Source organism: Gastrolobium bilobum, unplaced genomic scaffold (assembly GCF_033153095.1).
Source record: "Gastrolobium bilobum isolate Gb01-03AN ecotype WA unplaced genomic scaffold, APGP_CSIRO_Gbil_v1 utg22478, whole genome shotgun sequence".
In the NCBI taxonomy this organism is placed as follows: domain Eukaryota; kingdom Viridiplantae; phylum Streptophyta; class Magnoliopsida; order Fabales; family Fabaceae; genus Gastrolobium; species Gastrolobium bilobum.
Genome location: NW_026897084.1, coordinates 46,702 through 118,790, shown reverse-complemented (window position 1 = coordinate 118,790; position 72,089 = coordinate 46,702). Strand labels below are relative to the sequence as shown.

General features: G+C 35.2%; 4 protein-coding genes and 1 long non-coding RNA gene across 6 annotated transcripts; 3 read left to right on the top strand and 2 right to left on the bottom strand.

Moving 5' to 3' along the window:
• Positions 1-23,954: 23,954 nt before the first annotated feature.
• Positions 23,955-33,180, bottom strand: LOC133304003 (probable L-ascorbate peroxidase 6, chloroplastic/mitochondrial). Of its 2 annotated transcripts, none has more exons than XM_061503971.1 (12): positions 32,796-33,180; positions 32,562-32,705; positions 31,541-31,661; positions 31,366-31,466; positions 30,550-30,637; positions 27,721-27,788; positions 27,541-27,627; positions 25,176-25,250; positions 24,983-25,060; positions 24,806-24,910; positions 24,533-24,604; positions 23,955-24,232 (listed from the first exon to the last, which is right to left on the bottom strand). In XM_061503971.1, the coding sequence occupies exons 1-12, from the start codon at positions 33,048-33,050 to the stop codon at positions 24,080-24,082; spliced, it is 1,347 nt and encodes a 448-aa protein (XP_061359955.1). In that variant the 5' UTR covers positions 33,051-33,180; the 3' UTR covers positions 23,955-24,079. The 2 variants fall into 2 exon arrangements, with proteins under 2 accessions (XP_061359955.1, XP_061359956.1); XM_061503972.1 differs by having other exon boundaries at positions 24,090-24,386.
• Positions 33,181-33,951: 771 nt separating this feature from the next.
• Positions 33,952-35,013, top strand: LOC133304009 (uncharacterized). Its single transcript, XM_061503979.1, has one exon. The coding sequence runs from the start codon at positions 33,952-33,954 to the stop codon at positions 35,011-35,013; it is 1,062 nt and encodes a 353-aa protein (XP_061359963.1).
• Positions 35,014-35,387: 374 nt separating this feature from the next.
• Positions 35,388-36,080, top strand: LOC133304008 (uncharacterized). The gene has a single exon (XM_061503978.1). The coding sequence runs from the start codon at positions 35,388-35,390 to the stop codon at positions 36,078-36,080; it is 693 nt and encodes a 230-aa protein (XP_061359962.1).
• An 18,774-nt stretch (positions 36,081-54,854) lies between these two features.
• LOC133304013 (receptor-like protein kinase FERONIA) lies at positions 54,855-57,647 on the top strand. The gene has a single exon (XM_061503982.1). The coding sequence runs from the start codon at positions 54,926-54,928 to the stop codon at positions 57,551-57,553; it is 2,628 nt and encodes an 875-aa protein (XP_061359966.1). The 5' UTR covers positions 54,855-54,925; the 3' UTR covers positions 57,554-57,647.
• Positions 57,648-58,604: 957 nt separating this feature from the next.
• LOC133304001 (uncharacterized) lies at positions 58,605-60,325 on the bottom strand. Its single transcript, XR_009750554.1, has 3 exons — positions 60,049-60,325; positions 59,690-59,764; positions 58,605-58,777 (listed from the first exon to the last, which is right to left on the bottom strand). It is a non-coding gene; the product is annotated as an uncharacterized LOC133304001 (long non-coding RNA).
• Positions 60,326-72,089: the final 11,764 nt, after the last annotated feature.

Here is a 72,089-nt window from a genome sequence, read left to right as displayed (position 1 = left end):
GGGTCATTGACATTAACAGACATACTAGCTTCTTATGTATTCGTAAATTATACCAAAAGGATAAGAAAATTAAAGTAAATTTTTCTTATGGTTTTTATTTATTTAATTTTCAATCTGTAGTTTTTTAGGTATTTTTTGTATATTTTCTGTTGTTAAGGTATTCATTCTTATTTTAAAAATATCAGTTCTTATATTTCTATTCATCTGGAATTTGATATTTAATTTGTAAATTCTGCTCAAAAAATAATATGAATTTATATCTTTTACTATAATAGGCCGTAAAACATTGGATTTTGAAGAAACAAATATAAAGACGAATCCAAATAGACAAAAATATAAGAATCAAAATTTAAATTCATAAAAACTGTATGAAGTAATATTATATTTCAATAAGATAAAAGGTACTGTTTATAGCTAGTAAAAAATGTTATAAGAGTACTCTTAAAATAGTTTGGTTAATATAATCGGAGGACATATGTTACAAGGCTCACATTGGTTGTATAGAAAACTAACGTGGGGTTTAAAAGGCTTTGGGCACTCCCACCCTTTGAGCTAGCTTTTGGGGTGGTGATCTGAAGGTCCGTAACAATTGGTGCTTTCATTGAGAGTTGAGGTCACGGAAAGGACTACCTATAGGCTGGATTAAGGTGCCTTCGGGCACTGAATACTGATAGGTGAGTGAAACCGCCCAGAGAAGGAAAGGGCTACCGTCGGGTCAGTGTCGATAGAGTGAAAGCCGTCGTGGATGTCGGCCCTTAAAGGGGTGGCAATGTTACAAGTCCCACATTGGTTGTATAGGAAACTAATGTGGGGTTTAAAAGACTTTGGGCACTCCCTCCCTTTGAGCTAGCTTTTGGGGTGGTGATCTCAAGGTTTGTAACAAGTTACAAGTCTCACATTGGTTGCCTATACAACTAATGTGGGGTTTATAAGGCCTTGGGCACTCCCATCCTTTGAGCTAGCTTTTGGGGTGGTGACCTCAAGGTCCGTAACAATTGGTGCTTTCATTGAGAGTTGAGGCCACAGAAAGGGCTACCTATAGGCTAGATTAAGGTGCATTTGGGCACTGAATACTGGTAGGTGGGTGAAGCCGCCTCAGAGGGGAAAGGGCTACCGTCGGGTCAGTGTCGATAGAGTGAAAGCCGCCGTGGACGTCGACCCTTAAAGGGGGTGGCAATGTTACAAGTCCCACATTGGCTGCCTATACAACTAATGTGGGGTTTATAAGGCCTTGGGCACTCCCACCCTTTGAGCTAGCTTTTGGGGTGGTGACCTCAAGGTCCGTAAGGACATATAATGAAAGTAACAGACTCGGGTCAATTAGAGAAAATATTCCACTTTTCATAGTGATGAGTAGTGTTATCACTTACCATTAGGCTACCTTGAATTATTGGTCAAAATGCACCTTATGATATATTTATTATATAATTTAATATAAATTTAATTAAACCGATTGAACTAGTAACACATTGGTTGAACCAATGATCCAGTGACTTAATACCTCAACTGAGTTGATGATCGGGCGAGTTTTAAAACAAATTCTGAAATACATTTGTCACATTTTCTATTCATTTAACTTATCATCTTTCTCTTGAGCTTCCAATAGGTTTCTTCAAAGATCAATATGTTGCCATGGTATCTTAGATTTAAGCAACCATCAATGAATGAGTATAAGATGAATATTGAGAATTCAGGATTTTTCATATTTAGTGTAACAGCTTAAACATGTGTAGTGTTTTGATTAATTACATTTAATTTTAAAAATCCAACTCACACGTATCACATAAAAGTAGATTTTCTCATGTCAAAAATTACATTATCTAATGAACTTTTTATGTTTTTCTCTTTCTTCACATGTATTAGAAATAGACATGATTCAATTAAGGAAAATAATAGTCTCATGTTACGTAAGAAAATTATCTTAATTATTGATATGCGTCCAGCATATGATGCTTTCTAAGTAAAAAGAAGCAAGGAATTAATCATAAATGTGTGAAAATAAGTCATAAATGCAAGAAATATTGATTATTCCTTCTCAACCATTTTCTCACTCAATTTATGTATTTTAATAGCAGGAAACACCAAAAACGAAGTGAATGAGAGAAGTCGCAGTTTTCCAGCTAGCGCAATTTGCACGGAACAAAGCGCAAATCGCGTCATTTCAACGTGAAGAACCTGTATCTCCGAGCGATTTGCGCTGGGAGTGGCGCAAATCGCGCCATTTAGCCCAAATCACCTCTGTGTCTTGGCGCAAATTGCGCGGGTAGTGGTGCATTTTGCGCGAGGTTGGCGCAATTTCCGCGGGAGCTGATGCAAAGTGCGCGGGCGATACTTTTTAATTTTAATCTTATGCGAATTACTCAAAAAGGAGGCCCATTTGGAGAGAAGTTGAAAGTAGGTTCTCCTAAAACCTAATAAAAGGATCAGAACAGAGGGAGGAAGGGACTTTTGACAATAAGGAATCAAAAAGAGAGCGAGAATTCTTGGGAGCTTCTTGGCATTTCAGAGATTCGAGCGATCAAGATTAAAGATCTTCATCATCTTTCTCTTCTTAGGTTCTGAAATTTACTTTCTTTTATGTTTATTTTGTCAGACATGAATATGTTTGGCTAGTTATTATTATTGTGGTAAGGGTCACAACCCTTGATGTGATCTCCTTGTAGTTGAGTTAATTTTTATATTTAATTATTCCAATCGCATTTATTTTATCTTGTTCTTCTTATCCTAATTCTTTTAGAAATGATCACTCTATTAGGATTGCGAGGGTTAGGGTTTTCAATAGGGATATTGAGATTCTAATTCCTGACAAAAGGTAAAATAACGGTTCATGTACGCACTAGGGATAGGCTACCTGAATCGCAAACGTGAAAGATCCACTGATTTAAAGGCTTAACTTGAAAAGGAATTTCTTAGGGATTAGGATTCTAATAAAGTTAATAAGGTTATAGTCATTAAGGAATTATGGCTTAACCAATCAAATAAAAGATAGTGAATCGTTTGATCAATTGCATAATTGAATGTAAACATTAATCCAAGTTATAGGGTGGAGATCGTAAAAGTGTTGGCGTATCTTTACCGCAATATTCTCTCAATTATTTTCTCAAACTTTATTCCAGTGTTCCTGAGTTTTAAAAGAACCTTTGAATTATTTACACTTTATTGGATTGTTCTCGTGATTTCACAAACCACAATTACCTTTAAACCATTTTTATCAATCCAACAAGAGACGAATAGTTATAATAAATTCGGTGCCTCAATCCTCGTGGAAAAGATACTCTACTCATCATTTTATTACTTGGAACGATCGGTACACTTGCCGATTTTTTGCAACAAATTTTTGGCGCCGTTGCCGGGGATTGAATACGCCAAGTTTAATAATAAATTTTGATTTTCTTAATTGGATTTTGTGTTACTAATCTGTTTGCTTTAGTTTATGCGTGGTACAATTGATCCTGAAACTTTGATCTACGATCCACAGATAGAAAGAACTGCAAGAAGGATAAGACAACTTACCAAGCAGAAGAAGCAAGCAGAAACTTCTACTTCACAATTTGAAGTAGAAACAGAGATGGCAGCTCAAGATCCACCACCGGAAGATGAGTTGATGGAGTCAATCTTGGCTCCACTGTTTACACGGTCAAATTCCAGCATTATTAGGCCACCGATAGATGCCAACAACTATGACATCCATCTGTCACTGATCACATTGGTGGAGAAAACTCAGTTTAGTGGGGAAGACTATGAAGATCCTCATGACTTCATAGATTGATTTTTAAGAATCTATGATGCAACCAAACACCACAGAGTGTCAAATGATGCAATCAGACTCTGGTTGTTACCGTTAGCTGTGACCAGGAAAACTCTCAAATGGTTGGATCGACAAGCTCCCAACAACATCAGAACATGGGAGGAGTTGGCAGCTAAATTCTTTGCTGAGCACTTTTCTATGGAAAAGTGCAACAAGTTGGTAAATGAAATTACCAACTTCACTCAACAACCGGGAGAGAACTTGTGTGCAGCCTGGACCAGATTCTCGGAATTGATCCGGAAGTTCCCCCAATATGATTTGCCAGACACAAAGAAGGTCAGAGTCTTCTATAATGGGATGACGCCATAATCCAGAATGGTTGAGAATGGTTGTTTTTGGTTGAACCATAGGAAAAAAGACAGCAGCTCAAACCTTAGAGATGATTAACTTTATGGCATGGAATGAGAATGCATCTACGACAGTCCAACCTGTTCAACCCAAGAAAGGAATCTTGCAATTAGGGAACAATTATGGTAATGAGAATGCATCTCCTCCTACTCATCATTTTATTACTTGGAACGATCGGTACACTTGTCGATTTTTCGCAACAATTATGCCATACACTTATATAATTTTGCGCTAATTTTTTTTCTTTTTCTTTTTACATTATGGATCTCACATATTTGTGTCATTCACATGAGAGTACTATCTCATGTAACATGAGATTAATAAACCCCTTTCAATTAATAATTGTCAACATGAATAAAGAAAAGAAAAGATACAAAAATTTCACGTAACTGGATTAAATGGAATTTTAATATGAAAAGATGCATTCTCAATAACACTTATAAATTTATCGAAGGATATCATGCATAACTTATTTTAGACTTCTGTGTTCATGATAGAAAATATCAGATTTGACGTATGAGTGGAATTTTAATGAAATACTTGTGCAATAACGGGCATTGGCAAAAAAAACTACAAAAGAAAAGAAAAGAGAGAGAGGGGTAGAGGACCCTCCCAATCCATAGTCACTTATGATGTGGATCCGGCACTTGACTTCTTTGCGGATACCCTATGGGGACGTTTGGTGGAGGAAATGTTTTTTTTCACTAGGGAAATGTAATGACTAGGGAAATATTGAGAAAATGAGTTTGGTAGGAAAATGAGAAAAAAATTGTTTGGTAAAGCGAAAAATTATCGGAGAAATTGGTTTAAGTTTTGAAAGTCTATGTTTGGTAAAAAATAAAATATTGATGGGATAGTTGGTGTGAATTACGAAATGAACGCTTTCACTCTGAGTCTCTTTGGGTCATTTTGGACATTATTTTCTGCTCATTCTTTTGTTCCCCAGGCAACCACAAATTACCACCTTTCGTGTGGGTTTCTAACACAGTGCAGCTACCGCTATTTTTCACAAAATTTTCGTTGCCTGGGTACTCAGTTTTGCTGGGAGATTTTTTGTAAATCTTCTACCAAACGCTGGCAGCTTCAAATCCCTATCCCATTTGCCTTGGTATTTGAGAAAAAAAAAAACTGCTACCAAACGCTTCCTATGGGTACTCCATATTTCTACATAAATTTTGTTTATACAAATTATAAAGATCAAACAAAGTAATCATTAATACATATTATTTTATATATAAAATAATTATATACCATAAAAATTTAATATAAAATAGTAATATATTAAATATTTATTGATTTAATCTATATACTTTATGCATACGAAGTATATGATTTTCACAAATATATATATAAGATTCTTTGACACGAGTATCAAATTTAAAATTTGACATCTCATCTGAGAATCAGTAGATTAAAAAAGATCAATGATATCACATGCTTACAAATCAGAGTCGTTGATTTTTTTTTATCTAATGGCTCTCAGATGAGAAGTCAAATTTCAAATTTGACACTGGTATTAAAGGATCTTACCTCATATATATATATATATAGAGAGAGAGAGATAGAGATATAGAGATAAGATCCTTTGACACCAGTGTCAAATTTGAAGTTTAACACCTTATCTGAGAGCCGTTAGATAAAAAAAAATCAATAGTGTCACATGCTTTCAAATCAAAGCCATTGATTTTTTTTTTTTTGATCTAACAGCTCTCATATGAGGTGTCAAATTTTAAATTTGACACTAGTGTCAAAGGATCCTACCTCATATATATGTGTGTATATATATGTGTGTATTAAATAATATTACATGCTAAAATTTTGAATTTCGTATTTTTTTTATATTTCACCTATTATATTTATTTTCTTTTAAACTTATCTTTTAAATTATTAATATTTAGAATAAAATACTCATAAACAACAAAAATGTGATTTACGGTATGAAATATAAATATTTTGTTATAAAATGTAGGGTAATTATAGAAATATCAAATGTAATAGATAAGGGTATAATGTTTATGGAATAAAATGTGATTTGCGGAATAAAATGTTTATAGAAATATCAAATGTGATTTACGGAATAAAATACTGCAGATTTATTTTTTGTCACACTCACATATAAATGAGTGGGTCCCATTAATCTTTTTTTTTCTCTTCTCTTTTCATGGGACTCACTCACTTATATGTAAGTGTGAAGGAGAAATTTTTTTTGCAGCAAAAATAGAAATATTTTTCGCATGTTTCATCTTAAAATAATCATACTCATTTTTGTCATTGTTATATTATGATGAGCCATTTATTCTCAAATAATTTTAAAAAATAAAACATCAAATAACACACCAAATTGGTGCTTAATTTATCCCCAAACCATGACTCTCCCTTTTTCCACAACTCTTTCTCAATTTTATCGGACCACAGTGTTACCTTTTGTGCTTAATCTTTATTTAAACAAAATAAAAGAAAAAGAAACAAACAAAGATGATTTTTTACGATGCATTCCAAGTTCCAACGTGGGTTTAGTGTTCCTAGGAATCTTAACTAAATGATAGGTAAGCATCCGCATCCAAACAAGAAGCCTAAGCGTAGTTCGAAAAGAGCAAATGAAATTTCTTTGGGTTTAAATTCCAAGTTTACAACTTGGTGAGATCAAGAAGAGGCTTCTTTGCATCTTCCAAGTTTAAATTCCAACCATTCAAATTCCGAAGTCTCAAACTATTGTCCTTTTCTAAATAATAAAAGAAAAAGGTATGGACCGGGAATTCAAAATATTTTCGATTTGAGATGACAATTGGTTCCATTTATTGTCAACAACGCAACGCGTAAACAGAATCCAATTCTCATGCAGCTCATAGAGAAAATCAAGCATTTGAAGGTCCCCATACATAAAGAATGCATTGTCTTCGTTCGCTTTGTCATTTTGTCAAACAAAATGGCTTTGTTTTGTTTTCTTTTGATATTTGATATAGAAAGATTTGATGGGACTTTCATTGTATTGTTTGTATCTCAAACATTTATTGGGGACGCAATAAGTCGGTTGGTTGAACTGCGTGGCTTAAATTTGAAAATAAAATTACTCAAATGGTACAAATTTAAACATATTTACCGGAAGAATGACAGGGAGCATAGAGATGCATTATCTTGACAAACACATCTTTATTTATTAATTTTTTTTTTCAAAAACTCTCTTATGATTTCTATTAGAATCATTTATGCCCTCATGATTTTTTTTTAATCATTTACCTTCCCATGATTTTTTTTTGTCCAGTCCACCTTCTAACGCTTAAAGATTAAATTAAACTATGTATTTTACCCCTATAAAAATAATAACTACCAGACTATGTATTACTGAAATCCTACTCATCTTTTTCAATTTTTTTGAAAATTTCTTAGTGTAATGCTTTTCTTTATCCAACTTTATAGTAAATTGTATATTGTTAATTTATTATAATACTGAGTTCAAACACTTAACTCCACCTTTTTATTTTAACTCAATCGACATCTCATTTATTTAATTTTTTATTTTATTTTATTCATGGTCAATTGGGTTCTCATATGTGCTATTTACTCATAGCTTTGAGCGTAATGTTAGTGAATACTATACATCAATAGACCAATTGATAAGTGTCAAAGACACTATGTTTTTATGCCTAAAAAGAGTTTAAATAATTATTAAAATAGTTAAAAATATAATGTTAAAACAATAAAACAGTAAAACAGAATGAATTGTCAACAAATAGATAAAATTCTAAATATTTGCTGTTGTTTCAGGTTGTTGAAACTAGAATAACAGTGCCAATATGATAAGAACGAGGCAACAGTAGAATCCGCGGAGCAATGGGAAAATCAGAAATTAAATAATAAATAAAATAAAAATTGTAACGTTCGCTCCACTGCTCGCTAAAGCGAGCAAGTGGACGAGAAGCTCGCAAAGCTCCTAGCTCGAGCGAGCAAATGGGCGAGCATCTCGCAAAAGTCCTCGCACAAGCGAGTAAGGGAGAGACCAGTAACAAGTGCTCGCTTCAGCGAGCTCCTCAGCGAGCGGGTCCAAATTTCAGAAGCCCAAATTTCACCTTTTAAATACAACGCGAACGAAGCCGTGAAGGGAATGCTGGAACGCAAAGGAAAAGTCAGAGACCGAGAGGAAGCAAAGGAAGGAGCGGAAGAAAACACTGGATCGTTGCAGAGGAGAAGGAAGGAAGCACTTCTGCATCATTGATCATCACTTTTTAGACAAGTTTATCATGAACTCAGTTTCTTTTACTGTTTATTTCAATTCTGCCTTTATAATTATGAGTAGCTAAATTATTTTAGTAGTTAGGAACATACAGAACCAATGGGTTCTTAGTTGATGTTTGTTTATTCTTATGAATTACATTCTTGTCTCTAAATTATGCAATCAATCTGTTATTTATGCTTAGTTTTATTTATGACTTGATCACTCGTAGATAAACATGAGTCATATATGACAATAGGGATGTTGGTATGTGATTCTGATTGGTTGATTGCTGGAATTTGCATGATCTAGGAATAGACTTGTGAATTTTATAACTGTGAGTTCTTGCGTTAATGTTTATTCTAATCCAAAGCCTAATACAAAAACTTGTTGACGAACTCGGCAAGTGTACCGGTCGTACAAGTAATAAAGTAATAAGAAAGTTATCGATCCCACGAGGACTTAGAGCCGGCAAAACAGACTCGGCTCGGCGGGCCAACCCGCCCAACCTGCCAAACGGGGCGGGGCGGGCTCATTTTGTGGTGGGTTGGTGGCGGGCATAGGCGGGTCAGTGTAAAATAGGTTCGGGCTGACGGGCTAACCCGCCCAACCCGCCAAACGGGGCGGGGCGGGCTGAGTTTTTCAGCCCACTTTAGCGGGGTGGGGCGGACTGACTCATTTTTTGGCGGGTTGATGGCGGGGTGGGGCGGAGCGGGGCGGGGCGGGCCGCCCACTTTGCCACCTCTATGAAGACTGATGACCAATCAATAATTTATTTATTTAACTAAAGTTGGATAGATCATTAAAGGTGTTTTTGAGAATGTTGTGATTAAATTAAAAACAAAATTTGTAAACTATTTTTGGTTTTTTAATATTTAAGAAATTAAATTCAGAATTAATTAAAGCTAAAAGAAATTGATTTAAATTTTCAATAAAAAGGCGTAGTTAGGCCCATTTTCACCCAAGTCCTCCTTATTTGAAACTCTAATCTCGTGTCGTTTCCTAACAACATACGTAAACAAATATCATTATAAATAACAATTATGTTAGTAATTAATTTAATAATTATTATTGCTATAATTATCAATTTCAAAATAATAATCACATTAACCTTTAAACATACAGACAAATAACAAATGTAAATATAATAAACAATGTCATATATAAGTAATTATGTTAATCCTTATAAAAAATAATCAATCAATATGATATGAGTTGGAATATCGTCATGCAGAGACATTATACAACACTTGTGTCTAAATAACATCATTAAACTCAAAGCAAGGGAGAGATGACTGGGAATAGAAGAGGGTCGGGGTTGGGGAGAGTGAAGAGTGAAGAAAGTATGAAAATGGGAGTGAGATGGAAATGAAAAGGCAACAAATTTGAACACTTAGAAAAATGGTTTAAAATTGTAGTTGTGATTCTAGTCTTACATTATAATTAATGTTTTAAAAATTGAATTCAATATTAACGCGGTAAAATTTGTACATCATGATTCAATCAATTTAATTAATCAAGTTTATCATTTAACTATGGTTTAATAAAATTATATTAGAATGGAGACATAATTATTTATGGTATTTCCAGTTTAAGTCAGCATTGCACTTATTGATTTTTGTCGACAATGGCGGAACAAGAATTATGTCTAAGAGGGGAAAAAATTTAGAAGGGTAGCAAAACTTAAAGAGAAGAAATAGACAAAAACTATAAATGGACGTTTGGTAGAGGAGAAATTTTTTTTGTTCGGAAATTTCAATTTTCAAAAATATGATTTTTACATTCAGTTTACGATAATAACTGAAAATTTAAAATTTAGAAAAATTTAGTTTCCCGGGAATCCTGCAAAAACTCTCGTACCAAACGCCCTCTTAGGATTTAGGGCTCGTTTGGATGAACTTTTTTTTCTTCAAAAGTTGCTTTTTTTCTTTAAAAAAAGCGCTTCTCATTTCTAGTTTGTTTGGATGTCTACTTTTAAAAAAAGCATAAGTCACAAAAAAGTCAAAAACCTACTTTTTTTAGAAGCTAAAAATTTTAACTTTTACAAAAAGCAAAAGTCAAAAGCCAAATATTTTTTTCAAAACTAAATATTTTTATAAAAACATAAATAGTTTTAACTTTTGTAAAAAATACTTTTAAAATAAGAAAGAGATAAAAGTCACTTTTTTTATAAGGTGAAACAAACATGCTCTTGATCTTTTAGCAAAAAGCCCTTTGGGCTTTAGTGTGTGAGGAGAGTTTAAGAATATTTAAGGTATTAGATCAAAATCAAATCAACGGTTATAAAATAATATTAAATAAGAGTCATTTATTTGATTTTGATTTAATAATCATAAAAATAATTATAATAGATTATAAGTATAACAAGTCTCTGCATATATCACTTTGTACAATATTCAATAGAAACGTTCCCAAAGTTATTTACAATGAGAAGTTATTTATCGAGGTACACTTTGCCCAACAAAGAAAATTATTCAAAAAAATTCATTTACCTTTCCTTTTATTCGGCTTTGGAACCCCATGATGAAAACCTTAGCCTAGCCCCTAGGGCTTCTTTTTTGGGTACCCCCGATGCCCTCCTACACTGTCCGGCGACGACCAACAAAACAAGTAATCATTATTATTTTTTTAATTTATTACATATCAGTCGTCCATTATGAGAGAATCATCGTGTTCTTCGCTAATAGTATCTAGGGTTTTATAATTGTGATGTTGAATGAGAATTGAAATCTTATATTATAGAGATAAAAAATATGTGAGACTGTTATCAAAAAAAAAAAAAAAAAAAAAAAAATATGTGAGACTCATATATTAGAAAAAATTATATATAAAACTCATGTCAGCACGAAAATCGAAAAGTATGTAAGAAAATTTCAATTCTCATGTTGAATGAGAATTAAAAAACCCTATTATGTAATACGAAAATCCTGAAAAAAAAAAATATCTCATGAAAACAAAATAATTATTAATTATAAGTAGTATATAATTATAATATTAAAAAAAATTACTTTTTCTCTTTACTCAAATATTATCAGTTGATATGATGGAGAGAATTTTTTTATCATTATAATTATGTATTATGTCTGCACAATTTTTTTATTTTTATTTTAAAGATCATAATCATGATTCAATTTTTGCTTCCACTTCAAAAGTAAAGCTTTGGTGAATCAATCAAAGTTTTAAAGAAATAATAGATAATGAGATTTTGAAAAAAATAAACACCACAAAAAGACATTTGTCAAATATAATATAATTATAAGAGTTAATCGATCAAAAACCAACTTTTGTCGATGTCTATTTGATCTAAAGTTGGCCACTTTTGTTTCACAAAAAAATGTGAAAAATTCCATGATATTCTCCTCCTCTTAATTAAGATTGAATTTCAGGAATGTTGATGTTTACTAAGATTTGAAGCTAATAAGATTTATAAAAAAAAAAAAAGAGACAAAGCAATGGACTAAGGTTTAAGCTTTAAGCTTTTAATTATAGGGGTTGGACATATTTTTACCTCTTTCCTTTAATCTTCTTATTTCTTTTTTTTCTTTTTTTTTTTACTTGACTTGAAGCACCCATCTAATGTGAAAAAATAAATTTTTTCAACTTTGTGTCTGCAAGTGCAGACACTTGCACTAAGGTGCGTCCGCCATTGATAAGTAATACATAGTTATTTTTTTTACATAAAATAATTTTTTTTCCAGCAACATACAAAAAATGAAACACTATGTAATAAATGGAAATAAAGAAAGTTGTCATCATTTTGGTTGGAAAAATAATAATACTGTATCACTTTTTATATTCATTTTGGCAGGTTGTATCTCTTTATATTTACCCTTACCTATTTGAATCTTCTGTTTGATTAATTTCCGTAATCATGAAAGACATGAGCGTTGTTTAATAAAATTACTACAAGATAATGTTTGAAGATAATGAAAGGACAAATCATGAACTCTTTAACGATTATTTACTACCACTAATATTGTGATTAATCATATGGTGTTTGCCTTTACTTTTATTTTTTATCGATTTTGTTTAATACGAAATAATCTTTTAAGGTAATGTAGAAGAAGTTATGAACTGCTCAACAACTGTTTATTGTCAATGTTATTATAATTTTTTTTCGGTAAACAATGTTATTATAATTAATCATATCATGTCTCCATCTTTATATAAAATTATAGATTAACATTTCAAACTTTGAGTGCTTTAGAGTGAGATCTATTAGTAATCTTGAAGGCCAAGAGAGACGCCATATAACCTGAGACTCATGATCTCTTTGAGTGCTTTAGAGTGAGATCTATTACATTAAATGTAACAATGAATTAGTGAGGTAATAGTACAAGTTAGAGCTTAATGATAAAGACATTGTGTATGGTCTCAGGGAGACACTGAGAATCAAGAGGAGGTGAAGCGCACAGTGGCTCTTTGGGGCGCTGAAATCTAACATAGTAACAACAATAGAGAATGATGAGCCAAAATTCACCTATCAACGGTGAAGAAGTATAACAAATGATGATAGTTCAATTGGTGTTAGAGAAAATTAGAGTAAGAGTATGTGTTTGATCCTCCTCAATACTGTCTTTTGGAGTGATTTGAAAGCTTAATCCGGAATTTGTCAGGAATTAGATTAATTGTATAATAATAGACTAATTGAAATATCTCTAAAATAAAATAAAGTAAAATGGTGAAGAGGTATTTATAAGGAAAAGAGATTCCCTGCTGTGAAAATAACGAGCCTTAACTATTTTGAATAATGAGCCTAGGGGTGGCAAAAACGAGCCAACTCGTCGGGTTGGCTCGTAACCCGTCACAAATGAGCCGGGTTGGATTGGCCTAAATGAGCTGCCAACCCGAATAAACCCGACCCGAGCTAACTCGGACAAAAACGAGCCAACCCGCAGGTCAAACGGTCCAGCTTGCGGGTTGGATTTTTTTTAATTAAAAATTAATAATATCAAAAATTGCCCTACCACCAGCACCCATCGTTTCTTAGTAGTCAGTTCTCCCTTCTCACTTTCTTTCATAAAAAATTACCCTACCCGTACCCATCGTCCTCAGTCCTCACTTTCCCCATTCTTTCTTTTCTTCGCTAGTTTTCGTGAAGCTCATCTTCATTCCAATTAACAACATCATCGTCGGATCTGGTTAGGTAAAGTTGGTTTTTTAATCATTTTTTCTCTTCCTTTTTTGGCTACTTGGATCTCTCTGTTTGGTATTTTCCTTACGCTAGTGAACTTTACTATCGTTGTATTGATTTTTTTGGTGTTGTAACTTTGCATCCATATGACACATTTATGACAAGAGTTGGATAGACCTTTCCATTATTGGGGAAACCTATTTTTTATCATGCCTCAGACTAGAGAAGAGTTGGATAGACGCCTAACTTTCTTAAAACGTTTTACATTTTTTCTTTGATATGTCGAGTGAATAAGTTGATTGATAAATATCTGTGGTTGTAGTTCAAAATTCTCAAATTGGGAGCAACTGCGTGCCATATGACACAATATTACTCTTATTTCCATAACTTTTTTTGAGCCAACCTGCGAGCCAACTCGTTGGCAATATTTTGAGCTAACCTGCGAGCTTTTTTTGGCCAATCCGCGAGCTTATTTTCGAGCCAATCCTAACCCGGCTCGGGTCGGGCTGAGTTGGGTTTTCTGACTTATTTTTTTTTCGAGCCAACCTTAACCCGCCTCATTTTTTTCGGGTTGAACATGGATTGGGCCGGATTGGCCCGTTTTGCCAACCCTAAATGAGCCTTAACTATTTTGCCAGATGGGCCTATTGTGGAATGAGGTAGCGTATCCTCACCTATGTGAGGCGTGTGTATAAGAGTACGAAACCAAATGTGCCAAAGCATGTGCGAGCGGAAAACATTGGGTTTGGAGGTGAATCCAGAACAACTCATATATTTTGTCTTGTCAATATGACTAAACAACCATACCATCAATATTTGACTTTCCCCTCTAGAAAAAAAACTATATATTTTTTTTCTCAATATCTCATTATTTCATATAATTCGTTAGTATTTAAAAGAGACATTTGATATAATTTACAATTCGTTAGTATAATTTTCGGAAGATAATTATACTTGTAGTTGTTGCTGAATAATATTTAATAAAGAATTTATAAACAAAACATAGTTTATTAAAGGGAAACTTCAAAAAAAGTCCTTTAAGTTTCCTCTAGAATCACTTACTTCCTCTAAAAAATTTTAAATCATTTACCCCCTAATTTAAAGTTTCTTTATCATTTACCCCTCTAACTTAATTTTTCATCCAAAATTAAAGTTAACGAGTTAATTTTTTTGAAAAATACCTTAACTACCCTTAAAACAAAACAAAACAAAACAAAAATAATGTAAAGGAACCCTTGATGTTCCGTGGCTGCGACTTGCATTGCCTCTTCTTCATCTGATAAGCCGTAACCTTCTTTATTAGAGGACGAGAGAGAACACAAAACACTACACTATATAGCTCTGAAATAGGAGGATTAGAAAAATTTGTAAGGGTTGTTGTGTTTGATTTCATAGATTTGGGTGCATATCTCTCTTTGTCTGAAGCTTGTGCTTCTGTGATTTTTGTCCTATGTGTTTATGTTTTTGACGACCCTTTTGTCTTCTTTCCCTCCAAACGCCAACTCTCGCACAACATAATCCACTCTTTATGGTGAACTAGATCCTTTTCGTGTTTTTTTGTTTGGATTTTGGTTTTTTTTCTTTTGTGTGTATTGAATCCACTGATATTTTCAAATTGGAATTTTTCGAAGTTACTATTGTTAAATTATTATTTTTTGGTATATTTTATGCGTCACTTTTTTTTGTGATTTTTTCTTGATGCCCTTTGATGGAGAAAATGATTCAATTTGAAAATTTTGATCTTGAATTTGTTTTACACATGTGAAGGTAAGATTTATTTGTTTTTCCATTTGTTTTTTCGTGTGACTCCTTTATATGGTTTTTTTGTTGCTCCCCCGGCATGTGATTAGAAGGGGACACTTTCACATTGTAGGTTGAATTTTTTTTATACAAACATAATATACACTCACAATAGAAAATAGGTTTATTAGAGATATATAAAAATCATTAATGTAATCTCATCCAACAACTTAATTTTTTGAGTTGAATTGAAATTTACATGGTATTGGAGCATCGATGTATCAGATTCGATCGTTGCCGGACCTGATACATCATCCACCTTTCGAGCATTAATTGTGTGATCCTTGACCACATGCTCCGTTAATTATATACTAGGTAAAATGGGAAAATAAGTAAAAAAATAGGGATAAAATGAAAAAGTTACGGGAAAGAGAGCACAAAAAATTAATATGATCTGAGATCATATTAAAATTTTTCCCATCTTTCAAGCACAATAAAAACTTTTGGATTGAATTGACGTTTTACAATATTTGTACGTCACTTAATTTGACAGAACCTAACTTGGCTCTTACCATTCTTTTTTTTTTGGTGAAAAAACTTATGTCATTTAAAATGACAAATATCATCTCCTTGTTTAAAATACAATTTCCAACGACGGTTTCTAATGTTCAACTTCAAGTTGTCGACTTTAGGAAGAAAAATAGAAAAACAAAATCTCAGCAAGCTAAACTCGTGTAGCCACTTTGAAGGTCTTGTAAAGTCGGAATGGCTCATCAGTCATCAGGGAAAGTGCGAGTGCCACAAAAGTGGGAGAATGATAAGGAACTTGGCACTTCCTTCCTTTCATCACAAAAAAGCTGAAGAGAAAGGGAAAAGAGAATCTTCATAATTTACAGGAGTAAAAAGCCTTACTAAACGTGATGCATCTACGAGAGCTATAATTAACACCAGAACTCAATGTTCCTATTTGGGAAACAGACTCTGGTTTATCGCAGCTTTGCACTTTCTGATGATAAAAGCAACTTGCACATCACTTGGGCTCACATCCAACATTGGTCAGCTTTCCTACTTTGACCAAGCAATTTGCCCGACCAAAAATAGTTAATACTTACAGTATTCATATATATGTTTATAGGATTTTATAAGAGTTATGTTGTAGGAAAAAGGATTGTGTAATATTATAGAGATTCATTTTACGTGTCGTAGTTTTTTTTTTTTTTTCAAAAAATGTGAGTCCCACAAAATATTGTGTGTGTAGAAAATTTTATTGTGTCATGATAAATGCAAACCCCATATTTATATTATCATTATTTTTACAGACTCATTTCATTAAAATTAAAATTTATATAATGCGTATAAGACACATTATCAATACGTCATGCGTTCACACTTCCAATTTATATAAGAAATTATTAAGCATTTGTAAATTACAATTTGACATTACACATTTAAAAAGCTGTAATATTATATTTATTTTTGTTATTTTTATGTAAACACGATGGATCGAATACTAATCAAATAAACAAGCAATTTTTCTTTGACTACTTCCAAAAAAATTCCAGTCAACCTCGTGCTAGAGTATCTGGACCTCAGGAATTAGGAAGCAAGATGCCAATAAACCCTTAACATATTCAGTAAACTGGGATTAAAATATACTTGTTTAGGTGAATGTCCCATTTCCCAACTTATTCGCTTGATTCTATTTCTATTCCCTACACCTACGATGGGAAATTTTATATATTGCCTACTTGAATAGTAATATTTAATTTTGTACTTCAAAAAATTTAAATAAAATTTGGCAAAAGTGCCTCTGTCTTTGCGGTAAAAAAATTTTATCCTACATTTTTTTCTGGATCCGTAGATGGATCCTGATGAACATGTGTCTGTGACAAATAATTTTATTTGCCACTGTTACAAAACCGAGCGACCCATAAAATTATGAGTTTAATATTTGTGGTACAAACAGATCAAAGGCGGAACTAGAGGGGGCCCTCACCCCCCTAAAATTTGAAGGGAAAAAATTATACATATAAATGGTATTTTAATAATATTATAAAATGTGTGTGAGTGGGTAAATTACGCACATGCATGAAGGTAAAGAGGAAGCACAAAACCTCAACGGCTCAAATCAAACTTCTGAAAATTGTTTAGCCTGCAATTGAAAGATAAGACAATTGAAGAGGAAGCACAAGTATTTTCATTGAAGGGGGGCATGAGACTTAATCTTGAAACACTCTTCAAGTACCTCTTCACTCTTTAGTTTTCAATAATAGTTAATACCCCGCCTCAGCCTCTCTTACCTTCTTTTGGGGAAAAATTTAAGAAAATGATTCAGCTTTTGCATTTTCATTTTTCATTCAACTTTTCCTAATTGTACTAGTTTGAAAAGTCAAGGACGATTTTGGTTATGAAGAAGACAAAGAGAAGTTAAATATTTCTAGGATTAAAATATTAAAAAGTGGGGGGGTTTGATTCAGTAGTTCATTTGCATGTGTTTCAAAAAAAAAAAAAAAACAAGAGTGTGCAAGAAGAAAACAAAAAATAGTGAAAACGGAGAAAGAGAGTGCCGTAGCAGTTAAAGGAGGTGTTTAGTAGAGGAGAAAATTTTTCTGGGTAAGTTACTAAAAAGTGTTTGGTAGGCCAAATTTTTTTCGAGAATGTTGAGTTAATTTTGATGATGTTGTGTGTTAATTTTCTCACCACATGAAAAAAAACAATTTCACCCTTTCAATAGTAATCTTTCCCAACTATTTTACATAGAAAAGTAAATGATGGGAAAAAAATTTTCCTAGCCATATTTTTACTTCACCTCCTACCAATTATAGGCAAATAATTTTTCAACCTCATTTTTCTAGGAATTTTTTTTTTTTACCTCCTACCAAACACGTGATTGTGAGATTAAGAATAATTTAGAAGAACAATTATAGTGTGTTCTTCTAAATTATTCTTAATCTCTTTAAATTTCCTACAATTTTAGCTATAAAAAAGAATAAAAGGACATATATAACTGTGTGGTATCTAATTTATTGATAATGAATAACATGGTTTATTTATGGGTTCGCCTCTTCTGCAGCAATAACATATGAAATTTTTTGTAGCAATCATGTTTACACATGTGGATTCTGACATTTAAAAAGAAAGAAAAAAGTCAAGATCCGCATGCGTAAAATAAAATCAAGAACAAGCTTCGAAATAAAATAGAAGACCAATTTCTTGATGATTCTTTGATTACATACATTAAAAAAGAAATTGTTTTGAGTTTTAACACGGATTCAATTATATATGAGTTTAACAATAAGAAAATATAAAATAAGAGTCAAATGAAGTGATCTTAATCTTTGTAATAGATTTCTTTTAATTTTTTTTATATTAGGTCTGTATTACATTTCAAATATTTTTGTTTATAATATAATATTTTTTATTTTCGCCCCCGTCGTTAAAATTTCTGCGTCCGCCACCGAAACAGATACTATTTTTCCTATTTCTCTTTGTTCTTCTTATAAGAGCCCACCAACTTCTATTTTTTCGTCAAGTAATCTGGTTGGGGCCATAAAAATTCATATGGGGTAAAAATGAAAAAGAGTTCCTTTGGATAAGTTTTTATTTTAAAAAATATCAATGTTTTAAAAAGGAAGCCACATTTAAAAGAAAAATTAACTAAAATTTTTGTGTTTTCTAAAAAATAAAAGTTGAAAACTGAATTTTTTTTTCAAAATTTAAATATATCATCATCCCAACCCTAACCATTGCTGCCATCGCCACTTCCATCGCCTCTATCACCACCATCACTACCATCATTATCATTGTTACTGTCCCTGTTGCTTCCACTATCGTTGTTGCCACTACTGAATCTTTCTTCCATAATTTGTTTTCAAATGTCTTTTTTAGTAATTTTATATGTAAAAAATATTTTTAAATTCTAACATCAAAATAATTTTTTTAGTTAAAAGTGTTTTTGTATATAACATTTAAATGCAAAATAATTTTAACTTTATAAAAAAAGTAAGGCATAATTTTTTTTTTTAAATAAATCCAAACATGTCCATAATTAACAAACAAGTCAAATTATATCCAACTTGCATAACTATTATCTTATGATTAAAAAAGAATTTGAAGTTTTTAATTATGACTAGTATGTAGGGGTGGCAATACAGGTATTGACCCGCGGGTTGACCCGTGACCCGACCCGCCAAATCACGTGTCGTGTCAACCCGCGGGTCAGGGCGGGTCGTGTCAGGGTTGTGTAAATGTGACCCGTTTTTTTTCGTGTCGGGTCACGTGTCAACCCGCGGGTTTGCGTGTCAACCCGCACAGTGTCATTTTTTTAATTTTCAATTAAATATTTTATTATATTATTATTTTTATTCATTTATATATTGATATATAGTCATTGTTTAGTATAGAAAAGAATACAAGGAATTAAAAATCTCAAGAAACAGAAGCTAATCTTTTTTTATTTTATTTTTTATTTTTTTATTGTTTTTAATTTATTTATTTTTCAAAAAATCCCACTTTTTTTTTAATTTTAAATTTTGCGAGTCGTGTCGTGTCGACCCGTGACCCGCAACGGGTCGTGTCAGGGTTCGTGTTTTGTGACCCGTTTACAAAACGGGTCGTGTCAGGGTCGTGTCAAATAGTGTACGGGTCAAAAACGTGTCGTGTCGTGTCGACCCGTATTGCCACCCCTACTAGTATGCATCATTACTATTGAATTATTAGCACACATTTTATATTTCATAATAGGGAGCGGTATTTGTCACCATTTTAGGTTTATCACTTTTCTCTTTTTCAAGTGTTAATTTCAAATTTATTCAACGATAACCAAATAAATAGTAAAATTGATAAACTTAAAATAGTGATAAGTATAACTTTCCCTTGCTAATAAACCCAATAATCTTAAATGACACTATATGCAGGACAAAAATAACAAACAACAAAGTAAAATGTAACCACCTCCTACTTTTAAACTGTAGAATATGAAGAAAAGATGAAAACAGTTCAACCAACTAATATAGATTAAGCATTATTATATTACTAAGTTCAAAAGAAGGACGAACGCAAGAATGAATTTTTCGATACTTTTTTTTAATATTTTTTCATTGTTTGATAAAATTTCATGTAAGTCCAATTAATAAAAAAATGAGTCTTATATAAATCAATAGTACACAAATAAGATATCACATAATAGTAAAAAAAAAATTAAAAAGAAAGTGCCAAAATATCCTTTTTGGTCCTCAGCAAATTTCACGATGTCCCCTTTAGTCCCTAGCAAATAAAAAAGTTATTCGTGGTCCCTAAAAAATTCAAAATGGATCTATTTAGTTGAAATCGTGGTCCCTCACAAATTAAAAAAAGACCCATATTAGTTCCTTAAAAGGATTAAAATGGGTCTATTTTGAATTTCTTAGAGACCACGAATAGCCTTTTTATTTGCTAGGGACTACAGCATGCATCGTGAAATTTGCTGAGAACCGATATATTCCTGATATTTCTGGTATAACAAATCTAAATAGTTGTTGGTAAACGGTCGTTAAAATGTGTTTTCTTTTTCCTGTTGTTATTTTGCCTTTCGAAGAGAGTTGAATTTCAAACTTCAAAGAAAAATATATTCCTTTTTCCCTTCGGTTCAACCCCCTGATGGTGCTTAGGAATGCATCCAACCACATCAGAACGAAGTTACACCCAGAACACGTTTTTAGTCAACCAGGAAACCTGAATCTAAATTGGAAACTTGGACCATGTCAATGTTTTTTTTTTTTGGAGTTAATATTTGATGCAACGAAAAGACACCAGGGATTCTTGTGAAAACTTGATATATATTTGAATAGATGAACCAAAAAAAAAAAAAGGAACAAGAAGGAAGAAAAATGCATTTTTAGTAAACAACCAAACAAATAGAAGTCTACTTAAAAGATTGCACTTCACATTTCCTCCATATTTTTTTCATCCAAATATACATTAAAAGACTAAACTAATAAGTTTATTTTATACAAAGTATATAGATTAAACTAATAAAAGACTGACAAATATAATTTTCTGTTAAATAAATTAAAATTTTGAATGAATCTTTTTCTCATACAATTATTTTACATTCAGAATTTCGTCTATATAAGTGGTATTCAATAAATATACTAAGTAATTTTACCTAAATAAAAAGAAGACGACGAGAAACCTATTTTCTTTTTCTTTTTTTGTTGAATGTTTTCCTTTTATTTTATATTGAAACCAAATTTTCTCATAAAAATGAGAGAAGCAACAATTAATAGCAAAACCTTCAGCCGGCCCACCTAAAGTCTATACTTGCTTAAAGTTGTGAAATATGCAATCCCGCTACAGTCGAATGTCAACACAGAATGGATACAATCACTGGTAATAGCTAATAGGAAGGCCCAGGTAAGGGGAGGATGAGATCGACAAAAATGAGTTATAAAGAATTGCCAGGATTTCACATGGTCTTGTTGGACTGAACAATTACACTTGATCGCAAATCTTAAAAAGAGAGAAAGGAAGAAAAGCGGAGATTAATTTATAAACTAGCGAGTGTGAGATGGAGAAAATTCTTGTACGCAGTATTTTTTTTTTGCATAATTGTAAAGAGACTGTTTCTTGTATTCGAACCCATGACCTTTAGTCATAAAGGAACAGTTTTACCACTGCTCCGATTTGTCTAAGCCTAAAATATTAAAAAATAAAATAAAATAAAAAATCCAAGGCCCATCACTGTATCAGACCTCTGCAGTTCTAAAAGCATTGCCCCAACACTCCCATTGACTTTTTTTGTATCCCGCTAACAAAAGTCATCATTTAAATTAGGGTTGGCAAAACGGGCCAACCCGACTCGACCCGGCCCAACCCGCATACAACCCGAAAAAAACGAGTCGGGTTAGGTTTGGCTCGAAAAAAAACGAGCCAGAAAACTCAATCCAACCCGACCCGAGTCGGGTTAGGGTTGGCTCGCGAATTAGCTCAAAATATGGCTCGTGGGTTGGCTTGAAAAAATAGCTCGCGAGTTGGCTCGCGGGTTGGTTCGTTTTCAGCTCATTTAAATGAACCTGTAGTATTAATGCACCAGCCATGTGGCTTCCATAAGCTTAAACAAAGGGTTACAAAATGAGAAATAAAAGCAAAATATTTTAGTTTCTAATTTTTTTCACAACAAATTTACACCAACATCAAGAAACAATCAGAATCACTTACTACCAAGTGGGTAAGATATTTGAACCAAACACAGCATAACAATATAAAAATGTTAGGGATGTGAGAAGATTAGGGATTTAGGTTTAGAGAAAGAAGAAAGACGATAACAACATATGTGGATTTTGTATATTATATTTTGTATTTAAAAAAAAAAAAAAAAACCTCAACCCGCGAGTTGGCTCGTTTGACTCGCGGGTTGGCTCGTTTTTTTTCGAGCTGGCTCGGGTTGGGTTGACTCGGGTTGGCAGCTCGTTTTAGCCAACCCAACCCGGCTCGTTTTTGACGGGTTACGAGCCAACCCGATGGGTTGGCTCATTTTTGCCATCCCTAATTTAAATATAAAATATGAGCAATACCCAACAGAAGAAACTTTGAAACGATATACTAGAATTGAAAGGTGATAGATAATGTTCAATCAAAAAAGAAGTGAAAGAGGGCTGTGAACGACAATTATGGGCTCACCCTAATCTCCTCCCCCACCAAGATTTGATCAACCTATTGGCTGCTGACCTTCTTGATCCTGGCCGTGATTCTGCTACTGCTACCAGAAGTTTTTTAACTTTCTGGGTTTGCTCTGTTTTATTGTTCTGTCTTTTCTTGTTTTTCTGTTTAGCTTCTTTGTTTTCTTGGGGCTCTGCCCCTTTATGTTAGCAAAAAAGAAGAAGAAGTGAAAGATGATAATCGTTAGATATAAATTTATTCATGAACTTGTATCTGATAAATTAAGATTTTGACGTTGGTCTTTGATAACAATTCATAGAATCAGAACTTATAAATTTATATCAGACATAGGAACATAGCAACTCTCCCTGCACACAGAGACGAACCCAAACTATCAAAACCCAAAATTAACATTCTACAGAGAAATTTATGAGAGGAAACATACAATAAATGTCATTCGGCCTCCAATGAATTTAACTTAAAAAAGTAAAATAAAAATTCAAAGAATTAAAAAATAATAGACCCCACACATTTATCAGAGGAACAATTCCCTTTAATGTCAACAGCTAATGATCCCAGCAAAATTATTTTTCACCGAACATTGGGTGAATTCATTTCGTTGTGGTATTGAACAAAATGGAATGGCCAAGAGGGCATTGGGTTCTACTGTTTCGAAGTTTCAAAAAGTGGGGAAAAAGAACAGGATGCATTGGAAATTTGGAATATTCCTATTTTATTTTTGTTGTAACTTGCACTTACGAACCTTAAAAAATATTGTGTAGAATTTACTAAGGAACTTTTGAGATTTTTTTTTTTATCGATAAACTTTGCCGGTCAGTTCTCCCTCAATAATGTTCTGTTAGTAAAAATCAAGGCAGAGTAAGAACAAAAGTATTTGAATAATTCATGTACCCACAAAAACGGGTAATTTGTAAAGAAATGATGAAGCCATGAGGTACCGATCCACTAGCCTCTACCAAATCGTTTTACTAACCCATACGGGACAGATTTTGTTTCACCTCCTTAATCCCCCGGGGTTTTTAGCTTTATAATATGATTATATGATTTATTGATGCATTAATACGCAATTTTCAAGCGCTTGTTTCCCCTAAATAGAGAAAAGACTTGCTGCCACAGGCAAAAATTGGAACGAGTGTGCAAATGACAATGCAATTATAGCGAAGCCCAAAACAAAATCCAACTAGTTTCCAAGCAGTGATGTCAAAAGTGCCAAAACAGCAACGACAATCATGATATTTAGAAAATAGTTTGACTGAAGAGGCTTATCTGGGCTTCCGCCAACCGCCTCATATTCAGCCCGTATCTTCTGCTTCATAGCCTCAGACAGCTCTCTCTGCAATTCAAATAGACACACTATTGAATTTTATTCCTTTCTTCTTCATTTAAGACTTCCAAATTTTACATGTGAAATCACATGATTTGAAAATAGCTCTTCTTGTATTACTAAAAGATACTGGCACAAGAAAACATGACACTTGTTTTTACTCCTGCACCAAACCAGGAAAAGTAAAAATATGAACAATATGCAAATATATATCCTATGCATGTCTTTCATGGAAAGATGCAACATAAATATTCTGCAAGTATCAACTAAATGAATGGTAAGATTTGATAAATTGTGCAAGATTAAAACCTTTCCAGAGGAGTACTTGGCTGCTTGAAACTTCTCTGCTCCGGCATTTGGAGAACCATCTATCACAATGCCCTGACAAACAGATTGCAAAATAAACTTACTACGTAACATAGTCAATTGTCTAGTTGTTTGCACTCATACACGTACCCAGACATGAAAACAAAAAGGTAACAAAGTTACGTATGCAAGAACAAAATCTCCAGGTCACTCTGGTCACATAAGCACACCCATCTTTATATGAAAAAAACAATGAGTAACAAAAAAAGGACAGACCTCTGGAGGATCAAATTTGGCTCCAAGGTTGCTAAGTTTGGCATGGGCTTCAGCATAATCTTTAAAGAATGCTTCCTGATCTTCAGCATATTTCTCAGCGTATACCTGCATATTTCACAAAGTTAAATTTAATATTGAATTATAATAGCCATGAAAATAAAACTCAAGCTACTTCACCTTGAAGGATGGATCTTCAAAAAGAGCAGCATCAGTTGGCAATACCAATAGATCTTCATCCTTCTTTTGTTTGATGTCCTGTATGTAACAACAGTCACAAAAGAAAATGGTAAACTCCTGCATACTCCCCCCCCCCCTTCCTTTCAATCTCCCTTACATAAATCCAAAAGAAAAAAAAATTACGATTTCAGACCTTGAAGTAAGAGTTGTCAAACTTCAACCATTGCACTGTCCAGGATTGTCCTCCAGGTGCTCCCGGCCCATCTTTCTGTAGACCGAGAGATACACATGAATTTCTACTGTTTTATTGAGTTCAAGTAACATTACAATTGAAAACTAGTTGGTCATTAGCATGTATACTAAAAAAAAAAGTACCACTCCCCATCAAACTCCGACTAACGAGGGTACGGGTGAAGACAATACTTATACATAGCAGTATTTTAGGCTGTTTTCCGGATTCGAACCCGTGACCTTTCAGTCACAAAGGAGCAGTTTTATCATTGCTCCAGACTCACCATTTGCTGCATGTACACTAACTCCAAGAGAAAAAATATGCTTGACAGGCATGTACACATAAGATTAGAGATAGTTAACAAAAGAACTACTAAGGATCGAGAAACAATTGAAGCATAGATTTGGATTCCATTTTCTCAAAAGTAAAATGAAGTTAGACTTAAGCATAGAATATCTACACAAACATAGTAAAAACAACCATTCATCATATCTGAATCATAGTTATAAATCCCAAACAGCGGCCAACTCCAAAACCATCGTAGTGGATAGCAGGATAAATGCTATTTCGAAGATTATAGATACAAGATAAATAATTTATATTATACATATATAAATGCTTAAAAAATTACCTAAAATTAAAGATATTTATAATTAATAATTGAAAGTCATAGTCTAAAACATAGTCACCAAAAAAATGAAAAAAGAAAAAAGCAATCTGATGGAATTAATAGAAAAAACAAATGGCGGCCTGTTATGGGTAAGGATTTTGAGAGGGGAAATCATTTTAAGCCAACAGTATGGAGGGTATATTCTCAAAGAAATAAGCCTAGTCAGCAATAGGCAGTTACACGGGCAGGGGTGTATAAGGAGTGGGAAAACATTGTAACGGGGAGCTTTTGGGAGTAGATCTATAGAGGACTGAGAATTGACTCAGTGCAAAGGATAGTTCCCCTTGAGATAAACACGTTTCTGTAACTACTTAATTGATCAATAAAGATTCATTTTTTTCTCCCTTAATCTTCTTTCTAGCATAGAGCTGCATCAAATTGGTCCCACCTGCCGGAGGAACTATGAAGTGTAAGAACACACTACACAACACAGAAAAAAAAAAATGAACAAAGACCTGCCACAAAGGGGCGTGAATCCTGCTTGAACACTGAAGAGACCCAACAGAGACCTCCATGAAGGGTGTGAAGGACGTGTGCGGGTGAGCAGGTTAGAAGAGGATACCGGCGAGCAATGGGTGTGTCGGAAAATGCCAGGCTTGGCGAGCAGTGGGTCAGATTTCAAAGTTCAAGACTGAGTCAGGTATTTTGTGTGAATGATTGTGGAAGAAGTTTCAAACTCTTAAAAGTTTCTGATCAAAACATGCATGAGAAATCACAAGTATCCGAAAAATAAAGGTTCAAAAACACAGAAAATGGGGGACAAATATGGGTTTTGCCCGTTCACCATAGCAACCGCAATTTTGGGCATGGCAGCCACAACCCAACAATGCAATGCAAATGAACTCCAGTGGCGGCCACCTGCCACAACACGACACGAAGGCACTATCACGCACAATTCATAACTATGATCTGATCATGACACAAAAATAGTAAGATACATTTTGCTTATGCAGCAAGGCCATAGTAGCTAATATTCAGACTAGAGATGTTGCATTGATAACGCCTTCAACACCAAAACAGAGCAATCTGCTTGAAACGAGCATTTATGATTTCAACCAGAAATAATATGTACTTGAAGTGTCCCTTGAAATTCCCTTCATCAAGTCAGTATTTATTTCTAAGTGCATCCGAAAAACAAGAATTTTTCTTTTTTTAAATTAGTGGCCACTCTCAATGATTCAAATCATGAGCTTATATTAAAACAAGCCTCAAGTTGAGGCACATTTAGAAGCCTCTGAGTAGCCAGCACTGAGTGTTTGGAGATCAGGGAAAATCACTATAAGAAAATCAGAAAATTGACTTGAATCTTCACTCTTCAGGTATTAGTGGGGCACAATATCTATTCAGAGAACAATCCAAAACTGCACGGTCAAGTGACTAGAAGGTGTAATATGGTATCTGAGTTATGAAATAAGAGAAAGAAACGTTATAGTGGCCATCTTTTACACGAGTAATCCAAAGTTTTAAGGCAAAACATAATAACCCATACTTCTGATTATTATGTACAGCTATCATTAGTGTCAAAACCAATGGCTATTAGTGCTCATGGGCAGTGCAATATCAAATATTAGAATTAGAATATGATATTAAAAGCTTTCAAATCTTTTTACAATAACATTTCTTATAACTCGCAAGAAAAAAGGGCAGATAATATACCGTATATTTAGTTTCAGGCTTGCCCCAGCCACTACGATCTGGTCTAGACCGCCCCAGTGTGTGGGCACCAGATAATGCAACAATTTCCTGCAGATGCAGTAACTTGATAATCAAAATCAGAGACATATTGGTAGAATACAATATACTAACTTAATCCTTTTGAAAAACAAAGGAAATTACCTTGTCATTCAAACCCATTCGGTAGAAAACTTGACGCAAATGATCAGCAGGTGAAGGGGGGCCAGCATCTATATAAAGAAAAAGGAAGTGTTTTTCAACATAGGATAAACTATCATGTAATATTAGTTAAAATACGCAATCCCTTATATCTTACCAGCCTATAAAGTAAGTATTTTTTCCCTTTTCTAACCACTCTCAGTTTTCAAAATATGTTTAATTAGTCTACAATTTGGGTTTGAACTATTTTAATATGAAAAGTTTTTGTCAAATATCCTTTCAATAAGAAAGGGGAAAGAAATGCAGAATTTTTTTATTCAAATATAAAATGGTTAGTTTAAAACCTTATATTTTATTTATTTTGAAAAGTTTAGTCTCAAAAACTAACCAAAAAAAACTAGTTCATATTTTACGATTGACCTCATTGCACCTAACTGGTTATTGACGGTTCTGAGTCTCACCCTTTGCTATTTGATATTTTGGTAGAAGATACACTATGAATTTTTTTTCCGCATTAAATATTCACTGATTCAGTTGCATTAAATTCCAGACAACTGACACATATATAAGTGTTATAGATGGTAATTTAAAAGGGCAAATGAAAAGGTCTAGCCCAATAAACCAACCCAACCTTATTTTTCATGGTTTGGGTTAATCATTTTGTGATTCCTTTGGTTTGGAGGATGTAAAAAAATGTTAGCTTGGGTTCAAGTCAAACCAGCCCATGCACACCCCAACCTGTAACTCCATGATACCTATCCTATTAATCTGGTTAGAACTTTTTGTATGATAAAAAAAAATACATGAATCACCACCCTTTGCATCTTTCTTTCTTAAAGTTTAACTTTCTATGTAAACAATAACAAGAAGAGCCGCAAAAAAAAGAAAGAAAAACACTTGAAGTTCTAAAGTATTCAAAGAAGCAATTAGAAATCTGCAAGTAATCAATTACTAGAAAGAAGAAATAGTATGCCTTGCATGAAATAGGTATAGGTACCGGTATGGGAGTACAAAAAGTAAGGAAGACCTCCATTAATGGGCTAAGTTGCGAACCACAATAATGGACTTCACATCATATCTTGACCAAAACCTTAAGGTTATGAGTCTCTGTCTTCTCATTTATATAGTTCTCACTTAACAAATTCCGAATAAATGTGTGACTTCATCACTCACACTTCAATTTCTAAGATAATATAAATACAATTTTCAAAATGTTCCAGCTCAAGTAAGAAAAAATATTTAAAGAAGGCACAAGTTTTGAATGAAGTGAAATACAATTTGTTTCATTTAGTAACAAACGAAACAACTTAGCAAAACCTAGTGTTATGCATGGACTTATTTATATTTGAGTGATAAGTGAGTATTGGGAACGTCACCATGTGTACCCACTAAGTACCGGTACTGAATACATACCTCATACGGGAGAATATCTTTAGCTCTAGTGTACTACTATAGCATTGAGTGTTTGTGCTACACCCATTCAAAAAAAGTTACCTGGATTGTTTTTCCATGTCAGATGCTTAGGTGGCATTTTATTTTAATAATATTGAAAAAAATTCCCTTTCTCCTCTAATCTCATTTCCATCACCGAGGAACTAAGCCCCACAATCTTGCGAGAGAATTGCCACCTTCGAAGAAACAGAACCTCCATGGCCTCCCTTATAAAATCTGCCATAGCTACCTCTTCTCACCATTTTTCTACAAAATACTGGTGAGGTCCCCTAGTGCCCTCAACGGGCTGTGGTGGACGCAGCAAGGCTCAGGGAACATGTGCACTTGGAACATGTGCACTTTCTTGTTGGAGCTTCCAAGAAAGGTTGTGGCCTCCCCAGTGTAGCTGCAATTTCTGGTCGCATCAGAATCCCTTGTTGCAGATCTCACACACAAAATGGTTCATCATCACCAATAAAGTCTAGGGTGACAAAGTAATCACCTCATCATCTAGGTCTGAAAAGGAAAAATTAAAAATAACATCGGTTGAATTGAAAGGGACAGAAACATTTTCTCCAATGGTGGTGGTTCTCCAAAGAGATTCTAGGGCTTCGTTCCTCAGCAGCGAAAGTGAGATCAGATTAGGAAGGGAAATATTTTTAATATTAAAAAGCATTCTTCATTAAACCTTGATTAGTGAAGTTAGGGGTGAGAGCAATCCTTGTACGCAGTTTTACACTTGCATATCAACAAATATGCTATTTTACCCTCACAAAGGAGCAGCTTCACCACCGCTCTAGGCTCGCCCTCTTTGGAAATATTTTTAATATTATTTAAATAAAATGCCACCTAAGCATCCAACATGGAAAAGCAGTCCACGTGTCATGTTTTGAATGAATGTAGCACTAAACACTCAATGCTACTCCTAGTATGCGTACGACAACTATTTATGAGTAACCCATGAATCATAGTAAATAATCACAAGGAAAATAGTTGAGGACTTCTAAGAATCTTTTTGAGTCAATTAAACTCTCCAACTGAAATCATTCATCATTGTCAAATTTACAGATGACTTTTTATTTTAAATGAGCACACATTATCCAGTTGAATTTCATACTTGTGCAAACAACTAGTGGTATCTCACAAGATGTCATGAAGAGCCTAGCATTTCAATTTTCAAATAGCCATCAGTTACTCTTAAATAGCCTCATATCTTGCACCTTCCATTGTTAAATTAAATTATCAATAGATGCCTTATAAATAAATAGATATTTGTTTCTCTGTGTTTCTTATTCCCAAATTAACAGTAGTTTAGACAATCCAAGTCCTAAAACCATCAGAGAAGCAAAGAAGAAAGTTTTCTAACACAATATAACTCCCACTGGATATATGGTTGCTCACCAGGAAGTCTCCCTTCCTCAGGGCATTGTTCAGGTCCAGAGACATCCACTCTTCCATATATCATAGGAATTTTTGGGCCTCCAGCTTCCTGAAAACTCCAAGAAAGCAGTCAATGTATCTTTTAATTAATTCAAATAGGCAATATCAATCCTAGAGGTGGCAATATGGGTTGGCCTGCCCTGACCCGTCAACCCGCCAAAAACAGGGCTGGACGACCCGTCCCGCCGTTGAATATGGGTTGAAAAAATAAACTCACCCTGTTTTATGATGGGTTGGCGGGTCAACCCACCAACCCGCCAATTAAAAAAAAATTAATTAAAATGGAAAAATAAATTATATTTTATGAATTTTATAATATTATTTAATTTTATAATATTATTTAATTTTATTTCACACTCCTCTTAATTTTTTCCAATCTCAATCTTAAATGTATACTAATATTCAATTAAACATTCTTTAGGAACTAATTTGTCTCCATATATAGATAACATTTGTCATAAATAAAGTTTTTATTCTTTATTTCTTCTAGGGAGTACTAAGATAAATTTTTTTTTGGATATCACAAAAGCACAATGACAAATAAAATATTACTTAATTGTATAAAAAAAAAAAAAAATTAATTATGACTCGGCGGGTCAACCCGTCCCGAGGCAGATTGAACCCGTTTTGACCCATTTTTAAGCGGGACGGGTTGAAGTGGGTTGGTGGGTTGAAAACCTTAACCCAACCCGTCCCATTTGGGCGGGATGACTTGCCGGGCTCAACCCATATTGTCACCTCTAATCAGTCCTGAAGCAGAAATAGGACTAAGGCAACCTCCACAGCTGTAGCACCAGCCAACTGAAATAAGTCTGCATATGTTACACTAGAGTATTTGTCTTTGATTGGCTGAAGAAGTTTCAATGCATTTACAAGTCCTGAAATGGCAGCTCATCAGAAAAAATTACCATAAGCAAAATTCAGAAATAATTAGTGATTAATAAATCCTTACCAGCATTGGCTGCATGTTTCAGCTCAACTTCATATCTTAAGCTACCATTAGCTCCACCTCTCTGTGGCCACTCCTCAATATTCTTATTGTAAGTACCAGCATCATGCCATCCCAAACGAATCTATCATATAAAAATCTATGTAAACAATTGAAATAAAAGAAAAAATAAATTAATCTATGCTACAAATTAAAATTATAAGACAACGATCCAAGTGTATGATGCAGGTATAAATCATCGATCTGAAAGATTATATATTCATCAGAGTTTGATATCTTGACTGGCTTAGTCATTTTGGTCACTGTAAAGTTTATTCATCATCCTTGGAAACTTGTTCAAAAGTGAGAATTGTCAAGCAATCAATAGCACCTCTTTACAAGCATCTTTTAAGATGAATGGTGAATCTATCAATCTCTGACGATATTAGCTGACCTTTTATTTATTTTTTTCTATTTTTTAGTGACCAAAGATATAGTAGATTTCTATTCAGAATACTGTATCAAGTGCTGTGTGGGCGCTTTGCACCACTCTTTGTAGGAGACGTTTTTGCACCAGGTTTGTAGTGTATCATAAACAATTCTGCATCAAGCAAAAAGGACTAGGATAGGAACTGCTTATCAAATGCTAAAGGCAGCACTTGAAATAACAAGGTAACGGACTAACAGGTCCATTTCCACATTATATGGGTGTGCTCCATAACAATAAAACTTGTAATCTTTAGATTTAAAGAGGAATAAATTTATGAATGCCTTTACAAATTCAATTTGAAGAAGAAAGTTAAAAAAAAAAAACTAAAATAAAGAGAGAATACAAGTTCCTGAGCATAAGCGATTTGATCAAAATTCAATGACACAGAGTTTAATTATTTAACTTATTTCTAACTTGCATACGTAGACGATTAAGTAACGCTAATAGTCTTCACAAAACGTGTTGATATTAGAAAGCGCCAAGAAATCCATGATTGAAGTGTGCAGTGTACTGCTTCAATGAAAAATGCGAGATCTAAAAAAACAAAACAAGTACCAGAAGAGGATGACAGAACTTGGTCCTGAGAAGCTCCTTGATGTCTTCCCTAGCGTTCTTCAGCTGATCAGGATCAGACGCAAAGGAATTCGGCGCAGACACTGTTCCGTATCCTCCTCTCGAAACACGAACCTCTGCTCTTCGCTGAAATATCGCGCGCGCGATTCGTGAACACGAGCACAAATTTAATTCAAAATCGAAAGCATTGATCAGAGAGAAAGAAAGAGATGAAACCTGATTGAGAAACAGGTGAGAAATGCGAGGAGAGGACAGCAAGCAATCGAGCTTGGAATCAGAACCAGAAGAGAAAGAGGAAGATTTCGATGAGCACGAGAAAAGCGAACGGGAAGAGGAGGAGAGTGAGAGGGAGGCTCTGGTAGCGGAGGGGATCATGCGAGCGGCGGCGGCGCCACCCAATGCAGCCATTTTGGTTAGAGACGGTTGAGATGGTAAAGGCAGTGAAGGAGTGAGTAACACACGCTCTGCCATTTAGTTGAATTTAATATTTTTATTTAAATATTTATTTCGTTTCCTCTCCTTGTCTTTTGGATGATGATCTGCCACACTTACAATTACAACTCTACTTGTGTTCCGGAAATAACGCTCTACATGCTTTTTTGCCCCATCTTATCCCCAAGGGCCGCATCATTCAGGTGTTTGGTGAAGGGGTTACTTATCTACCTATATTTTGGTATTTTGCTTTTTTTAATGTAATTAATTATCAATTAAAATTTTAAATATCTATATTAAAAATTAAAATTACAATAATTTTTGCTAGCAGTTACAATTTATGTCAAACCTGTTTAACTTTTTAAAGTTACCGTTAGCTTTAAATATTTTTTTATTTTCTTGATTTATCAGTTAAAAATGAAAAATATAAATTAACGATGTTAAAAAGGAACTACTTAAAGTTAAATATCAATGTTATCAAAAAAAAAAAAAAGTTAAATAAAGTTAACCACAATGCAAATAAGGCGCGTGTTGGGACGCGCGCGATAATTCTCTTTCTGCTAGGGTTCTTGCTGAATTTTTTCGCTGGTGTTATGGAGGAATCGAAGGAGAGTTTCAATGATCCTTTGTCGATGGATAGGAAGAGTACGAAACGCACGAAGAGTGGAGATGAGATACCGATGGAAGCTCGTATGAGAGATGTTGTGGAGGAATTTCAATCTGGCGAAGTTGTGTTGGAGAAACAACGATCTTTTGCTGAGGTTACTGTGATGGAGAATGGAGTTTCGGGGGAAGCTATTCCCTGGTTGCAGGAGGAAGAAGTTGCTGATCTGGACCCGCTTGACACGAATCAGGGGGAAATCTCTGAATGGGGGTTCAGACGATTGTGCGTGAAGATGGTTCAGTGGAGATCCGTAGTAATGGTGAGGCTAGAGCGAGGATGAGGCAACGCTGGAAGAATGCACTGATTGTCAAGCTGTTGGGGAAGAGGATCGGTGTTGGATTCATGAAAAGAAGGTTGGAAGCACTTTGGGCAAAGGCAGGAAGCATTACTGTTGCTGACCTAGGAAATGAGTTTTTTTCGGTCAGATTCAGCAGCTTGGAGGATTTGAATCTAGCAATCACGGGAGGTCCATGGGTGATACTGGGTCACTACTTAGCAACGAGGAAGTGGGAGCCTTGTTTTGATCCGGACAAGGCGAACATACACAAGGTTGCTGCATGGGTGCGTCTTCTAGGTATTCCACAAGAATATTGCGAATTTCCTTTCCTGAATCACTTAGGAACTGTAATTGGAAAAGTGTTAAAGGTTGATAGAACAACATCAACCGGGGATAGGGCTAGATTTGCTAGGGTTTGCATTGAGATTGATCTTGCTAAACCCTTGAAAGGTGAATACATATTGGATGGCTGTAGGAAGAGGATTGAATATGAAGGTCTTTTCTTAATCTGTTTAAAGTGTGGGCGTTATGGACATAATTCTGAGTCTTGTCCAGATTTTGTTAAGACTTCTCCCAAGGATGCACCTAGTGAGACTCCTCATCAGTCAATGGATAAGCCTGGAGTTCAAGGGGTTGGGGAATGGATAGTTGTTCAAAGGAGGAAGAAAGGCACTCAAGGTTCTCAGAGAAAGGAAGTTAAGAATTCTAGGTTGTTTGGGGCAGACATTTCTAATTCTAAGCAGGAAGTGTGTGATCATGTTGGAGGAAGTGGTATTTTGAAGAATGTTTCTAGTAATAAGCCAGAAGAGGAAATTGGTAATATTCTGGTGAATAAAGAAAATCTGCCTTCGGTTAGCAACCCCCCAAATATAGAGGGGGTGATGAAATTTTCAGCCAAGGCCTCTAACTTTAATAAGAAGAGTTCAGGGGTGAAACAAGGGGCTCCTATCCCTAGAAAGAATTCTTCTAAGACTATGTCAGCCAAAGGAAAAGGGGTGCAAATCCCATCCTCTCCCATTCTGGTGGCTGAGAACAGCAGACCTTCTCAGACTCACATTTAGCAGTCCTCTTTTGCCGTTCTGGAACAACTCAATGGAAAATTTTGGGGTGATTTAGTGATGGAGTATGAACTCGATTCTGTAGTGACACAAGTGGATAATACTGGCTTTGGTCAGCAGGCTGGTCAGCTGAATATTGGGACTAGATTGCATACTTCTGATCCTCCTGATCTAGTGATGGGGGATGTGGTTAAGAGAATTGGAAGTCAAACTAATATGGAGATGAACCATGCTTCCAATATAGCTCTGGGCAGTACCCTGCATGATTTGGGCGATGTAACATGTGTAGGAGGTGATGTTGAAATTCAGGAGGCTATTGATGTGAGTGGCAAGAACTCTGTAGTCTTGCAGCAACTTCAGATTTCTCCATGAATGTGATGACCTGGAACTGCAGGGGTGCTGTTAAGAAACAGCTCAAAAGTACCTTTAGCAGATTTCGTAGGAAGTTTGGGGTTGGTGTGGCTGCCATCTTGGAGCCTAGAGTCAGTGGAAATAAAGCTCTGAATATTATTCGGAGTTTGGGATTTAATAATTCTATTATATCGGATGCCCATGGCTATTCTGGTGGTATTTGGGTGGTTTGGGATCCGGTTGATATAAATATTACACTCATTAATAAACAGGATCAATTTATCCATGTTTGGGTTGAATTTCCCGGTAAGGAAGGCTTCTTCTGGACAGCTGTCTATGCTAGTACTCATGAGGAAAAGAGGAAGCTGGTGTGGGAAGACCTGAAGCATATTGGGAGGACTATGAATGAACCTTGGATGCTATCAGGAGACTTTAATGAAATCAGATCTGCCACTGAGAAGAAAGGAGGTTGTCCTGCTGATCTTAGTAGATGCAAGAAGTTCAGTGATGTCCTGGATGCTTGTGAGGTCTTGGAATTGGGAGGTGGAGGCAATCGGTTTACTTGGAAAGGCCCTAAATTCAGTCATTTGGATAGAGTTTTTAAAAGGCTTGACAAAGTTGTGGCAAATGATGTGTGGAGAACCCGTTTTGAGGATGCTGAGGTTTTGAATCTTCCAAGGATATTTTCTGATCATTGTCCTATTCTAGTTAGATTGTAAAAAGGAGAGTCTTGTTGGAGAGAGAGACCATTTAGATTCATGGCTGTATGGCAGAATGATCCAAGGTTCAGTGATTTACTCAAGTTTAATTGGGATTCTAGTTCCAAGTTATTGGACAACTTGCACTCTTTCATTCCAGTGGTTAAGGACTGGAATAAAAATGTGTTCGGGTTCATCTTGTTCAAAAAGAATAGAGTGATTCCTAGGCTGGAAGGAGTTCAAAGACAGATGTGTTTGCATAATAGTCATCACCTGGAGGATTTGGAAGCTAAGTTAATCCAAGAATTAACTGAGATCCTAGATCAAGAGGAATTAATCTGGTATCAAAAATCAAGAGGGGAGTGGATCAATGGGGGTGATAGAAATACCAGATTTTACCACACTAGGACCTTGATCCGAAGGAAGAGATATAAAATTTTAAAACTTCAGAACAGTGGTGGTGGATGCGTTTCTAGAGAGGATGACTTAATTCAACTAGCTGGGGATTTTTTCTTTAATTTATTCAAAGAAGATCTTTCTATAGCTGAATAGATCAATATTGTTTCTTCCTATCCAGCTCTCAGGGAGGAGGATAGACATCTTCTGTCTTTGGATATCTCTTCTGAGGAAGTTAGAAAGGCCTTTTTCCAGATGCCTCCATTGAAAACTCCAGGACCTGATGGGTTTCCTGCGCTATTTTATCACAGAACTTGGGATTTGGTCAAAGAGCAAATGTTTAATAGTATGAAGTGGTACCTTTCCAAGCCGGATCAGATAAGGGAGATCAACCATACTTTTCTTGCTTTGATTCCCAAGGTGGATAGGCCCTGCCTCATGAAGCAATTTAGACCTATTGCTTTATGCAATACGGTCTACAAAGGCTTAAGTAAAATTCTGGTGAATAAAATTAAACCTTTTATAGGAAATCTCATTGCTCCTAACCAGGTGAGTTTTATTCCTAAGAGGAATATTCAGGACAACATCATTATTGTCCAAGAGCTTATTCACTCTATGCATAGGATGAATGGAAAGAATAGCTTCTTTTCAATCAAGATTGACTTGGAGAAGGCATATGACAGGCTCAATTGGGGATTTATTGAATCAGTGCGTGAAGAGGTGAAGCTCCCTGGTGATTTGATTGCTGCTATTATGGGCTGTGTCACTACACCTTTCATTGAAGTGCTATCGAATGGTGCTAGAACTTCTGGTTTTCTTCCTCAAAGGGGGATTAGGCAAGGGGACCCACTTTCACCCTACCTGTTTGTCCTTTGTATGGAAAAACTTACATACCTAATCATGGATGAAGTGGAAAGAAAGAATTGGCAGCCAATTAAGGTTGGTAGGTCAGGGCCACAGATTTCCCATCTGATGTTTGTTGATGACATCATCATATTTGCTGAAGCTTCCTTAAGCCAACTAGCTTGTGTGTCTGACTGCTTGGTTAATTTTTCCAGAATGTCAGGTCAGTGTGTGAGTATGGAGAAATCATGCATCTATTTCTCTATGAATACCCCTCCGGGGATTGTTGATTCTATTTCAGATGTAAGTGGCTCCAAGGTAGTTAAGAATACTGGTTTCTACTTGGGAGCTCTCATGAGGCATGGGAGGGCTAGTAGAACACACTATGCTAGTGTCATAGCTAGAGTGCAAAATAGGCTTCAAGGATGGAAATCTAAATGTTTGTCTTTGGCTGGGAGAATTACTTTGGCTAAGAGTGTGATTTCAGCAATCCCAATGTATCATATGCAAAATAATACTTTGCCAAGCCATATATGCCAGGACATTGAGAGATTGCAGCAAAATTTCATTTGGGGGGATTCAGATACGAAAAGAAAGGAACACTATGTTGCTTGGGACCAACTCTGTAAACTTAAAGACTGTGGGGGCCTTGGTATTATAAAGCTCAGATTTCAGAATGAGGCTTTTATGCAAAAGATTTCTTGGATGCTCATCAATGATCAAGAGAGTCTTTGGTCCAAAGTTTTACTTGGTAAATATGGTAGGAAGCAAGATCCTAGAAGAGGATTTATTGTTAAACAAGGGGACTCCCCTCTATGGAAGAGTATCTGTTCGGCCAGAGTTAAGATGGACCCTCATTTGACTTGGGAAGCTGGAAATGGCAAATCTGTGCTTTTTTGGGTAGACTGTTGGAATGGTTGGAATTCCAGTTTATATGAGCTTGCTTGTGTTAAGCCTCCCAACACAGATTTGGGTCTAAAAGTCTATGATTTGGTTGCGCATGGAGTAGGAGGCTGGAAGTGGGAGTATTTGGAAAATTACCTTGATGATGGCATTATTAGGAAGCTGCAAGATACTCTGTCCCCTTCATCTTCTGGTCTGAATGATAGGCTGTGTTGGATCTTACATAGTGCTTCTAGATCTATGGTTAGGAATGCTTACTGTCAGCTAACTGATCTTTATGTTGGAAAAGATAAGCTTTGGTCTTTTATTTGGAAATGGAAAGGACCATATAGGATTGCAGCATTCTTATGGCTGGCTTGTTTGAACAAGCTCCCTATTAGAAGCATTATTGGACTTTGGAGTGGTGGAGAGACATCCTATCCCAGCTGTTTTGACAACCAGGAGACAATCTTGCATGTGCTGCGTGACTGCAAAAGAGCCAGAAGTGTTTGGGAGCAATGGTTTGGAGGAATTGTACCAGAAGCCTTTTTGGCAGCAGAGGGTATCGATTGGTTTAAGCTCAATGTTTGTAAATCCTTCTCATCCATTTTTGGCAGCAGAGGGTATCGATTGCAGCATTCTTATGGCTGGCTTGTTTGAACAAGCTCCCTATTAGAAGCATTATTGGACTTTGGAGTGGTGGAGAGACATCCTATCCCAGCTGTTTTGACAACCAGGAGACAATCTTGCATGTGCTGCGTGACTGCAAAAGAGCCAGAAGTGTTTGGGAGCAATGGTTTGGAGGAATTGTACCAGAAGCCTTTTTGGCAGCAGAGGGTATCGATTGGTTTAAGCTCAATGTTTGTAAATCCTTCTCATCCATTTACTGGCAATCCTGGAATGAAGCCTTTTTTGTCACTTGTTGGTTCTTATGGCATTGGCGAAACCTTATGGTACATGATAACATGTTCTCTTGGCCTGGGGATCCTTAGAGTAGGATACTGATTTATTTAAAAGATATGAAAAAATATTGCAGCAGTGATCCTTTTTCCCAGGTGCAAATAGAGAATCCCTCTTTTATTGGTTGCTGTAGTAATGCTCAAAAGGAAGCTATTAAAATCCTGGTTGATAGAGCTGTCAACTTGAACACCAAAGTTGGAGTTTGTGGAGGTTTTATTTGCAACTCTAAGGGTGAGTGGTTATCTGGCTTCTCTCTCAATATTGGCAGCTGTTCTTGCCTTGAAGCTGAGCTTTGGAGAATTTGGCAGGGACTTCAATTAGTGAAGGATCTGAATTTCAAGGAAGTATGGATCGGCTGTGATAGCAAGGAAGCTATTTTTTGTATTAACTCATCAACTGAAACAGATGGTAGTTCCCTGTTAGTTAGGAAGATTAGAAGTATTGTTCATTCCTTGGAACATGTTTATCTTGAGTATGTTCTCTAGAATTTAATTCCTGTGCTGACAGGTTAGCTTCTTTAGGTTGAAAAGGTAGGGGTGGAGAGTTGAATGTGTATTCCTCTCCCCCTACAAGTATTTTTCCTTTTTGGAAATAATTTTGTAGCTTTCTGCTGACGGAGCATGTTTCTTTTGACATGCATCAGCTTTCAACTTAATTCTACTGGGTTAGGCCCTCCACTTTTACCAAAAAAGAAAAGAAAAGAAGAACTACTTATATAATGCTTAATTTCAAGATATTAGTGAGTTCAATACAATGATTTTTGTACTGAAGTTTGATAAAATAAAAATTTATAATATTTATATGCACATGGTTTTGATAATTGGAAAATGTCGGACTTTTAATAGATAATAATTTCAACATATTATTTCACCAATTTTTTGTTTCAAAATATTTAAATAACCTCTCATTTTTTAAACTTTTATTAAAAAAATACATATATTTGCTGCAATATGCATGAAACTACTGTTTTGTTGAAGACAGAAAGTTACCGTGTCGTGCGCATCAATCTATTCTGAAATTTAGCTAATGATATGGTAGACGGGTATTTTAGTGCCTGAATCCTTCTTCTTTTTTTAAGTTAAAGCTACCATTACTTAGGTCAAATAAGTTTTAAGAAAAGTTCTTATAATAAAAAATTTCTTTTCTTATAATAAAGAAAAAAAAAAGTTCTTAGGATAAGTTTTTTTTAAAGCTATTATATGCTTTTCTTAAATTGTGTATTTTTTTTTAAAATGAAGAGCTATAGAGATAAAAAAAAGAGATAATTTTCTTGAAATATATATTTTTAAGTAACATTTAAGCTAAATTTTTTATGTAATTATCAAATAACTTTTAGTGTTTTTTTAAGCTATTTTTTTAACTTTAATTTATAAGTAACTTATAACTTAAAAGAGAGAGGATCCAAACAGGTTTTTAAATCTTTAAATATAGATTTTGGGGGAAAGAATGAAGATATAATAAATAGTAAAGAGTTCGCTTTTTCTATGGTCAATATAGATAACTATCTGTATTGGACTCAAAATGATGTGGTTTTGAGACGAAAATCAAGATATTTTTGTAATTATAATTTATTTTAGGGTTATAATAGTCTTTTTTATTATAATTTTTTAACGCAATGTCATTTTAGGAGGGAATGTAAATAACTTATCTATATTCAGTGTATAAAGCCGTATTAAAAGGCACAAAATCATCAAATCAGCATTAAAGAAAAATACATATAATGAGAATGAAACCCTAAAAACAAGGGGGGCCGGGGGTTAATGGGGTGGAGGCAATCCCTTGCCAAAAATCTTAAGATAAGCTTATATACATATTTCTGTACACATCACTTCATATTACTTTAAGTAATTATTTATCAAAATTATTGAATTTTGTGGCAGAAATTATGATTAATTATAAATAAATTTAAGTAACAATTATTGGATATGTAATTTTGATACCTATTTAATAAAAGTGACGATAGCTAATGGGTGTGGAAGTCTATACATATAACGTTAGTATATAAGAATATATTGTTATTATTATTATTATAATATGATAGCATAGTATCAACTAAGGGTCATAAACGAACTAGAGGTCTTTGACCCGGCTTGTGAAAGCCTGAGATTAATTGGTTATTAGAATTATATTTGAATTTGTATAAAAACTCGTTTAATAAAAAAATCTCAGACTCTAATTCAAAAGCCCGGCCTTAGAGCCTCTTAGGCCGACTGACCTAGTATACTAACTTTTATTTTTATTTTATAATTTTTATACTACTTATAATAGTCTTTTTTCTCTCCTCAACCCATTTTCCCTCATTTTATTGGTTAAACAGATTGTTTCAATGATTTTATTCTATATTATGCTATTTGGATATACATTGAATTTATGAATCTTTGTGGAATTATTAGTGTTGTTGATCGTATATTTTGTTTGGATAAATTTTTGTTATCTTATTTTTTTTAACAGGCTAAACCAGACTTTTATTTTTGATAAATAAGCCAAGCCACAGACCATTAATTATATTCATAACATGTAACAAATTAGACCAGACTGATATATTTAAATACGACTTGATCTTTTAAGACCAAAACCTGACTCGGCTCGGCCCGTTAACACCTCTAGTATCAACTAAAAAAATCTTAATATCTTATCTAAAAAAAAGTCACTTCTACTTTGTATTTTGTAGGGGTAGCGCCCTCTGATCGTATAGGCTTAAAACTGGTTTCCTTATAATTTCTTTTATTTAGTAGTTTGAATTTGGCCCATAATATTTTTATAAGTTTTATAAGAGTTATGTTGTAGGAAAAATGATTATGTACTGTTATAGAGATTCGTTTTGCGTGCCGTAATTTTTTTTTTCTTCAAAAAGTGTGAGCCCCACAAAATGTTGTGCGTGTAGAAAATTTTATTGTGTCATGTTAAATGACAAATGCAAACTTTTTTTTTTTATATATTCCCTTATAACTCAATGCTTTAGAACATTGCAGTGAAAAAGAATATAATGATACACTTATTGGATATACTCTTACGTTGAAGTGAATCAAAATTTATTTTCCTTCTCTTCTTTTCTCTTGGTGTGATGGTTCTCGTTCTTACAAGTTATCCTAAACTCTTACTAAAGTCTGTGGCAACTCGCATCCGTGCATTAAACATAGAACAAATCCATTTTTTGGTGAACTTTTAAAAAAAAAAATTTAAAAGTACTCGTGTGAAGCAATCTTATAAAGACAAATACGGCAAATGCAATTCAAAATAAGATGGGAATAGATCTCTCATGTTAAAATTTTATATAGGGAAATATTTTTCTTATGTTGTAGGAAAATAGTTACCTCATATTATAAAAATAAAAATACAAGTGAAATTCACAGGTAAGAAGAGAGAGAGAAAAAAGAGTTGTGGGATTCACTTTTTTTGTTTCTCTTATATAAAATGAGATAAATATAATCTTTTTATAAATGAGTGATATGTGAATTTTTTTATCTATCTTTTTCTTCATGTTAAATTTTAGATAACTACTTTTCTTACTATAGAAACTTATTTAATGCATATAAAGAAGGGGATTGTGTTGGTCCTGATACATAACAAACACCTCTTTTCCTGCACACATAAAATCTGTCGCTGTCATGTCAACCTTTGTTTTTTTTTTTTTTTTTGAAACTCTCATGGGCCCCATTCTTTGTCATTAGTGCAGGAAAAATATTTTTCGTTCCTATAACATAACAAATATATTCCCCTGTAAAGAAACAAAATAGACATAAAAATTTTATAGGACTTAAATGATCAGATTATAAAAAAATTTAATGAGAGGACAAATAAGATAAACTTTAATCGGGGAGTTCCCGCTAAGACGTCAGACTCGAAGCTTTTGAGTATTTTTCTTTTTTGACCAAGCAGCCATCCGTGGAAAAGATCAGGTGGATGGCAGGTGTGCGTGAACATCTTCATTCGGTCAAAGATTCGATTTTCCTTTTCTTTGTCCCCACGAAATGCCAGTTTCATTCAATTTAGAGGAGTTTAGGTTGCCGAGTATATCAAGGTTGAGTTTTATATTTGAGGAGAAGATTTTTAGGATATTCAAATGTGATAAGTCTCATATTAATTAATAATAAGATAAGTAAAGTTTATATAAATAAGAAAACTCATAAACTCAATGTCTTAAAGTAAATTTTATTAGATAAGGACTTAGTCATAAAAAGGGATTTTAGGTTTGATACCATTATCAAGTAGGTTCAAGGGAAGCCCGTGGCGGGGGATCATCACTAATAAACTAGGTTCTTTCACTTATATCCACTTCCCTAACCCATTATCGACCAATGTAGGACTCGTCACACTTGAATTTCCCCATAATTTCCTCCTCAAGTGTGAAACTCAATATTGATATGCTCCCCCTCAACCGAGTACCCAAGACCCAAAGTACTTAAACCGCATCTTAGTCAAACACCTGGCTAGCTGATAATTGATATTTTATTGCACTTATTTGTTACTCTTGATTAATATTTTTAGGATTATTTGGAATTAAATAATGATCTTTTGAGTTAAATTAGATTTTAGCTTTTATTGTGTTTAATTTATTTTCATCCTTAAATTCTAGATTCACATTGCTGCAGTATTTTCTTCATATCTCTTGCTACAAGTGTCCGATTAATCTCATTCTTGTCGTGTTTTGCAGATGATTCAGAGGGATACAAATGTTATGAAGACATGAAAGTCCAATTCGGATAAGACGTTGGTCAAAATTGGAGCCCAAATTAGACGTTAATTGTTGGAATTTAATTAATTAGTTGGACTTTAATTTTAATTAAGAACCCAATGCACATGAGGCCTAAGTCCATTGTTTTTATTTTATTTTAATTCTGTTTTATTTTATTTATGTGCTGAAATTAGTGGAGCCCTAACCCGGATTGGATATAGGTTAAAAAGGTTCTTTTAGGAAACTTTTATTGAGTCTTCGTTATGGAGTTGTACGATCGACAACTTTGGACAAGAACTCAATTCGAATTATTTGTTCTTCATCTTCATCTTCTTCTTCATCTTTTTCTTGTTAATTTTTAATTATGTCTATTTTAGCCATGCTAGGCTAAATGCTTTTTAATCAACTCAAGGGTTGAGGGTTCCATGGTGAAATCCGGAGGATATGCGCTTGACCGAATTCATTTCTTATCCCAACTAAGATTTAGCATCACGCGATTGTGGGTGTTGAATTTGAGATACATGATTGCGTCTTTTGGGAAGAGATTAGTCATTAGATTTAATGATTAGGTTGATTAACTCAATGACTCTAAGTTGAACGGGCTGAAACTGTGTGATAGCATGAGTCGATGCGCTGTAATTGATGAAACACTAGGCAATTATTTAGAGAGGGATTTCTAACGAATGCAGAGATTTCGATTCATTTAGGATCAACCATGAAATCGGTAATTATTCTTCCAATGACGGGTGCCCATGGAATCCCAACTCTGGGTTGGTTGTTTTAAATTCCATTTTTAAATATCAATTTACAAACTGTTTTATTTCAAATTTAATCGAACAAAAATTCCCCTTTTAATTTTTAATTTTTAATTAGCGATTTGAACCATTGAAATTTTCTTGGGAGAAGACTCAGGTTTGCACTTTGCTACAATTTTTTTTCATAAATTTGTTTTATTTAATTTGTCCGAGTTCGACAGCTCGTGTCAAATTTGGCGCCGTTGCTGGAGAAATTGTATCGTTTTTATCGTTCTTTTAATTTTCGTTTATGAATTCTAACTCTTGATTAATTCTATTTCGTATTGTTCTTAACCTTTGTTTTTCATTTTAGTTCTGTTTTAGCGATTTAATTTATTAATCTCTTATAATTTGGTTAGTTGTTTTATAATTTAGGACATTTTTGTGATCGAGAAGACAACTGTTTTACACATATCGATCTCAAGAGTTCTAACACAGGGGCTATTTGTATCCCTAAAGTGTGACAAATATTCTCTTATCACACACGATTCCTCACTTCCATGCATATGTGTCTCACTCATAAGTGAGACTGCATCACACCAGAGTGGGGCCTATAGGGCAAAATGATTAGGTTAGCATTTCTCACTAAGAATCTTCTTTCCCTATGAATATCTCTCTTCTTTGTTGAAGAGTCATATTCTACACATTGCTCTCAATTATTGTTACTCTGTTAAATTTCAGTCTCATCATAACATATCATGCCTTTCACTTATCCTCGTTTCTTTGCTCTTGCTTGAGATTTGTACAATGACTCTGTTGTTGAATTTTAATGTGTGAATAACAATTTCAATCCAAAAGCTTAAGTTGATGGGTGATGCTACATTAATAGTTTTATATATCTTTAACACGCTCCCTTACACGAGAGCCCATTGGGCTTGCAGAGTGGATGATGCAACAGGTCTAGCCTACATGTGCTAAGAAATTCCATAAGAGAAAGTGAAGGCAGTGAGGATTGAACCCGTGACATTAAGACTCTGATATCATGTAAAGAACATTTCAACCCAAAAGCTTAAGTTAGTAGGTGAAGCTACATTAATGATTTTATATATCTATAATATCATCGATACCATTACCCCCATTAATTCACTATTGTATCGACATACTATATCCCTTTAGAAAAACATCTTATCCCAAATACTCAAAGAGATCATATGGACGTTGCACATTTTAAAAACAAAAGAAAAAAGAGTAAATTTTTCTTTATAGAAAAGAAGAAACTAAAATGTAAATAAAAACAACATTATTTTTTTAGAATAAATAAAGGGAAATAATTTTCTTATGTTGTAGGAAAATGCTTATCTTATGTTGTAGAAACAAGATTGTAAGTGGGACCCATAAGTAAGAGGAGAGAGAAAAAAAAAGAAATGGGACCCACCTAGCTTGTGTGTGTGTAGGAAATGTAGTTATCTTATGTAAAAGTAGATAAATATAACCCATAAATAAAATATGAATGGAAATTGTGTTATATTTACATGGAGAGAGCAAGGAATTCGGTCGGGGTGGCCAGTGAGAGATATTTATATGGATTCCTTGTTTTTTTTATATATAAAGAGACCTATTGTGTCGGTGTTAGCATGAAAATGAGGGGACTCATTTCTCTAGTGTTTCTTATTGCTCTGCTGACAGCACTCCTCCAACCACAGCATTACAATGCAGTGGGGGATTCTAGGGAGAGCAACTCAGCGTCACAGAACAACATCACATATGGATGCCTTGGCCTTCATTGCCTAGTTGCCAATGATGTTCAAGCTAATTCGTTAATGGATCAACAAAGATTAAGCAGAAAGCTTTACGATGATGATCAATCTATAACTTCAGGCACAAACTGTTATAAAATAATATAAATCATTAAAATGGCTCTCACCTAGTAACTTAAGCTTTTAGGTTGAATTGGTTCTTTACATGGTATCAGAGCCTCGTGTCTCGGGTTGTTCGATCCTCACCGTCCCCCACTTTCTTTTTAGTGAAATTTCTTTTTAAGTACAGATATGTGTGTGTTAGAGAATAATATAAACTATTAAAATGACCCTTACCAATAGCTTAGACTTTTGGGTTGAATTGGTTCTTTAGACACAAACAATGCAGATCAATCAGCAGTTGACTGTCCTCCAAATCAGTCATACAGTTCCCGCCTTGATTCATGTAATGGTTGTAGTCCCTAATAACAGAGCCTGCCAATGATGGCCGTCCTATATACCTTTTGTTGTGCATTTTTATCTTTAATTCTTCTACCTTTCTGAAGGATTTTCATGTTTTAATGTGAAATCTATTTCGTTTTGGATTTTATCATGGGTGCATCGGTTGTATTTCTATGTGTTTTATCCTTTTCTTTTACATTTTAAGGCTCATTGGATGCGAAACATTGTCAGTTATGGTGAATGTTATATGAATAAATATACATATATCTGCTATGCTAAATGACTATTAATGACTACTACTTCAACACATGCAAGTTATGGGGTGATAGACTGTAGCGTTTTAATTGTCTTTTTTTCCTTAAATACTTCTACAAGACTTTAAATTTTCCAAAATGGAAGGTTTTAAATTGATAACTTTTGACTATTCAGCCGTTAAAGCTTTACTTGAAAAAGGGTATTCTAATATATTATATAATTGTAAATAATCTGTACAAAGGGTTCTCTATTTATAGAGAATATTTGACTTACTTTTAACCTAATGGGCTTGGCCAAATACAACAAAGGGCTTGGCCCAATACAACAATAAATGACTAAATAAAAACTAAATAATAACTAAATCAATATTATTTGCAACACTCCCCCTCAAGCTGAGGAATAGATATTTATCATTCCCAGCTTGCTAGTAAGTTCTTGAAATCTGTCTGAAGGAAGCCCCTTTGTTAATAGATCAGCTAATTGACGCCCAGTGGAAATGTATGGAGTGGTAATCAACCCGCTATCAAGTTTCTCTTTGATGAAATGGCGGTCAACCTCAATATGTTTAGTCCGATCATGTTGAACTGGATTATGAGCTATACAAATAGCGGACTTATTATCACATAGCAGCTTCATAGGTCCCTCACATTTTATTTTGAGATCATCAAGTACAATTTTCAGCCACAGTAACTCACAAATGCCTTGAGCCATAGCTCGAAATTCAGCTTCTGCACTTGATCTGGCAACCACATCTTGTTTCTTACTTCTCCATGTCATCAAGTTACCGCAAAGAAACATGCAATAACCAGTGGTAGAACGACGGTCAGTCACGGATCCAGCATAATCAGCATTTGTGTAGACTTCTAAAGATAGATTGCCATCACGTCGGAATAACAATCCTTTACCAGGAGTACCTTTAAGATACTGAAGAATTCTCTCTACTGCCTGCATGTGTTTTTCTTTTGGATCGTGCATAAACTGACTGACAACACTAACAACATAAACTAGGTCTGGTCTAGTATGGGCCAGATATATCAATTTCCCAACTAGCCGTTGATATTGTCCTTTATCAACTGGATGACTCTCTTCTTCATAGCCCATCTTGTGATTCTGCTCAATAGGAGTATTAGAGGGTTTACACCCGAGCTTTCCTGCTTCTTTGAGAAGATCAAGAACATATTTCCTCTGGCTGATAAAAATTCCTTTGCTTGAATGAGCTACTTCTATCCCTAGGAAATATCTCAGTTTCCCAAGGTCTTTGATTTCAAACTCAGAGGCAAGCCGTGTTTGCAGAATCTGTCTCTCCACAAAATCATCACCTGTGATAATAATATCATCAACATATACAAGGAGCACAGTAAGCTTCCCATTTTGGGAGTGCTTGAAGAAAAGAGTGTGATCTCCTTGGCTCTGTCTGTATCCTAAGGTCATCATAACCTTAGTAAATCTTCCAAACCAAGCACGAGGTGACTGCTTCAATCCATACAAGTCCTTTTTTAATCTACAAACTTTATTTTCACCCTTCACAGAATCAAAACCAGGCGGGATTTCCATGTAGACTTCTTCTTCTAACTCACCATTGAGGAAAGCATTTTTCACATCAAATTGATTTATATCCCAATTGTAATGGGCAGCAAGGGATAACAAGATTCTCACTGTATTCATCTTTGCAACTGGAGCAAAGGTTTCTTCATAATCAATGCCATAGGTTTGAGTGTAACCTTTGGCCACTAATCGAGCCTTATATCTCTCAAGAGTGCCATCAGAATTATATTTCAGGGCATAAACCCATCTGCACCCTACTGCTTTCTTTCCGTTGGGTCTATCAATAACCTCCCATGTTTTATTTTTCTCCAAAGCATTCATCTCCTCTTGCATGGCTTGAGCCCAATTCCTATCTTTCAAGGCTTCATGTACTGATTTTGGGATTGCAATAGAATCTAGTGCTGAAACAAAGCTTTTGTGCTGCACAGAAAGATTAGCAGAGGAAACAAAGTGGGAGATAAGGTATTGAGTACAAGAGGGACATGAGGAACAAGTTTTCTTGTGACAAGATCTTTTTCCTTTTCTAAGAGCAATAGGTAAGTCATCAGAAGTAGAAGCAATGGGTAAGTCATTAGAGATATCAGAAGAAATAGACAAATCATGAGAGAAAATAATATTAGAATCAGAAACAGGAGATTCAGGAGACTCAGAAGAAATAGGAGATTCAGGACTTACCAGTGGTTCAGACGATTGAGGTTGCTGGTGAGACAGTATGGGTTGCATCTCAGGTGTATTTGAAGGTTCTGACACACCAGGAGCAGACACACTAGGAAGAGAGAAGATTGATCCAGACTCAAAGAAGGGGACGAGTCTTCTGAAGAACTATTCTCCCCCTGACGATGAGGACCCAGGAAATAAGATTCAGATTCTTGAAAGGTGACATACATAGAAACAAAAAATTTCCGACTTGGTGGATGATAACACTTGTACCCTTTTTTATAAGGGTTATAACCAAGGAAGACACACTTAAGAGCCCTAGGATCCAACTTACTCTGATGTTGTTTATGAACATGGACAAAGGCAACACATCCAAACACTCTTGGTGGAAGGCTCTGCAATATGGGAACAGAAGGAAAGAAGGAAGTCATGGAATGAATAAGACTGATATTGTTAAGGACCCGTGAAGGTAAACGGTTGATCAAAAAAGTTGCAGCTAATACTGCTTCTCCCCAATAAGAACTAGGAACAGATGTCTGAAAAAGTAGTGCTCTAGCAACTTCAAGAAGGTGACGATTTTTCCTTTCAGCAACCCGTTTTGTTGAGGGGTATCAACACATGTGAGCTCATGAATCATACCTCTGTCTGAAATGAATTGTGACAGGCGTTGATTGACGTACTCAGTACCATTATCAGATCTGAGTCTTTTAATACCCTTACCAAACTGAGTCTCAACCATGTGATGAAACCGAATAAATATCTCTGGTACTTCAGACTTGTCTTTCATCAAGTATAACCATGTTATCCGAGTACAATCGTCAATAAAAGAAACAAACCACCTAGCACCTGAAACACTGTGCACTTTAGAAGGGCCCCAAACATCAGAATGGATAAGAGAAAAAGGTTCCCTGCTTTTAATAGTGCTAGAAGGAAATGACACTCGATGGTGTTTTGCAAATTCACAAACATCACAATGAAAGGTCTCAACCGACTTATTGAGAAACAGAGAGGGGAACATAGACTTCAAAAGACTAAATGGTGGATGCCCAAGACGCTTGTGATGGAGCCAAATCATAGACTCTGCAGTAGAAGGATGACGTGTCATTAATAATTGATTTTTGCTAGCATGGTCTGGAAGGAGATGATATAACCCATCCTGTTCATTAGCAACTCCAATTGTCTTCTTCGTGGTAAGATCCTGAATAAGACAATGAGAAGGAAAAAATGTGATAGAACAATTCAAATCAGTTGTAAGTTTTTGAGTGGAGATAAGATTAGTAGAAAGCTGAGGAACATAAAGAACATTTTTAAGAAACAAGGAAGGTTGAATCTGAATGTTACCAGAACCAATAACTGATTTATGGGATCCATCAGCTACGGATATAGTATGACTACCAACAGTAGGATGATAAGAACAAAACAACTCAGTACGACAAGCCATATGATCAGTTGCACCAGAATCCAAAATCCATGAGGTTTTAAAATCAGTGCAAGAAGCAAGAAGAGATATAGAACGTGTGCTCTTACCAGATAAGATCGAAGAACTATCATGCTCGGCCATTCTTTAACAAAAAAAGTTAACAACCAGCGATAAAATCAACCAAACAGAATATCAAATGACCTCTGATCAGAAAAATAATTACAGATCCAGATAGAAGACAAGAAGACGAGAAGAATGGTGGTGGTCCGGTCCAAAAACACGGCCGCACGCGCCTCCACGCGCCGGAGAAAGGATCTGCGCGTGGGATTCACTCGCCGGGAAAGGGGCGGCGCGTGAGAGCGTGAGAGCGCGTGGATGGGCTTCGCCGGCTGAGATTTTTCTGGTGTGGTCGTCCGGTGAGCGCGCACCTGTCTGTGGGTGGTCGCGGTTGAAAAGTCGCCGGAAAGTGGTCCAAACGGTGAAGACAGATCTAATTGGAGGAGGTCGGAGGTGTTTCGGTCGTTTGTGGCGGAGGAACACTGCGTGGAATGATTAGATCGGAGGAAAAATAAGGTCAACAATGGTCCCCTTGGTCCAAAAGGTCCCCGAAAAAAATTTCCGGTGGCGGCAAGAGGCAAAGAAATTAGGGTTTTGTTAAAAAAGAAGATAATATGTGCGGAAGCAAAGCCCTCAGATCGAGAGCTCTGATACCAACTTGAAAAAGGGTATTCTAATATATTATATAATTGTAAATAATCTGTACAAAGGGTTCTCTATTTATAGAGAATATTTGACCTACTTTTAACCTAATGGGCTTGGCCCAATACAACAAAGGGCTTGGCCCAATACAACAATAAATGACTAAATAAAAACTAAATAAAAACTAAATCAATATTATTTACAACAGCTTTCGACAGGAAATTATGATGTTCTTGATGGAGGAATTAAGAAAGAATTATCCCTAGAAAAGAAACTAAAGATCTATGTACTATATTTTAGAAAATTTTGCCATTTATAGAAAAATTATGGGAAAAATATTGAGGGAGACACCCTTATTAATCTCGCGAGAGAAAAATTGCATACGATTAAGAAAGAAAAGAAAAGGATCGAAGGCCCCTATGTAGCACCGATACCGACACGGGACACGTGACATGATACGACACGACACTTCGACACGTTAATTCTAAAAAATGTTAGATTTTGACACGTTAGGACACGTTTTGATATTAAATAATATTTTTAATTTATGGAGTGTACATTATATTTAATATTCAATAATTTAACAAAAAAATGAAAATAAACTTATAATATTTATCAATTTTGCAAAGAAACATAAGATATCTCAAATATTTATATTAAACTCAATAAAATGGTAATCGTAATCCAACGAATATAATGGTTGAAACTAAAAACTTAACGCAATGCAACCTTTGAACTTTTTTTGAATTTCTATAAAGAGTGTTGAAGTGTCGGAGTATCAAAGAGTGTCGGGAAGTGTCAGACACAACACGTCAGAGTTTTTGAAGTATCGATGCTTCATAGGAAGGCCCTATATGTGCGAGGAAACTGTCCAAGCCCAAGTCTATAAAGGGAAAAAGAAACAAATTAAGATAGAATTCAATGTCCTCCTGAATATAATTTTTACCTCTATTTTGTTTATGTTTGAAATGTAAATCTCCGTTTTATATTTTAGCTTCAATTTCTTATGCTCGTCTCAATTTCTTTCTATATTTTTAATAATGTTTGTGTTATGAACCCATATCAGCCACCAGCTGAACATTTCTGTCACTACGACATAATAGTTTGTAACCTTGAAATACAAAAATATTGAATTATGATATTCAGAACACAAATATTTATATGCTTCGAATCTTTTACACTGACAAAATTAAGCATTTGTTTAAAATAATAGCCACACTTTAGTATAAGATGAACAGCTGTTGGAATTTCTTCTTCGTGTGTTTACCGTCATTTTCACTACATTTTATGCTTATCATTGTTATCACTTTTTAATGGGCCAACGCTGACATTAAAGCTATCATATATTAATACAACCCTAGACTCATAAACATTTGTCTTCATTAGCAACTGACAATTAAAAATTTAATTAGCTTGTATAATTGTTCAACCCAAAAATGATGTTACTTTGGTAAATATTAGACAAAGTTGTCTGAGGTAACTTTAGAAAAAGAAACCTTTTTTTCACTTTTAATAAATAGTGGGCCCACTATATAATTATATCTATAATATGGGACAACATATCTCCTATTGCGTGTAAGTAATATAACCCACCATAAATAATTAGTACCGTGCTTGGTTTCAACATTACGGTAGACAACGTATATATTGTGCAAGTCATTTAATTTTGCAGATGCTTGTTGTTTTAAAGTTTTTTTTTTTTTTGTCAGGTTTATATGCTTCCTCAAGACAGTTTACATAAGTACCCTTTACACATTTTATGAATAGGACCTTACGTACGGATATGCAGATGCAAATGTTTGATGATGCTAGACAAGAAGTGATGCCCCTTGGTTTGATATTTTATGATAGAATGGAATAGATATTTAGTGAGTAATAAGTTGTTTCCATCCCATTTTGATATTTTATGATAGAATGGAATAGATATTTAGTGAGTAATAAGTTGTTTCCATCCCATTTCATCCCATGGATGCGCCCAAATTGGGGAAAAGGAAAAAGAAAATGTATGACAACCAATGTCATTCTATTCCATCCCTTTTATTCCATCTCTTTCCATCAATCTAAACACACACGGTCACAAGAAAGTGTAGAAGTGCTTACTTGTTATATAAAGAAGTTCTTGTGAATTATAAATACTTGATATTTAATTATTTGGAAGTGCTCTATATAAAAGTAAACATGAGACAGGTCTGATAAAACTAAAACTAAAAAGTTTTTGTCTAATATAATATGGCTTTAATGTTTCTATACTGAATGTAGATAAGTTATCTACATTTATTTTCAAAACGAAGTCGTTCTAGGTTGAAAAATTAAAAAATTATAATGAGAAAGACTATTGTAATCCTGAAATAAATTTAATAACAAAAAATATTTTGATTTTCGTCTCCAAACGACATCGTTTTGGGCTCAATATAGATAACTTATCTACATTGACCGTAGAAAAGACGAACCCAATATAATATGAGTTTTATTAATCTCATGTTAAATGAGATAAGGTATCTCATGTCATAAAGACAAACTTGTGGGCTCCACCATATGAAAAAATAAAAAAAAAATAAAAGAAAAAAGTGACACAGTTATCGAAGGATGTGTAAAATTTTTTTTTATCTCATATAACATGAGAATAGTTTTTTCCATATAATATATATGAGGCATAACCAAGAAACTTAAAAACAACCTTTTTGAATTTATCTAAACAATAATATCAAAATATACAAATATTACAAAATTACTGAAAAATAAAAAGGGAACAACAATTAAAAGGAAAACAGAGATAATTACAACAGAAGAATAGGGAAGTAGCCCGCAGATTGAACATTTTGTTCTTCTTTTAAAATTGATTTATCATTTTCATTTTTTTAAACTATATACAAATATGTTATCTTCTTATATTATATATTAGTGTGCTCTTGTTTGATTACAGTTGGACCAAACTCTTGTCCTGGATAAGTTATTTATTCGAGTAAATGTCTCATTTACTTGAACAAATATGATCAAATAAAAGTAAATTGATATATAATTTAAGAAGATAGACAAATTAATACATAGTTTGAGCAAGAGATAAAGTGAAATTTTTTCATTTAAATGAAGGCAAAATGATGAATAAGCCAATATAGCCCAAAAAAAATCTACAGGACACTAAAGTACCACAAAAGAAAGGAAAAACATTATAAAGTAAAAAAAGGAGAAACTATACCCATAGAATATGAATGAAGTAGTAATTTTAGGATTAGAATAATTTTCCCAGTTACTTTCAGCCATTAATGAAACTGGAAAATATTTTTCATCAACGAATGCAAACACTTAATTAAGTTTCCTCTTGCTATCCCTCCCACAAATACTTAAAATAACAGTACACTGTACACCACGACCATGACTCCATGACGGTGATTTTATCTTGAATTCTCCCTAGAAAGTTTGACATTTTCAAAATTGGCGTCTACTACGTGGCTGATGGCTACTTTTGGAGAATAATTTCCCTACTTATGTTTCTGAGTAATTACCCTGCCTTCCAATATCGAGTGCAATAAATGCATCTTCCGGCAAACCTAAAGAAGCAGAGCGAAAAAAAAAAAAAAAGCACCTTTTCCTTGAGTTCAACTATGAGAAAGAACAAAGTTCCCAATGAGTTCAGCCTCTATGTGCTTTTGTTTCTCCTTCAACTATTGTTCCCTCTGCAGGTTAACTCATACAATCCCGTTGATGATTTTGCTGTCAGCTGTGGCGGCTCCGCAACCATTCAATTTCAAAATCGGACCTGGGTTGGAGACGTTGACACCAAACTGTTTTCCATCATTGAATCAGAAACTAGTTCACCTTCTGTCAAAACCAATGCTCCTAACTCTCCTTCTTCAGTTAACTCAGTTCCATTTGGCTCCGCACGTATCTCTCACTCCAAATTCACCTACTCCTTTCCCGTCACTAACGGCCCAAAGTTCGTTCGGCTTCACTTTTATCCAACATCGTATGCTAACTTCAAACCCTACAACACCCTCTTCTCTGTTAAAATAGACAACAACAACAACCTTACCCTTCTTAAAGACTTCAACGCCTCACTTTTTGTTGTCAAAGATGAATCAGAGACAATCACTAAAGAATACTGTGTCAACGTGGAAACAGGTGAGAGGCTAAACATAACCTTCATTCCCAGCACTAATGATTCCGATGCTTATGCTTTTATCAACGGGATCGAGGTTGTGTCTATGCCTCCCTTTCTCTATTACACTGATCCCAATGACTTAGGGCTTAAGCTTGTGGGTCATGACACGCAGTACCAAATTCACAAAGAGAAAGCTCTTGAGACACTTCACAGAGTCAACGTTGGTGATCCTCAGGTTCCACCAAGTCAAGATACTGGTATGTTTAGGAATTGGGACAACGATCTTCCTCGCTACTTGGAGAAGCAATATCCATTTAGTGTATCAAGTGGATTTGCACTTCAATTAAATTATGAAAATAATGTTGTTCCGAATTACACTGCACCAGCTGTTGTGTACTTAACTGCCAGAAGTTACGGGATGCATGCCACTGAGAATTATAATGTTACTTGGGATTTTGTTGTGGACTCAGAGTTTACTTATATGGTTAGGTTACATTTCTGCGAGTTTGATCAGAAGATTCAGGATTATGGTGATAGAGCTTTTCAGATTTTTATAGCTGAAACTTTGGCTGAGCCATATGCAGATGTGATTGGCTGGAGTGGTGGTAATTTAGTTCCCGTTCATAGGGATTATGCTGTGTTTATGTCCACCCAAGGAAACTCTGAGAAAGTTAATCTTTCTATCAAATTGCAACGACTGCAAGAGGGAATGGTGACCAATTACCATGATGTCATATTGAATGGCATCGAAGTTTTCAAGATAAGTGACGAGAATAACAATCTCGCAGGACCGAATCCTGAACCAATTTTATCTCCACCGAAACAAGTGTTGCAAACCCAATCATCCAAAAGCTCGAAGACCACTGTGGTTATCATTGCCGTGGTTGCAGTTTCAGGCCTCGTGCTAGCATCTGTTATCGGCATCATAGTTTTTCAACGAAGGAGAAGAGGCCATCATGACATGGAAGATAATTCATGGAAGACAAAGGGTAAAGGGTCATCTTTGCCATCCCATTTGTGCCGCTACTTTACAATCGCAGAGATAAGAGCTTCCACAAACAACTTCGATGATGCTTTCATCATCGGTGTTGGAGGATTCGGCAACGTGTACAAGGGTTACATCGATGGGTCCACACCCGTTGCGGTCAAACGCCTCAAGCAGGGTTCTCAACAGGGTTTCAACGAGTTCAGGAACGAGATCGAGATGCTATCACAGCTTCGACACCTTCATTTGGTGTCCCTCATTGGTTACTGCAACGACGGCACAGAGATGATCATTGTCTATGACTTCATGCACCACGGCACTCTCTGTGAGTATCTCTATAACTCCGATGACCAGCCACTTCCGTGGAAGCAGAGGCTCGAGATCTTATTGGGTGCAGCAAGAGGGCTCCATTATCTTCATGCGGGTGCGGAGCACAATATCATTCATCGTGACGTGAAGAGCACCAACATCTTATTGGATGAGAAATGGGTGGCTAAGGTTTCTGACTTCGGGTTATCCAAAGTGGGACCCACTGGGACTTCGATGACCCACGTCAGCACAGTCGTGAAGGGGAGCGTTGGGTATTTGGACCCGGAGTACTACAAGCGTCAAAGGTTGACTTTAAAGTCTGACGTGTACTCGTTCGGTGTGGTGCTTCTTGAGGTATTGTGTGCGAGGCCACCTTTGGTTCGTACGTTGGACAAGCAGAAAGCAAGTTTGGTTGATTGGGTTCGGAGATGTTACGAAGAAGGAGAGATTGATCAGACGGTGGATCCATTTCTAAAGGATTCTATTACGGATGAGTGTTTGAAATGTTACTGCCAGATGGCGTTGAGTTGTTTGCTTGATGATGGGAATCAACGGCCATCCATGAGTGATGTAGTTGGGACCCTTGAGTTTGCAATGCAGTTGGTGGACAGTGAGGAAGATAAGAAGTTTGGTGGGACCCAAGAAGTGGGAGACAGGGAGAAAATGCTACAATTACCGCAGTTTAAGAGCGATGAAGGGAGTGATGTGCGTTTCACTAGTAGTGATGAATCGGGGTCCAAGTCCAGCAACGTTACCACAGTCTCAGCCAGTACTGAGGAACACGCTTTGGTTTCTGCTTTGGTGTTCTCCGAGATTGGGAATCCAAGAGCACGATAGGACTCTTGCCAAGGTTTCGTACTCTTTTTTGTTTTTGGTAATCTTCGTACTTTATATTTAGTGTAACACCCCGTTCTAGAACCGGTTTGTTAACATCGCATTATGATATTAAGTGCAGTTACAATCACATGGGTTCAATTAAAATCCGGTTAAATTTTTCATTTTAAAACATGCCGAATTTATAATGCCCAATTGCGTGATCATAACCATATTACTTTGCGGAATCAGATAAATCAAGCTTAATATCATGTTCTTATTCCATTTTTAAAACCTTAATTTAATTCTTATTTATTTCCCAACTTCTACTATATTGTAGATTTCTTCGTTAGCTACGCGTGGTTTCAAACCGCTCCTCATTTGGAGCTCTGTAGCTCAAGTTATGACAATTTTACTAACTCAGGTGTATGCTGAAAAACTACGCGGGCAGGGCGCTTAAGCGCCCACAGACAGAGGGAATTTACATTTTTTTAGCCACCAAGGGCGCTTAAGCTCGCTCCAGGGCGCTTAAGCGCGCTACCTGGGCGCTTAAGCCCCCATTTAGGGCGCTAAAGCCCCAGGCGGCAGAAAGCTTTTGGTCTTCACAGGTGCATCAGGGCGCTTAAGCCCCCTCATGGGCGCTTAAGCCCCCTGAGCAGGCTTAAGCCTCCATTTGCAGGCTTAAGCCCCCTCTTCTGGGCAATTTCCTATACTCATATTTTTCATGCATCTTTCTTGGGGAATCAATCCTACACATTTTACAACCTATTTAACAAGCTTGTGATATCCCTATATCATTACTTAACTCTCATCCTCTCATCATTGATTTAACAGAAATTGGGCAGCATAACCTTTGTTTTCTCAACGTTTCCCAACTTAGCACAAGGTACCTAATTGACTTTCCAGCTCAACATATCCAATACATAAAAATACATTCATGCATTTAACTTACAGTAAGCATCATACACAAATATCTTCATTACTTACAATATTACATCATGTCTTAATTACAAATCTCATATACATGCCAAAGGACTTAGCTACAAAATGAACATGATCAAAGCAAGTAACCCTGTATCAGATACCCATTACTACTACAATGATCATGCACTAAGTCCTCCAAAATACATCATGTGGCATCAAAATATACATATAGCAATGCTAAATGGCATGCAACTCAACATGTCCAGCTATCAGGTACAGTCTACTCACGCTTCTTGCCTCGATCAACCTCACCTCTATCAGTACCTGAAATGATGCCCCACAACACGGGGTGAGATATACGAATATATCACAGTAAACCAGAGGTCCTTGGAGATCACTCCACCCTAAGGTTCACTTTGATGTACACATAATCATAATAGCTTAACACATTCTTATCCACAAGCATCACATGGACTTCCAAGAGAGATCCACTATGGGCTGTTTCTCTTAGGCTCTTACCACATGGAGATCCACATAGAAGGGAAGTCCTTTCCTCAATCTATTCCAAGAGAGATCCTCAAAGGGCTGTTTCTCTTAGGCTCTTACCACATGGAGATCCACCTAGGGCTGTTTCCAAGGGAAGTCCTTTCCTCAATCTAGGAACCTCCAAGAGGGATCCACATAGGGCTGTTCCTCTTAGGCTCTAACCACATGGAGATCCACATAGGGCTGTTTCCAAGGGAAGTCCTTTCCTCAATCTAGGAACCTCCAAGAGGGATCCACATAGGGCTGTTCCTCTTAGGCTCTACCACATGGAGATCCACATAGGGCTGTTTCCAAGGGAAGTCCTTTCCTCAATCTAGGAACCTCCAAGAGGGATCCACATAGGGCTGTTCCTCTTAGGCTCTAACCACATGGAGATCCACATAGGGCTGTTTCCAAGGGAAGTTCCTACCAATCATCCTCATCATAATACTATCACTCATAACCTCAATCACAATCCTCAACCATTACCTCATTCATTATTGCTACTTCTATAATCATTCCTCAATTACTCTTAAACAATCAAACATCAACCAATAATCATCAATCAATCATAACATGTATCAATGCATGAATCAATGCATGAGCATACAATCACTATCATAATTACATATCACATCTCATAAACCATTTCTCCTCAACGGAGTATGGTGGAACACTCAATGGGATCAACCACAAGGTCCAAAGGTTTACCTTGCTCTTTGAGCTTTCCTCAATTGCACACAACCCCAAGGGTTGGTCACTCCACTTGGTCCTCTTGCCTCAATCCTATCAACACAAGGAATACAATCAAACAATGCTAACAATGCAAGGAAATCCATAGTTCCAAGCCTAGATTTCTCCAAACATCAAAGCATACTAAAATAACACTATAAACTCATTTCTACCGATTAAATGTCATTCCTAGCATTTTTCACAACATACTCTAAGCCTCATTCTTCCTTGAACATAGCCAATCTACTCAACATTTCATAAAAACCCTAAAACACTATTCATTAACCCTAAACTCATACAAATCTCCAAGAATCATGTGAAAGAGAGTGGAAACTTACCACCAATGATCACACAATAGAGGAATGAGTGTTCCTCAAGCTTCCATGGAGGTAGAAACTCCCAAAACCCCACACTTCTCAAAAGGGGCGAATCTTTGGGGACCAATATCTCTCTCCACAAGGACTCCCACTCAAAACCAAGCTAGGATTATGAAAGAGGGGAAGATTTAGAGTAGTTTAGGCTTTTGAATCACCCAAAACGGTTGGGATTTGCTCCCACTAGGTTTTCCCTCCTTCTTCCTCTCTTCTCCCTCTCTTCTCTTCTCCTCCTTTCTGTTTGCTGTCGACGAGCAATGGGGGGAAATGGTTTCTTCTTTGTTCTTTAGTCACTTAACATAAGTTAAGTGACTTTAAGCGGGTATTGGTTCGTCTATCTATTCAACTCCATTAATTACCAAACTTTACCCAAAAGTCTGGAATATTATTCTAGGAATATTACTATTTTTATTTTTATATTTTGGGTACTTTCGCCAGTACCCATTTATACCCCTTAATTTTCACTGAGTACACTTTTTAACTCTAAGTGACTCAGATTCATTTAATTAAGTCTTTTACTTAATTTTACTCACTAAAACATGCTTAATTATTTAATTAAAATTAATCAATTAAATGCTTAAGTTTGGGATATTATATTTAGCAACAACAGTCAGAAGGTAAACATATTCTGTCAAACCAAATAATTTTAGCCATACAAAGATGGTGTGTTGTTTGATCCTATCATTATTTTCCATTATATAAATGATAAATTGGGGATAAGTTAGACTTTACCTGAATTTCTGTAGCATGTTTCGCTTTTCATCCTCGAAATCATGATTTTAATAAAAGATATAAAAAAATAACTTCTATTGCGGCCGAACACACCCTTTTTCTTTTCTTTCTTAATCTAATAGGCAATTTTTATCGTTATATTTACGTAAATTTTTATTTATAATATTTTAATCGTTAATAAATGATTATTATTTTCACAAATTAAATTCATTAATTAATTATTAATTCATAATAAATGATAACCGTTGATCGACAGAAATGAACGTTTAAGATATAATTGTAAAAAATTATAAATAAAAAATAAGTTATAAGTATAACTTTTCTCTTATATAATTGGCCAGATTTTCTAAATTACAGCACATAAATCTTTAATTTCTTTTCTAGGGACGATTCTTCCTTAATTCCTCCATGAAATTGCATCATAATTTCCGGTTGAAAGACTTAAAAGTTACAAATTTAAATTAAAGCACATAAATCTTTAATTTCTTTTATAGGGACAATTCTTCCTTATTTCCTCCATGAAATTGCATCATATTTCCGGTTGAAAGCCTTAAAGGCAGAATAGACATAAGTTACAAATTTGAAAACTTCGATCTCGGAAAATTTAAATATTAACTCATTTTAAATAATTATTCATTTTGGAAATAGATTCTCTCATATATTATTTAACATAATCATATCATATCATGTGAGATTATCTTAAACATCAATGAACAAATTAACGATAATAATTTTGTAACTTTTTATGGTAATATTTTGTTTCTTCATTTGTTATTTAACATATGAGAGAAACATGAGAGATTACACTCGTATTCATTTTTGCTACAGTAGCCAAAATTAAGGGGCAAATTGAAACCATCAAGGAATTAGACACTATTGGTCAAGCATGCAGCGCATAACATATATATTTCCATACAAAATATTAATAACAGTAAATGAAATCTTCTTAGAACTGGGTATGGTTTGTGACTATATATCACCAAAAATCAAAATCCTCATGATACAAAGCAGTCAAGAATGAGGAAATTTCATACAACATAACGCTTAATTTTACCAACATATTACAACCTCCAAGTGCGGAAATTTTAACAACATATAACCAAACTCCTTCTGTTCCCCATGCATATTTAAAATTTGAAAAAAGACATTTTCCCATATCCCTTAAAGCGGTTAACGGATTAAAAAAAAAATAAAAAAAAATCTAAAGCATTCAAACAGACATTTTTAAACTCATGCATGTTTAAAATCTGACCATGTAGCTCGGTTTTTAATCAAACAGAGGAAGAGAACAAGAGGAATTGTTTTCCATAATAGTCAAGTCACACTCTTTTGAGTCCACAATCCCTCAATAGCAAAGAATTCATAACCAAAGAGAAAAAGCAGCATAAGAAGCATTTAATTAGAGGTGCTGATCGATAAAGAAAAACTCGTTCCCTTCAAAGCAGAAAAAAAAAATAACAATTAAGATGTTACAGTGTTTCACACAATATATTGTTAAAATTCTATATACTGGAAAAATCCTTTCTTTCATTGATTATTTAATCTCTCAAAACCAGAATACATTTATACAGAAGCTATCAACTAAATACCTATTTTCTAGGAACAGAAAATATACAAGTTTGGATGCTATCTTGTTTGTTATGGAACAAACTTACAACAATAATTCAAATTCTAATTTTGAATTTAACTTTCTGTTTCAACACTCCCCCTCAAGTTGGTGCATGTATATCTAGCATGCCCAACTTGCTAAGTATTCTTCCAAGGGCTTTCACAGATATCGCTTTTGTTAGTCCATCCGCAAGTTGGTCTTCTGATTTGATGTAGGGAATATTAATGATTTGTAGCTCCAACTTCTCTTTTATGAAGTGTCTATCAACTTCAACATGTTTAGTTCTATCATGTTGAACCGGGTTTTGTGCAATCTCAATGGCAGCCTTATTGTCACAATAAAGACTCATAGGTTGGTCATTTCCTAATTTTAAATCCTTAAGGACACTTTTAATCCATAGAAGTTCACAGATGCCATATGACATACCTCTAAATTCAGCTTCAGCGCTTGATCTAGCTACCACCTTTTGTTTTTTGCTTCTCCATGTGACTAGGTTCCCTTCAACGAACGTTAGATATCCGGATGTTGATTGTCTTGTGGTTTGGTCTCCTGCCCAGTCAGAGTCCGTATATCCTACTATGCCTTCACCCTTATTTTTGGAGAATAGGAGACCTTTTCCAGGTGATCCTTTTAAGCAATGTTATTAGAACCGGACCGGTCATTGACCCGGTCTAGGTACCGGGTCACTGGGTCAATGGTTCAACCGGTGGGTCACTGGTTGAACCGCATGAACCGGATATATATATATAAATTTATATTTTATACTTAATTATATAATAAATATATTAAATGGTGCCATCTACACAATAACCTGATGTAGTTTAGTGGTATTTGCTATGTTGTTTATCCTTAATGCAAGGGGTTCGAACCCCATTACATGCAGTTTTTGAAATAATTCTCTTAACTTAAAAGTTATATGATAAATATATTAAATGGTATAAATTATTCAACAAGTGATGGTGGCGTAGTGGTAAGAAACGGCTCTCTTTACTCCAAGGTAGTGTGTTCGAATCCCACTTGCTGCAAAAAAAGATTTTGTAACTAATTTTGAAAAACCGGTTTGAAGGGCAAACCGGTACCGGTTTACCGGTCGGACCGCGGTTTATGACCGGGTCACTGGGTCAATGCCGGGTCGATTACTTAAGCGGTCCAATGTTATAACCGGACCGGTTGATGGACCGGTTTCCGGGTCAACCGGTCGGACCGGCCGGGCCGGTCCGGTTTTAATAACACTGCTTTTAAGTACCTCAGAATTCTGAATACAGCCTTCATGTGGTCCTCACTAGGAGAGTGCATAAATCTGCTCACTACTCCTACTGCATAACAGATATTTGGTCTTATATGTGATAAATAGATAAGTTTCCCTACTAGCCTTTGGTACAGATAAATAGATAAGTTTCCCTACTAGCCTTTGGTACATGCTAACATCCGTTCCAACCTGATCTGGGTAAATACCCAATTTGTGATTTACTTCTATTGGTGAGTCAGTTGGCTTGCATGCAAGCATTCCAGTTTCAGATAGCAGATCTAGAACATATTTTCTTTGTGATAAGACTATTCCCTGTTCGGATCTTGTAACCTCAATACCCAAGAAATACTTTAGTTGACCCAAGTCCTTCATATCAAATTCAGTAGCCAAGTGTTGTTGGAGAGCTTTTATTTCCTCCTCATCATCTCCAGTTAAAATCATATCATCTACATAAACAATGAGAATAGTTATTTTCCCTTTTCTATGTTTGAAGAACAGGGTGTGATCTGCGTTGCTCTGAGTATACCCATACTTTCTCATTGCTTGAGAGAATCTCCCGAACCAAGCCCTTGGTGACTGCTTTAGACCATATAGTGCCTTTTTTAACTTGCAAACTGTATTCTCCTTTGAGGATGAAAGCTTTACTCCAGGTGGCACATCCATATACACTTCTTCTTCCAATTCTCCATTCAAGAAGGCATTTTTTACATCAAATTGCCTTAATTTCCAGTCTCGGTTTGTTGCCAGGGAGATCAAGATTCGGACTGTATTTAACTTGGCAACAGGAGCAAAAGTTTCTTGGTAATCTACACCATACTTCTGAGTGTAGCCTTTAGCGACCAATCTTGCCTTGAATCTATCAATGTTCCCATCAGCTTTTAGTTTCACATTAAAGACCCACTTGCACCCAACCGTTTTTTTATCTTTTGGTAGATGAACAAGCTCCCAAGTGTTGTTGTTTTGAAGTGCTTCCATTTCCACTTCCATGGCATCTTTCCATCTTGGATCATCCAATGCTTCCTGCACACCACTTGGAATACAAACACTAGATAGTTGATTGATGGTTAGAGCACATGATTTAGAGAGGTTTTTGGTAGATACATAGTTACTAATTGGGTATTTGGTTTTGACTTTGGGGTCTGGTTCATAAAACTGTTTTGGTATACCTTTATTCATGCGGGCAGACCTTCTCATCTGAATGGGAGAATTATGAGATGTGGGAGGGATGATGGAATCAGAGTGTAAGTCACTAACCTTTTCAATTTGTGTTTCATGGTTCTGTGGAGATGAGATCCGAGGTGTAGGAGTTAGATCCGAAGCTTCAGGAGACGGAGGAGATGCATCACTTGGTGGAGTAGAGGATGCAGTAACAGGGGGCTGTTCTGCAAGACTAAATGAAGGATGAGATGGCACAACTGTAGGCTGTTCTTGGAGACAGATTTCGGCTTATCCACAATGATCCAGGACGAACTCCCCCTGAGAAGAAGAAACTAAGTCTCCCCCTGAGTAATATGGGACAGATTCATAGAAAGAGAGTTCCAAAGAGATATGCATTTTATGAGTAATAGGATCAAAACACCTGTAACCTTTTTGAGTATCCAAATATCCAACAAATATACATTTTGTTGCACATGGATCAAGTTTAGACCGAAGTTGTTTAGGGATGTGAACATAGGTTGTGCAACCGAAAATTCGGGGATCAAGGTTTGTAAAGTGAGGTAAAGAAAAATAAGATTCAAGAGTTTGTTGAGGGGTCTTGAAGTTAAGGGCACTTGATGGAGTGCGATTCATAAGATAAGCAGCGGAAACTACAGCCTCCCCCCAATAAAAAGATGGGACATTCATACCAAAAAGTGAAGCTCTAACAATTTCCAAGAGTTGACGATTACGTCTCTCAGCTAGACCATTTTGCTGGGGAGTATATGGACAAGATGATTGGTGTTTAATGCCATGAGATGAGAGAACGTCAGAAAATAAATTATTCATATATTCTGAGCCATTATCAGTTTGAAATATTTGGATGGCAGAGGAAAATTGATTCAATACCATAGCATGAAATTTTTTAAATGCAGAAAACACTTCATTTTTGTGTTTAAGCAAAGTGATCCAGACCATACGACTACATTCGTCAATAAAGGAGACAAAATAATATGATTTTGAAAGAGAAGAAACTTTAGAGGGACCCCATACATCAGAATGCACAACTTGAAAGGGAACAGAACTTTTATTGAAACTTGTAGGAAAAGGGATACGATGGCTCTTGGCCAAATCACAAGTTTTACATTGAAAATCAGCAACATTCAACTTAACAAACAGACTAGGAAATAACTTTTTTAGGTAGCTAAACGAGGGGTGGCCAAGTCTCTTGTGCCAAAGCCAAACAGAAGATGAAGATGAGTCCAAACTCGAGGTAGTAGACGCAAAAACAGAGGAGGGACCAGCACGAGCAGAAGAGTCCAGGAGATAAAGCTTGCCGTATCTAACTCCATAACCAAGGATCTCTTGGTTCCGGTTTCCCTGAAACACACAATGATCAGGATAAAATATGACCTTGCAGTCAAGGTCTGAGGTTAAATGACAAACTGAAATGAGGTTAAATTCAAGTGAAGGTACAATCAAGACATCATTCAGAGTTATGTGGGAAGACAATACAATGGAACCTTGACCTGTGATAGCCGAGGTACCTCCATTAGCAGTAGAAATTAATTTCTTATCAGAGGAAGTAAAGTGAGTTAAAGCAGAGGAATTGCAAACCATGTGATCAGATGCACCAGTATCAACTATCCAAGTAGTATTTCGAGAGAGTGTAGAGAAAGCATGGGACTTACCTAGAAGGCCTTCATAGACCGCATGAGCAACCGGAGGATGAGATGGATCAGCATCAGAGGTGGTCAGCAAGGCCTTGTTAAGGACTTTCCGGCGAGGCCTCTTGGAGAAGTCCCACCATTCAGGGAACCCAATCACCTCATAACAGCGGGTCTTGGTGTGACCGGAGTCACCACAGTGTGAGCATTGAAGAGAACTTGATTTGGAGGGTGGGTCTTTCCGTGGTCTGGAGAATGATGAACCAGAAGGTGGGCGAGGTGTGTGAGTCATAAGAGCGGAGGGTTCAGAACTAGCATTCGGGCGCCCCATGGTTAGACGCTGTTGTAGTTCTCGGCGGACGAAGGCGTAGCTGCCTTCCAAATCAAGCTTCGGGTCCTTGCGAAGAATCTCACCACGAACAGAGTCGAAGTCAGAGTCCAACCCACTAAGAAAGATATGGACGCGAAGACGGGTCATGGCTGAGTGCAGGTGGACGACGCCTTCAACAGTGTTCCCCTGAGAGGTTAGACGGTAGTCGATGTCTTGGAAGATGGAGACCAATTCATTGTAGTAGACGGACAGGGAGCGACCGTTTTGTTTGGTGGTGAAAGAGCGCTGGTTTAGTTCAAAGAGGCACGATTCGTCGGAGCCGTCGTAGAAGGTGCGCAGGGCGGCGTCCCAAATGTCTGATGCAAGTTCGAGGCGGAGGAATCGCTACATAAGGGATGGATTCATCGATTCAATGAGCCAACTTTTGACCCTTTTGTTCTCCGTTACCCAAGTATCGTGGGTGGGGTCCGTCACCGGTGGCTTCACCGTCACTCCGGTGAGATACCCGGATTTATTTCTCGCGCCGATGCGCATGTCCATCAGCTGGGACCAGAGAGGATAGTTGGTGTCGTCCAAAATAACAGTGACTGGAAATGAGGAGTTATCTTGAGTTATCACGATGTTGGGAGGGGGTACGTTGTTGGTGACGACAGGGATTTCATTTTCAGAGAGATTTTCATTTTCAGAAGCCATGGATTGGATTTAGGGATTTGGTAGATTGGGAATGCTGTGTACGGGTTCGGATATGGGTCGGAAGAGAAGGAGGAATGAGATTTGGGTTCGAGTATAAGGAAATAAGGAAAAAAAATGTGGGTTTGGGTCGGGTATGATTATAAAACTACAGTAGAGAGAATAAATGTGGGGTGGAGAAAGAGCCTTTGAACCAAGGATCAGAACGTACCTGATACCATGTTAAAATTCTATACTGGAAAAATCCTTTCTTTCATTGATTATTTAATCTCTCAAAACCAGAATACATTTATACAGAAGCTATCAACTAAATATCTATTTTCTAGGAACAGAAAATATACAAGTTTGGATGCTATCTTGTTTGTTATGGAACAAACTTACAACAATAATTCAAATTCTAATTTTGAATTTAACTTTCTGTTTCAACATATATAACTTCCTAATGTATAGCAGAAGTAGAGCCATTTACCAGATACATACAGATTTATTCATATAACGAATCAACGTAACTGACAATGTTTCGCATCTAACGACCCTTAAAAGAAAAGTACATATACAGGCTGAGGCAACTATAGTGAAATCTAAAACGATAGAGTTCACCTAAAACATGAAAATCCTTCAGATAAAGACAAATGCACGACGGCCATTACTTGCAGCTATTAGGAGCTCTTAGATAGGGACTATGATGACATTGGCGCAATGATGAATCGAGGCAGGAACTGTACGACTGACCTGTGGGACAGTCAACTGCTGATCGATCCGCATTGTTTGTGCCTGAAGTTTTAAGCTTACTACCATCGTTAAGCATTCTGCTAAATCTGTGTTGATCCATTAACAAATTAGCTTGAACATCATCGGCAACTAGGCAGTGAAGGCCAACACATCCATAAGTGATGTTGTTCTGTGTCGCAGAGTAGCTCTCCCTAGAATCCCCCACTGCATTGTTATGCTGTGGTTGGAGGAGTGCTGTCAATAGAGCAATGAAGAACACTAGAGAAATGAATCCCCTCATTTTTGTGTCGGTGGCAATCCAATTCTTGCTAACACCACACTATTGGTCTTTATAAGCTAATAAATAAAGGTCTCTTAGTGGGGTTTGAGGAAAATAGTTCGCAATAAATGGCATACATAATGACTCTAAAATTGCAAAATATAATAAACAAGAAGTAAAAAAAAAAAAAAAAGTATAACATATATACGTTTAGGGTTTTTATAATTTTCATTTTACACTTCTTTTTCATAAAAAAGAAAATAAAAGAGAGAATTTTATTATTTTCCTTTTATTTGTATTTTTTTCATAAAAGATTATGTAAAAAATTATTTCAACCCAAAAGCTTAAGTTATTAGCGGCAGTGGCGGAGTCATGTTGGTGCCAGCAGGTACCTTGGCATTGGCTAATTTAGCCACGTTTCAAGCGTAGCTAAATAAACGTAGTAAATCATGTTTCAAATTTTTTGAAAATTAGCCACGTTTTGGTTGTAGCTATATAACCGTAGCTAATTTGGCATCAGCTAAAAATTTTCGCGTTGGCTAAGATACTTTGCTTGCTCCGCCATTGGTTACTGGATGATCCTACATTAATCGTTTTATATATCTCTAATACCCCCCCTCACACAAGAGTCAATTGGACTTGAAGGTTGGATGATGCATCAAGTTTAGCCTACTTGTACTAAGAAACTCCACATGACGTAATTAATTATTAATTAAATGGGGACAAGAAAGATCGAACCCTGACACTGAGGCTTTAATATTATGTAAAGAGTCATTTTAACCCAAAAACTTAAGCTGTTGAAGATGATGTTATATTAATAATTTTATATATCTCTAACCGATTAAATAAGTCTAACAAATAAGATAAAAATACGAGATTAATGTTTCTCATGTAAACAATAGATAATTTTATTTTTGTACACATGTAGTAGGAAATGAGCCCTTTGAGGAAGAAAGAAAAAATTAAGTTATATATATATATATATATATATATATATATATATATATATATATATATATATATGTTTTAAGAAAAATATTTGTTATTTTAAATGACATAAAGTTATATCATTTTAAAAGAGAGATACGCAAAATAATATTTTTTTATTTAAAATTTAAATTAAAAAAAACACACTCACTTTCTCCCTAATGATTTTCATTCCTTATGTCTATCTCTCTCCTAAAATGACATAATTTATGTCCTTTAAAAAAACAAACATCAAACTCATATATATATATATATATATATATATATATATATATAGTAAATAAAATATCATGTTAGATGATGTAACGTGATATTCCTACACACATAATTGAAAAGAGAGAGGAGAGGAGAAAAAATAATAAGAGAATGGGACCCACATACATTTGTGTGTGTAGGAATATAATGTTACATGATATTTGATTTACAAACTTTTTGTTTACAAACTACACTTAGTATGATCCGTCATACTTCAATCAAGAGTGTATGACCGGTCATACTTAGTGTAATTTGTAAAAAAAAAATTGTAAACAAATACTTTCCCTATATATATATATATATATATATGAGATTAATATACTTTATAATGTAGGAGATAAAATTATTTCTTACACGCAAATAAAAGTGTGTGTAACCCATATGAAGATAAAAGAGACAAAAAGAAAATATGTGTCTCACACATTTTTATGTGTAGGAGATAAAATTATTTTTTATAATAAGAGAAACACTTATCCTATATATATAACATAAAATTATCTCATATTTATATGAAACATATTAAATTCCTAAAACATGATTATTTAAAAAATATAACTTGCTTGGTAAAAAATATTTTGTGGGCCCGTACTTGTTTTTCACGCTTATGTCCAAAACAAAGGCGAGGGAAGTTATGTACGCCCGTGAATCATAACAATGGAGAGTTTTGCGAAGAGCCATAAAAATTCATGTTCATGATAGGCGTCTTGACTTTGGTCCGTACTTATTGTCACACTTATGTACGACAAAAAAGGGGAGGGAAGATATGTACACCCGTGAATCCTAATAATGGAGAGTTTTGCAAAGAGCCATAAAAATTCATGTTGATAGGTGTCTTTACTTTGGTGGAAGGGTAGCCGGGGCTATGATGTACGGACACGGGCACGGGATATGAGACATGGCACGATATGTCGACACGTTAATTTTAAAAATGTCATATTTTGACACGTTGGGACACGTTTTGATATTAAATAAAATTTTTAATATATATAATATAATTTATATTTAATACATATAAGAGTCCATAATAAGTCATATAACCAATCAAATATTTAAATTTCATAATATAAATATAAATATAAATAATTTTTCGTACTTTGTTAATTTTTCAAGTCAAATTTCATAACAGAAAAAAATTAATTTATAAATTATTTATTTTATGTCCGAGCGTTGACCGCGTGTCGGAAAAACGTGTCGGAGAATTGACTGCGTGCCCCAAATGTTGACCGCGTGTCCGAGCGTGAATTTTTCTTCAACAAGCGTGTCGGTGCTTTGAAGGTTTGGGGGCTATTTTTTTGTCTTCTTTGTTTTTCAAAAAATATTTTTAACATGACCTCTCAATCATAATGATGTGTCTTGAACATCATATTCATTACACAAAAGAAAAGCAATAAATTAAATATTATAAACAGTTTTTTTTTTTTAGACAAAACCGAGTATTTTAATAATAAACCTTTGAAATTCAACACTTAACCGTTAATGAATAAATTAACATTCATGATTATAAATTTACTATTTTAATATTTTTTTCTCTTTTCTTATCATTGTTGATTTATTCTTGTATAGTTAGAATCTTCGGCTTTTTGACCTTCATTAAATAAAAAATAACAATTTTGCCCATCACCCAATACATTCCACTAATCTGCCCCTCCTTAATCGATTAAATCATGGGTTGTAATCGATTAAGCAGTGCAAAAACGTGTTTGACCTTTAACCCGATATTTAATCGATTAAGTCACAATGTTTAATCGATTAAATAACGTCAGAAACTTTTTTTAAAACCCATATTTGTGGGTGGGAGTTATAAATCGTACCCTAATCGATTACAAAGACCCAAAACCTTCTCCTTCATGATTTCCCCCCAAAATCGTGTGATGGGTTCAGAAGAAAACATTAAAGTGTACTCACTCTCATATATTGGTATGTATTATTCGATTTTTACAATTTTTGTTCGATTTTTTTTTTGATTCATGAACCCTAGTTTGAAATATAATGGTTTGATTCAATTGACTTTCTTTTTTGCATTGATTCTTCGATTTGATGCATGTTTAGTTTAGGTTTTGATGAATATACATGGTTTAGGGTTTAGGTTTCATAGGTTTTGTAATTTTTCCCCTTCAAATTTCACTTCTGATTTTTTATTTATTTTTTTCCGATTATGTTTATTTATTGTAGGTTTCCTTCCCTTATTATGGTAGCCCGCAGATGATCTGGTAGGAAAGCCGATGGAGAAAGCTGGACGAAGTAATGCCAGGACCATCCTTCTTCTTCAGGGCCACTGAGCTTGAGCCTGAGCCTGTGGACCTCCCATTCGGCTATTTGTTTGATGATTCCCCCTCGGAGCATGCACGGTTTATGCG

Excerpts from the sequence above, each read along its gene's own strand:
- LOC133304013 (XM_061503982.1), top strand. The coding sequence starts at position 54,926 with ATGAGAAAGAACAAAGTTCCCAATGAGTTCAGCCTCTATGTGCTTTTG.
- LOC133304009 (XM_061503979.1), top strand. The coding sequence starts at position 33,952 with ATGAGGCAACGCTGGAAGAATGCACTGATTGTCAAGCTGTTGGGGAAG.
- LOC133304008 (XM_061503978.1), top strand. The coding sequence starts at position 35,388 with ATGACCTGGAACTGCAGGGGTGCTGTTAAGAAACAGCTCAAAAGTACC.
- LOC133304003 (XM_061503971.1), bottom strand. The coding sequence starts at position 33,050 with ATGGCAGAGCGTGTGTTACTCACTCCTTCACTGCCTTTACCATCTCAA. Across the intron at positions 25,061-25,175 it reads TTGACAACTCTTACTTCAAG|GACATCAAACAAAAGAAGGA; the intron begins GTCTGAAATCGT and ends TGTTACATACAG. Across the intron at positions 24,911-24,982 it reads TTGAAGATCCATCCTTCAAG|GTATACGCTGAGAAATATGC; the intron begins GTGAAGTAGCTT and ends TGAAATATGCAG.